The sequence below is a fragment of the Toxotes jaculatrix genome, chromosome 13 (genome assembly GCF_017976425.1).
Source record: "Toxotes jaculatrix isolate fToxJac2 chromosome 13, fToxJac2.pri, whole genome shotgun sequence".
NCBI classification, from domain to species: domain Eukaryota; kingdom Metazoa; phylum Chordata; class Actinopteri; family Toxotidae; genus Toxotes; species Toxotes jaculatrix.
Genome location: NC_054406.1, coordinates 4,762,845 through 4,823,402, shown reverse-complemented (window position 1 = coordinate 4,823,402; position 60,558 = coordinate 4,762,845). Strand labels below are relative to the sequence as shown.

The 60,558-nt window shown below is 41.7% G+C and overlaps 1 protein-coding gene and 1 long non-coding RNA gene across 2 annotated transcripts; both read left to right on the top strand.

Moving 5' to 3' along the window:
• The first annotated feature begins 31,589 nt into the window (after positions 1-31,589).
• tmem170b (transmembrane protein 170B) lies at positions 31,590-43,753 on the top strand. The gene is made up of 3 exons (XM_041053738.1): positions 31,590-32,079; positions 38,174-38,344; positions 39,979-43,753. Exons 1-3 carry the CDS (start codon positions 31,899-31,901, stop codon positions 40,107-40,109), a joined length of 483 nt encoding a protein of 160 aa, XP_040909672.1. The 5' UTR covers positions 31,590-31,898; the 3' UTR covers positions 40,110-43,753.
• A 5,913-nt stretch (positions 43,754-49,666) lies between these two features.
• Positions 49,667-60,117, top strand: LOC121192276. Its single transcript, XR_005895182.1, has 3 exons — positions 49,667-49,716; positions 53,053-53,187; positions 59,647-60,117. It is a non-coding gene; the product is annotated as an uncharacterized LOC121192276 (long non-coding RNA).
• The last annotated feature ends 441 nt before the right edge of the window (positions 60,118-60,558 follow it).

Sequence of the window (60,558 nt, the reverse complement as noted above, 5' to 3'; positions counted from 1 at the left end):
GCCAAACTTGTGGTCAACAGTTTGATCCAGTTTCTGCTCTAGGCCATCCGGAGTGGTTTCGTCTCAATGCCATGTCCCCCCATGCAGTCAGACTCAATCTGAGTAAAGGCAGCCCCACATACAGTAGTTATACACGGCCTTCAGATCTAATATGTATAGTTTCTTCAAAGTTGAGCAGTGCTGCTGCTCCTCAGAATACATTTAAGACGAATTTAGCTCCTAGGTGTGTTGCGCATTCCCAATCAATGTATTTCACCTGGTCTCTGTCTGGTTAATACAGTGTACATCGAAAAGCTTTGTTTTCCACTTTGTGATTTGGGTTTCTAAATGTTTTGGTAAGATAAGAAGTAAGAGAGTTTTCTCAGCACATAAACTGAAGGATTAAATGTTCCCTTATGTTAAACCAGCATTTTTGGAGATGCACTGTTTTCATTGGACACTGATGAAAACATGATAGAGAACGAAATAAAAAGAACAAAGCTACAGTACACAAAAAAAACCCATCATCACAGACCACATACCACAGGTAATCAGACAAGCAGCACTGACCAATCAGAAGGAGAGCAATCAGCAAAAGGTGTCGCGCATCAACTCATCAACCAGGTACGAGTGCTCGAAGGCCTATGAAGGTTTCTGAAAGGATATAAAAAAAAGATCAATGAATATATGTAAATACACCTTTAACAATCATATACAGTTTGTATCTTTGTCCTATATTCTTCCATCCTCTTCCTCTTTCAGTGAATTTCTTTTATGACAAAATAGTTTATATTTTGCATTGCCTGTCCAGTGTTATCTATTTCCAGATATTACTGGACGGGCTTTGACTCCTTTTTTTTTGACCAGCTGTTGCAGTCTGAATCTAAAGATATTAAATGCTAAACAAATGTCTGTGACAGAAATGTCTTTTGAAAATAAACTTATAAAGTATGCATGGGTTCACAACCTTCTCTCCCAGCATGGTTCAAAAATGATTCACAGTAGCATGTTTTTATATTTTCTTTGCACAAGAGCATTTTTAAACATTACCAAAGGAAAAAAAAAAAAGATAAGTCATAATAAGTCACCATAACCACATTTTTCTAATTTCTTTTCCCTATGATATTCTAAACCCTCTATTTACAGAATTAATGCCCCTCAGGATTCTGCACCCTCACATGACAGAAACATTTCCAGAAACTTTTACCACCTCAGATTGATGCTGTATTCAAATTTCCAAGTAACAGATGCTGAAGAAGAGACGAAAGCCTTCGCAGCAGATGAAAAATCCATTGGTGGAAGAATGTGCACAAGGCTCGTTGCCTGACTTAACCAGCCATTTGTTTTTGCTATTGAGTAGATGAAGTGATGTTTATATTTGTGTTCCTCTGGCTCAGGGGAGCAGCTCTGAGTTTTAATGTGGGTTAAAAATGTGCCTTGCTGTAAATCATTTCATATTCCAAGTCATGGCTGGAACAACTGGATCTTGAGTCAGAGATGTGATGTGTTGTGATCCTGGGAAATGGTGGGTTTTTTTTGTTGTGTTATCCTTGCATGAAATACAGTGTTTAGAAATGTATATCATGAGCCATTTGTTCCACATGTCATCCAAAACTCACTTCAGCTAAACTACAATGAAATTTGCCAATAGTTGTAATTTTTTTAAAGAAAGAAAAAAAGCTATTTCCTGCACATGAAGACACAAAAGGAACAATGCAAACCCTTTGTCTCTGAGCCATACACGTCTGGTTTTTCACCACTGATGATGAGGTTATTGCTCCGAACAGACGTGCAGATTTCCCTATTTAGCTGGAAATATGGATTCCTCATCCACTGCTACCTGGGGCTAAACCAATTCCACCAGAACTGGTCCCTGAGCGGACGGCTGGAAATGAAAACAGGGCAGGATACCAACTCTGCCGGCCGCTGCAGGGTATCCAGCTACAATCCTGACCTGATATAACCTGCATGCATGGAGATCCCCTGAGGCGTCGCCGCTGCTGCTGCTTCTCCACTGCTTCTGAATCAAACTGCACCCACTTACCAAGACCACATTTCATCTCGTTATACACAAAGACTGTGAGGAGGCCACCTTACGCTCTGACCGAGGGGAGAGGTGTTTGTTTGTGAGAGAGAAAGAGTCCTGAGGCCGCGCTAACAACGTCTCTGGAGTATTGTTAGATGTTTAGATTTAAAAGGCTACAATCTATATTTACTGTATGTCTTTTTTTATTTGATTGTACGATCATTTGTGTCAAGAGACTGAGTCTAATAATAGTAACAGTTTTTTCAAGATGTTGAGAGGAACCTCTGCGACCTCTCTACAGTCATACACTGTATATTTTATCAACATGCATCTCTGTAAACACATGAAACAATACTTACCCCATTTAAAGGAAACATGCTGATATTCTGTTTTTCTTACTGTCAAAAGATCTCATGGAAATATCAAAACAATTAATTGATCCTACTAACAAATACTGTCTGTGTTCAAAGCCTGATATGATTTATTTTTCTGTGCCATGGAGCTTCATTTTGTCCAAAAAAACCCCAAAACAAACATACACAAAAAAAAACAATATTCCTTCATTACCATGAACACCATCGCAGTAAATCAGTAAGCAGTAAAAGTCAGTCCTACACACACCCTCACACACAGTCCCGCTGCTGTAAATACTCACTAAAACATCAAATGTGTATTATTCCGCAGCTGAAAATAGTCCTCAACAAATGTGTTATTTACCCCTGTTTGAGAAATGTTAGCTAAAATCTACAGTGTCCAGCTGTTTAAAGAGATTACTTTGCTTTTTTTTTTCCTTTTTAAAATTAAGTATGTGTTCATGGCCTTTTTGGTGGGCGAGTTGGAAAGCACTGAGGAACACACACACACGTGTTTTTGTGTTGAGTTTTTCTTCATGCAAATGAAGAGAGAGTCTACGGACATATTTTTTGGGCTATAGAAATAAAACTACTTGCGTTAAAAATGATACACATTTCTACAAAGGTGGGTGCTATTAGGTTAACTGGCAGTTGGCAGCATGTCTCAGCTGTAATTGGGGAGACCTTTCCTTCCACAAAGGGAGGCTTACTGTTAGTTCAGGCAGATCACTGAGGTCAGGCTCGTATAGGCTGATTGGCATCAGCTGCTTCACTCATGCTTTACAATCACCAGTTCATTCTTCAGCTGTTGGGCTTCCAGCTGATTAGTGCCATCCAATCATATTCAATCAGAGTCTTTGAAAACCGCCTCAAAGAGCAGAGGCTTTTCTGCCAAATCTGACGTCGTGACTGGAACTTTGGTGTAAATGGTCGGTTTTTACTCTTATGCTTCAAATGTGCAAAAAATACACAAAAAAACTGGTGTAATATACTGGTGTACACAACACCCTGCAATATTCATCACACAAAGCCAGCGTTGTTGTTTGGACTAACCAGCGGACAGGCCCATGTTATGTTTATGTTGCTGGTCTGCTTGGCACTTTGGAACAATAGCAAGTTTATCAGCAGAATTTCCTATTCTCATATTATGCAATTCTGCAGCTGGATGCGTGCCGAGCCGAGCCGCAAATGGCCACGTCCTGTTATAATAACAAGTCTGGCAAGCCATTCTCTCACATATCACTGCCATCCTCCCCAGCCCTCGCCTGTTTTCAGCCTGCAGGGGTGTTTACTGTATATCACTGTCACACTGAGGCTGGATCTGCCTGTCATTTGGGTTACAACGTTCCCATTATGAAGTGACCTGATTTTGTTCAGAGCTATGAATATGATTTAAGTTTGTCCACCGCAGGCCCTTTTTTGTCTGAACTACAGAGCATTCACAAAATATTCAGACTCCTTCACTTTTCTGATGTTTTGTTGTGTTGCAGCCTTTTGCTAAATCATTTAAATTAATTTTTTCCTCCTCTTCAGTTTACACTTATAATATAACTCATAATGACAGAGCAAAAACAGGATTTTAGAAATTAAAAAGAAAAAAATGAAATGTCACGTTGACATAAACAAGCAGACCCTTTGACGTGACGTTGGAAAGTTAGCTAAGACGCCTCCCATTTCTTTCAGCTATCTTTGAGATGTGTCTACACCTTGATTGGAGTCCACCTGTGGTAAATTCAACTGATTGGACACCTGTCTATATAAGGTGTCACAGCTGATGTGTCAATGTGTGGCAGAGCCAATGCTATATGGTGTATACAGAGGGAAAAATGAATAAAAATGATTTTAGCAAAAGGCTGCAACATTACAAAATGTGAAAAGCGAAGGGGTTTGAATGCACCATGTGATCTGTGTGGTGTTTTCACGACAAAACAACAAATAGCACCTTCAGACAGGTTCATATCAGCCTCCTTTCTCTTCTTTCTCTTGGTTTTTGTGCGAGTTGAAGGCAGCTATGTTTCTGCCTGATGGCTCTGTTGCGGTATGGTACAGTAATACCACCACGCCCTGCAGTTAGCTCAGTCCTTCACAACAAAAGACCTCCGTTTAGGGATTATACTGTACAGGATGTAGTTGACTCTAAACAACAGGGTTAGCCTTTCACTCGCCTTGTTTGTTTGCCATACTACGTCTCCAGTGAATGAACAGAGGCAACTTGAGCTTTTCTATTACCCTGCTACACGTCAGTGGCTGAATGTTTAAGTGGATCTCAAAGAAATTCTGAGGGGGAAGGGAGGACATGATCAGAAATGTGGAAGATAGCGTCTAAAAGTGTTTTATGAACAGTGGTGAATGATTCTTGCCAGAATGGAGAACACACAGTGAGCATTTTTGCTTTCATGAATGAGATTTGGAGGTTGGTTTTATACAGCTTGAAGGCTTTAACTAGGATGTCTGACACGCCCTTTCACAACAACAAATGGATTAAAAATGGAGAATTGGTTACTGAGTATTGTTATTTAAGTTTCCCAGTTTGTTGTACTTATCATAATTAAAGGTTTTCTCCACTTGTTGAAAATTTTTGTGTCTATTTCAGACTGTCAGGGGATGATTGAGTCTGGCAGATGAGTTTTTCTTGTGCTCAGCTTGAGCTGTTTCTTGCTTTGTAATCAAACAAGGTCCACAACAGATGACACTCATTGAAATACATGGGAAAACTTCAGCACAGCGTCTGTTTGAAAGCCCACAAAGACAGCATTTTTCACACAGTCAGTAACTGTCTGTGTCTCAGTCTAAAATGTCACATGGCTCTTTGTGTTTCTGTGTAAAAAGCTTCTCATTTTCTCCTCTGTGGGTTACTAAACAAAGTAGGATTTTTGGGGTTAAGTGGATCTGTAGGAAAGATTTTTCCTCAAAAGTTGTAATCAGACAGCACCAGGTTCATTAATTGGATCAACACAGGTGTGTTTGTGGGCTAATGTTACTGAGATGATGTGGAGAAAAAAACAATCTTTCAACCTTTTTAATGAATTTGAAAAGTAAATTAAGTTTTAAACAGGAGGTTGCATTAAAGCAGGCTGCCCCACTCCATTTTTGTTAGCCAGACTGAATGTGTTATTTGAACCATTTGACCTTTTTTTTTTTTTTTTTGAGGTTTTTGTTAGTTTTTATCAGGACTGAGCAGCACAGCTTTAGTTTTACTCTAGTCTTTATCCGCTGTGGATAAATGTCTGTCGATCCCTTTTCAAACATGCTGTTAAAGTGACGCCTTTGTGTCATTCAGACGTGGGAGATTTTTACCTTAATGTTCTTTACAGCTTTATTCAGACGTGTCAAGACATTTCAAAACCATTCAGTATTTGGCATCCGAGACTATACGGCACACAAAGCTTGCCCAGTCCCATTAAGCTGCCTGGTTATCTTGTCTTCGTGCGAAGGAAGAGCAGATCAACACCAAGATTCTGATCTTGGTGTTGGACCAATTTCCAGCTGTTTCAGCAAAATATTTTTGTGTGTTTTGTTATCAAAAAAGTCAAACCTGTCACTTCAGAATGTTGTCTGGGATTTGGTCGCAGCATTTTAAGCATAATTTCCTGGGATCTTGTTCTGTGTTGAAAGTGATACAGAAATATTTGCAGGTGCGACCTGGTAGGACTGCCGTCATTTTTCCATGGAATAGTCATCAGGACGCTTATTTGGATGTGTTTAGCTGCGCTCAGATTAACTGAACGGGGCTCAGAGGAGAACATTATCATTACAGTTTCTGGGTTTTCTCTGTTGTGTGTCCCCCTTGCCTCCAAAATCACATTCATGAATAAAGTGCGGCTTGGCACAAAGTCTCTTTGATTTATGGAGAAAGTCTCAGGTTACTTATTCACGTTTGCGTGTGTTGCACAGTTTGGTTGCTTCCAGTGTGGTTCCACGCTTTCAGTCAAACTAATCAGTCAAATAAATGCTGTAAACGAACAAGACTGCAAGGTGGTTGAGTCTATGCTTGTGGGTCTTACTGGGTTTAACATGTTCAAATGGGTTCCAGTTACCGGGTTTATTGAAAATCTGTGTCTTACTTCCAAAAAACTAACCAGATCCATGGAAGCTTGATTTTTTCTTTCACTGCAGTCATTGCTGTTGGGTTTTTTTTTTTGTTTTTTTGAGTCAGTGTATTTCCATTGAATTCAGGTTTCCTCTCACATCTTCTTTCATTTTCATACATGAAGTGTAAATCAGAAAATGAAACTAACTGCAGCATGTAGCAGTCCTATATACACAGCTGTATTTGACAGAGTTTCATTCAGATTCAGTTGCCCTTTGTGTGCAGCCACTTTCAGGCTCAAACATCAGACATAATAAAGATGAAACCACCTCTGCTCCTTGTCTGCTCATCCCATCTCACCATATCAAATCCAGAGACGAGCTACACAAGGAGCAGAGAAATGGGTCATGGCAGCGGTTTCCTAACCAGGCGAGCCCCTCTCGGCAAAGCCCAGCCAGACTGCGGTCCCACCGGCGCTACAACCTCAAGCCTTTTCCACTGCTGCTACATTTAGGTTAGCGCTCTGAGGATATGATGTCTTTGAAACCTATTCTCTACCTTGTCACAGAAATGGGGGGAAAAAAATCAATGAAATATTGGTTGGAGGTTTAACAGGAGAGAGCAGACCGAGCGCGTCTCCCCTGCTGTTTTCACATCCGTCTCTGCAGAGCACAAGAACAGATGCAGCTTTGTTTCACTGAGCTGTCAAGATGTCTCTGCATCAGACAGACAATTTCAAGGTTTGTTCTGCACTTATTGATTGTTTACCTCCGTCTGGTTTAAAGTTCTCCAAATCTATTAGAAAGGCAAGCCGTACACTATCAGCACGTTTTTCTTTTATCAACACGTTTCTTATCATTTTCATAAAGTTCAAATTTCACAGTGTCAACCCGAGCTTGAAATTAACTTCGGCTCCAGCAAACAAAGACGCGCAAATGTGCAGCACACACAGTCTCCTGGCAGTGGTTCTTCCTTCTTTGTGTGGGCAGCAGCAGACTGACAGCAAACAGAGTGAAACATAATGAAGCGCAGTGATACGACAATGCAACTCGGGCACAATGAAACGAGACAATAAAGGAGAAGCCAAATGAAGGCTTCATATTTATTGTGATGAATTCGCCGGGAGACGCTGGCTTTGGAAGCTGTTTTTCCTATTGTACAAAAATAACTGGTTGTCAGCAACTGTTATTTTTTTCAAAATCAGTTGATCTGCTGATAATCTATTCTGTAAAATCGCAAGTTCCAAGCTGACGCCTTTAAAATGTCTTGTTTGTCTGACCAATATAAGACAAAGAAAAAACAGGAAATTAGCACAATTTAGACACTGGAACCATTTTTTTTTTTGCACTGCTGCTCAATAACTAACTGATTAATCAATTAATAATTTCAGCTATATTTTGGATACACAGACCTGTGGTTTCAGTCTTTTTGTGGGATTTGTTGACAACTGGTTTGGTAGTATTTTATATTTTTTTTCCAACCCTCATCTTTACAATATTCAGTTTACAATATATAAAACAGAGAAAACACCAAACTGATTAGCCGATTTGTTTCATGTCAGTTAATCAAGTAGCTGACTACAGGTCGCAAGTCCAAAGGTTACAAGTGTTAAACTTTGTCTGAGAAGTAAAGTGTTTAATTATTAGATTGTGTAACAAGCCTAAAAGATTTCAATGCTGAATCATTTATTGACTCATTCATTGGTCAAAAACCAAATCTAAAAATAAATAAAACAGAATTATTGGAAAAATACAACTAAAAGTACCAGTTTTACTATGACTTGTTGCAGTGATGACAAAGGGTTTGAGGGCATGTTGGGGGATTTGTTCTGGACACATGGGCTGTAGATACACAGCAATACGTGTGCATGTGTTGTTCCCAGTGTATAAACCAATGTTTATACACTGGGAAATCCCTCCAGCCTGAGGCCAGTGGTTGAGGTCACTGACCCTGCTTTTCTGGCGCTCAGTCTTTGTCCCAGACAACATGAAGAGCACTCAGGGGAAAACTGAGGTCAACAAACGCGTTTTCACTGTCAACAAACTGGTCGAGGAGTGACGGCTTCATACTGTATCTTCTTGATACAACATACAGGTGATCTGAAGATCAACCAAAACAGTTCATACAATCTGGGCAAACTGTTTGACAATGCAAACGCAGAGTTACATCAGTGCTCCTCCTCCGGATTACAATGATAAATCCCCTGTCCATTATGCCTTTAAGCCCCACTTCAAGGTTACATGTGTACAAAAAGATCAGCTGTCTGTTTCCCTGTGGCGCCTCTCCCAACCTGTGCGTGTTATTTAGAAAACATCCAGAGCTTGTTTCAGTGTAAACTGCAGACAGATGGTTCCTGACCTGGTACAGTTTGATCAGGCCCTTAAACGACCTTGGCCTTTAGATCTGATAAAGTCAAGAGACAAAACTATGTTTTGTTTGACCCTTAATGTCACAAATAATTTAGTTTAAAGTTGGAGAATAACACAACAGACAACAGATGAACCCACATCACCTGAATCTGCAACTCTCCTGGGCTTTGAGTTTCTCAGTTCCTGTTTATTGATTAGTGGTCCGATCCCCAGATTTTGCTGTGAGTGATAGCATACCAACTGTATGCTTCCTGCTCAGCACCAAACAACAAACAGCTGGCGAACACAATGGTGTTTTTAGCTCCTAAGAAGCCAGATGTTGTACTTACATTCATCAGGTGAACACAAACACAACAGAAACACAAGGACTACTCTCTCCCTTTTAGGGTTTACATCAACAGTCAGCTGATATAACTTAGCTACAGTCAATAGCCATTTCTTAACCACAGTACCTCGTCCAAGGTTTCACTAACATGTCCATACCCCTCTTCACGCTGTGAGGAATGTGCTTCATTCACTGTTTGGTTTTACTGCATAACAAAACCAAAGAATGAGCCAGTTTTGCTTTCGCCCCCTTTTTGTCACATAAGAGAGGCCCATAGAAATCCTGCTGCAAGATGAATTAACAAGCTCGTTTCCCATGTACTCCTCTGCCCTCCCAGCAGCCCATTAGCAGGAACGAGCAGCACTTAGAGAGGGAAACCAAGAATCCTTATGTTCGTCCAGAATGAGTTCATGCTGGAAACCAGTTTGCAGCTTGTGAGGTACTACAGTTATCCATGGCATGGCTTTGTGTCTCGTGGTGGGAGTGTGTGGTATCACTGTTTTTGTAGGAGGAAGAAATTATGCTGCAGTGCCCCACTAGTTAAATGAAGCCTGAATTTTTGATTTGTAGGTATAGAGTCCAACAGATTTAGATGCATACTTCCTCGACTGATGCTTATTTTCAATTTGTCCTCAAGAAGAACTAATCAGAGGTCAGAGTCAGTGATTACAAAGATTTTTTTTTTTTTTTACCACCAACTGGGCACTACAGTTTAAATTTTTAACCGACTGCTCCATAACCAAAGCTACTTCTCTGTATGATGTTGAGATGTTACACTGGATGAGATTTGGATACTGCATGAAAGGGCATCTAAGTCAATAGGATTCATCCTCTGGGGACCATGAACATCTGTACAACATTTTATGGCAATCCATTTAATAGTTATTGAGATATTTTTAGTCCGGACCAAAGTGATGGACCAGACCAGCAGATCAGCATTGCCATGCCCAGAGCCATGGCTAAAAATTCTGTTTCACACTTAGTGGGTGTTACTGTACTGGGCTCACCAACACACGAACACCACAAGAAGGTCAGTGTTTACTCAACCTTTTTCTGAAAACACACTCTGATCTGAGGTTCAACAGAGCAGTCACACAGTCAGTATGATTTTTTACATGGTGGTGTTAAAAAAAATCACTTCCAGAAATCCTCTTCCTTAACACTGTCTTGTTTCTGGTCTGTCTTCTGGTGTTATAGTTGCTAACACCTGTCAATGTAAGTATGTGCACCCACTCACCAACACACAAAAACCCCACATACCAAAGCCCTGTGAGTCTGCATCCCCACCGGAAAATAAAACATCCCCATTGTGCTGAAACCATAGGATTCCTACTTTATGTCAAGAACCAGACTTTTGGTGCGGTGCCAGAGGGGCTCATTAGATCCCTCTTGACTGAACAAAAAAGGAGGACAGAAGTTGTAAATCCACTACATGCAATGTCAGCACTGATGTAGTGGGAAATAAAAAGTAGTTAGCCCCAGTTCTGACCGTTATAAGCAAGCCATCTAAATGCAAACCGAGAAGCCAGTTAGGTTTTGATTGAAACGCTGTGTTGTTGTGTAAAATAACCGTGAAGCATATTAGCTTTTGTCAATTTAAAAATGCAGGTAAACTCAGTTTTTAGCTGCATCACTGAATGTGGGGTTTAATGTTTTATAAAGACCTTCTTAGCATTAAACTATTCAGACAAGCAGAATTATGCATCTGTCAGGTGGAAAAATATTCTTGCCGAGGTTTTTGTAGCTATGTGGAGCACAGTCCTGTCCAACTGAGCCAAAGTTGATGGTGTTGTCCCTGTAGATGGAGACTGAAGCCGAGTTTTAAGAGTGGGTGAAACGCTGAGAGAGAGAAGCAGCAGCAGTAGCAGCAGTGTTGGTATTGAGACTGAAATGTCTGATGGTAAAAACACCTGCTGAACCATGACGGTCTGAGCTGAAGACCATCTGTGAGTCAAACATCCATCTATTTTGACTGGTTTTTGTTGTATTTAGTGACCTCTAATGTGGCCTCTAATGTGGTTGACTTCAAATCTAAAAACATAACAATGTTATTTTATGTTTTTAGATTGTTTTAAGCTTTGAATCTGGTATTTTTTAACACTCACTGACACTAGTTCTTCAGGATTTGACTTACAACAACATTTAATACGTTCCTGCTCCTTAGCACAAAACTCTCCAAAATAATGTTTAGTTAAATAAAGGTTAAAAATGAGATGGAGAAGTGTTGGTAAAGGTCATGGATTAACATGCCTGAGCCACTAAAGCTGCACCTACTCTTATAGAATTTACAGTAGAAAGTTGACAAGCCTGAACCTGGCGTGGCCCTTTTCAGGTAAACCCAGTGTCAGACGTGGGAGCTGAAAGATGATCTCCCTGCGTGCTGTGATCCCTTCAGCCTGGACTGAGGAGAGAGGAGTGTCTGGTTTCCAGTGTTTCATGCAGGACAGAACGTACTGAGGCCTCTCTGCTCTGAGGGTCTGTGGGAAAACAGGGAACAAAATGCAAGAGCCTCACCCCCAGCGGAGAGCGTAACCTGAGCGTTCACCACTTAAAGCACAGGAGAGATCAGGTGCTCTCCCACCTTGTTAAAAGGAGTCCTCGGGGACAGTAGTGAGGACACACAATGAGTGAGCGAGACATATGCCACTGTGCAGCTCAATGAGGTGTTGACTCATGAGGCCAAAAGAGAGAAAAGGACGAGGTTCAGGTGGTGAGCAACACGCCTGTTCCTTTTATGACTCATTTACACTGAACAACACAAAGATGGACGTTAATATGAAACATGGGCAGCATTTCAGCTATTAATCATCACGATCATGGACCGATTGCTGAACAGGCAAAGGCCCTGGGGGTCCAAGTGGTCAGGCGGCTCCTTAGTCTTCACCCGGAAAATGTCAATGAAAAAGACGCAAAAAATAAAAACAAAAAGATGACGAACAACCACAAAAGATGCAAAATATATATAATATATATAAATATATATAAAATCTATTGGTTTTGTGTCTCTTTTTGTCAGGCATCAGTTTCCTGTGGAGTTCCGGGGCCCATTGTCTCAAAATCCGTCCATGATTGTGATTCACAAAAAAATAATTACGGATTCTTGTTCCTCGGGGTTCATTGTCCATGAATGAAAGATCTCAAACATGTTTACATGTCGCTCTCAGCCGTCTGCGGGTTCACATGACTGAATCTGTGGCGTCTGAGAGGCAGCACGGGTGAACAGGGAGCATATAGTTTAAGTTTAAGCATGCAACAAACCCGCTGTGAAAATCACGCCTTGCTTGCAGAGTGCTTACCCCTGAACCCTGCAGGCCCCCAACCCCTGACCTTTGCACTCAACACGTATCTCACACTCATCTCGTCTTCCGGACAATCTCCCCCGGGGGGATTCATCCGCAGACAGACTGACAACGTGGTCTCAGAGCTGCTGAGGAGCCGTAGAGCTGACAGCGCTGCATGTGGAGAATGTTTTCTCTAGGGAACGTCTCCTGTAAAAAAGAAAGAAAAAAAAAGAAAGAAAACAGCACATTTGTTCTTTCTGTGCCTCAGTCAATATGTGTGAACATGCATCAGTTGGATGGAAGCTGGATACTGGACGACAAACCCATGCTCCTCTGTCACTCAGTTGTAAAATCTGGCACAGCCGTGTTGATGATGAATAGACTTTGCTCATGAGGTTTTTGTTTTTCCAGGTCTTGCACCTAAATGAGGCTTAAATCTTTGTTTCTCATGTTCACAGTGACAAGTCTGGCAGGGTGATATGACCACAGTAAGAGAAACCAATCGATAGAATTGTTTATTGATAGACTTGCTGACTTTTTTCTACATTATTTCTCTAATCAGTGTCTTGCGTGCTAACAGGCAGATTAGGAAAACAGTTTAGTGCTTACTGTAAAGCTACACTTTAAACAGGATCATCTCCAAACAACAAGGGGTAACTGCTTGAGAAATGTGACTTAATTCATTCAAATCCTGTGTAAGTGCACACAGCATGTTTACCTTCACCAAATCTGCAGTGTTGCAATGCTTTAAGCTGGGGTTACACTTGCTTTTACAGGAATAACTGTGTTGAAATATGATTATGTGCTTTCTTTCAAAGAGATAAATGAGACTCTGATGTCTGTTTTAAGTATATAGTTTGAACCAGAGGGCGATTAGCCTAGCTTAGCATAGAGACTGGAAAAAATGGAAATGGCAAGCCTGGCTTTCTCCAAAGTTAAAGAATCCACCCACCTCGCAACTCTAAAGGTATTTTTTAATCTGTACACAAGCTGTGGTTTTAGAGGCAGATATGTACTGTAGCTAGTTCTTCAGTGTAACCTCCAAAGCCCCATCCATTCATACTAATGTTGGTATTTTAATTAGTTGCAAAAGTTATTTGCAACACTGAAGTGTAATTTCAAATAAGGTGGGTCCTACAGAATTAGCACTTCCACATGACAGAGATGATTGTCTCTGTCTTGTGGAGGTTCCCTGTCACATATTTAGCCACATATTTATTTTACGAAAAACATATGCTCAATAACATATAGTGATACTCTTTTTAATCCTCTGTGTGCAAAGAGTCCAGATGTCTCTTGGTGGAGTACTCTTCAAGAGACAGTTTGTGGTTTTGAACCGTTACTACCGACAGTATATGCAGAGTATGGACCTTAACCAAGACCAGAAATTCATTTGAGCAGGATGATTTTACAAGGCATATTTCAGCTAGGAAACTTGGTTGCAGGCCTCTGAATTGCACCCAAATCTCCAATTCTCATTTTTTTTTTCTTGTGCTCCTTGACAGATGTTTTCCTGGTTGGAAACACAACCTAAAATCTGAAGTTTGTTGGTGAGACTAATCTTCTGAGCCAGAAGAATGGCAACATGCATGGATGGGATAGAAACAGCTGTACAGCTCTTTGTAAATAAAGCTTTGAATAGCAGAAATAACAGCCCTTAAATTCATTTTGAAACTTATCATACAACACGTTTTACAGTCTTAAGCCATTAGAAATCTTTTATGGTGTTGTTGCTGTTTATTTACTCAACAATAAAATGAAAAAAAAAACCAATCTTACACTGGCATAAAAACAGGACGAATTATTGCAGCACAAGTTTCAGCTCATCAGGCCGTTGCAGTGTCAGCTCTCTGGTTCTTTGGTCGTTGATGCTTTCATACAATAAGTGTGCAGACTTGCGTTACCTCATCTTCCAGACTTTGGTTCACTGCTCACAGACTGCCACTTACTCCAGGAGACATAACACTTGTGCAGTTTATCATTTGACAAGAGGCTAGCCAGTGCTTCACCAAGAGATTTACTAGGTCTAGATTTTAGTTGTCAGGGATTTGACGGGGGCCAGGATGTGCATGGAAATGGGCTAAGAAATAGCAGCGAGCCCTGTGGAGTGACTGATGGAAATATTCAGTTTTGGAGGAGGGTCAGGAGATGTCAGAAAGAGAAAAATGATTATTGAGAAGCCCATGTTGTCTCTATTTTTCCATCTCTGTTGTGATCCATCCAACAAAAAGCATTTGAAATACTGACATGAACCAACACACCTGGATTGGGCTTCACCGGCCTTTCATAAATCCATCACTAACTTTGTGTGTTAAGTCATTCCTTAGTTTTTATTAATTACTGTTTAGTTTCCATGTTACTAAATTGGGTTTCACCATTACAGCATCTTTATAGCCATCCAACCAAAGCCATCAACTTTGTAGGGCTGCAACTAATGATTATTTACATTACTGATTCATCTGCAATCATTTTCTTGGTTCTCAGAATTGAAGGAAATGTCTTATCTTGTACAACTAGAATTTTAAAACCTGAAGAAAAGCAGCAAACGTTCACATTTGGAACGTTTGGAATTTAATTTTTGTTGATCAACTTATTCATTATTCATTCAGTAATAATTGTTATTTTAATTTAATTTGTTTGACATTTATATGTGTAATTATTTGTATTATTTAATGAAAATTGACTTGACATACAGTTTTGAAAAAGTAGAAAATTAGATTATGCTAACCTGACCTATTAGCCTAGTCCCATTTTGATTTAGTGGTGTGTAAATCTCTATTTAGCCTTGTTATAACACATTTACTAAGTTTTACTTCACAAGAGCTAAAACCAACTCCTTGTATTTAGCTGCAAAAGTAATTTCTTTCACTTTGGTGGTGGGAAGAGGAAAGAAGAAAAGGCGGGCGGGGAGTGAAGCTGCCTGTTGATTCACATCATCTTTGGTGTCTTTGGGTGTAGAGACTTAGGGGTTGTTGACCATTAAGACCACCCACAGGCTTGTGTCATCACAGCGGCTGCTCTGAGAGGATTATCTCAGCTCCCTGTTGGGTTTGGATGTGTGTGGGTGAGAGAGAGACAGACAGAACTAAAGAGTAAGAGAAAGAGAGAGAGAAAGAGAAAGAAAGATGTGGGTAGACTGATAGCAGAGATGGAAAATGACGAACTGTGAGAGCATGTGTTGGTTTATGTCATTGGTGCTGTAGGTTTAATCCTTCTGAAGAAAGCACCTCTGTGAGAGAAAAAAATCCAGGGGGTTTTACGTGTTTAAAATAAGTCTTTTTTTTTTTGACGCAAGTTGCTAAGATCTTAAAATTCATGTTGATATGCAATATTGAATATGTCATACCGTAGTACTTAGGTAGTTATAGGTTGTGGTGATCAGCTGATGTGGGTTTTTGAGGACGAATACCAATCAGTCGGCAGTATTTTGTGCCAAAACCAAACATATTTTGTCCATTTTCATGCAGGAACCAAAAAGCAAACAGGGCCAATGTGGAAGTTATTATCCATGCCATCAGCATGACTCTTGGAATGGTGTTTGTTCGGTCAGTCCACAACTTATGTCCCAACCCAAATTTCTCAACAGCTGGAGGATAAATTACCGTGAAATTTTCTACAGTCATCCTTGGTGTATCATGATGAATCATGATGACATTGGTGATACCCTGTGTTTTCATTTTCACATTACAAATAATGAATTGCACTCCAATCAGGATGTAAAGCTGCTGTTAAAAAATTTAGATAATCAAATCTGCATTAAAATCCAAAATACACAACATAGTAATTCTATACATCTTTGGAGGGTTACTTCACCAAACACAGTTCAACAATTAAAAGGAAAAAGAAGATAAAAAATAATAAAAGCGGTTTAGATGCAGGTAAGGACATCTAGAATAGAATAGAACTTCACTGTCCATCCAGGTGGGAAATTTTGCCCCTTTAAAGCAGACAACTCTGAAATTAAATACAGTATTTCTAAAAACTTCAATACACCCAATGTAAAGAAACGTGTGAGCATATGAAAAGATGTATTGATAATTCTAAGCTCCGGTGGGACAGCAGAAGCAGGACAGGAAGCAGCAGAGGGTGCATGAGGCTGCCGTCTCTGTCTGACCTCAGCGACTGTCTGTGGTTCCACCTGAAAAAGCAAAAACCTGGCCATTAGACTTACTGCTAGACTCTCCGACAAGCCTGTCTAAACACAGGGACAGGGGTTCATCTCTGTCATCGGCTGAGCGTGTGTGTGTGTGTGTGTGTGTGTGTGTGTGTGTGTGTGTGTGTGTGTGTGTGTGTGTGTGTGTGTGTGTGTGTGTGTGTCACACAAACACTGACACACATGCTGGCTCTATCAGTAGTTTAAAACGTTGAGACGCGAGTGACGTGTGTGATAAACAACTTGAAATGTAACTTCAGTCATGCAGTTCTTTCCAGTCTGTCTCTACAGTCCAACATATTGAAACTGTCAGCACCACATTTTCATAATCCCCACAGATGATTATGTTGAATTTATCGCTTGATTTGCTCTGAGAAAACTGTAAAATGTAAAAATGTGAGAGCAATGTCTGTTTCTAGAGACAGTTTCCGTTTTTTTAGAAAATGTTAGGTCAGTGTTATCACAAGTTTGCTGATGAAGCCTGAAGCAAATGCGATGACGCAAAACACGTTTCACCCAGTCGCACTTGAGAAAAAGCACTGATGAAAGCTATTCAGTGTTGAGACAATATACTTTAGTTTTTTTTTAATAATTAATCACCTTTTAATTACATTTTTGTGATTGGAATGCAATGATCCTTTAAATTAAATTTCTTAACATGTCTTTCAGCAGTCAATCTTTTCATATCTTAGATCCTAAACCTTAATGGCTTGTTTGTCATCACTTAATGTTAAACTTATTTTTGTTTTCAAACTTTAAATCACAAAAACGACACCATGACAAAGTCTCCATATGCATTTTTGATTTATTTGTAATTACAGTGGCTGTGATGCTGACATCTGTTTTGGCTTGAGAGCATTCAGTCTGGAGGAAACGTGTGTGCAGAGAATTAGAATTAATTCTCACACCAGTCTGTTAAAATGCACTCACACAGTTACAGAAGGTTTGCTTTGACAAAAGCAGGCTAATGACTAGTTAATGAACTTTCCTCTTTAGGTAAACAATTAATTTCTGAGAGAGAAGCTCAAAAAATGCAAAAACAAAAGGCAGAAACAGATAGATGCAGCAGATAAATAAAAAATAATGTGCCGTCATATTTATTCGGGATGATGCCATTAGCAATGCAAAGGGGGCTGAATTGTTGCTGTGCAGCACCCCTCCCCACCCCCCCCAAGTAGTAATTATTTTTATGATTTGCATTTCAGATTCAATTCCCTCTCATGGAAGACAGATTACTTTCACTTCTCTTTTCCCGTTCACAATGTAAATAATTCCACATTTCGTCTCACAGACGGCGGGATAATGACATGCAAATGAGTTCAACAGAGTGAGAGCAGAAGAAGAAAAAAAACATGATGAGGAACAGATAGGAGGAATGTTCTTCTTGGCTCTCCGGGTAATTTGGGAAACTGATGAGTTTATTTCACTGACGAATGGAGACAAAAGAAGAGTTCCAATCCAAATTGTTGAATATCCATGAATAAGTGAGTAAATAATTAAAAAAAACTGCAAAGTTTCTTTAGTACCCTCCAGTGAATTTTGCAAAATTACATTCACAAAAATATGTCTGCCACGTGAGATAAAGTGAGTTTTAACTCCAAAAACTTCTTCTGCTTTAAGCTCTTATTCCCCAACTGTGTTTACACTGACAGACTGCCTGCAGGGTTTCAAATTAAACTGCAGCTCCCATACAACTTCTCACATGCAAACAATTAACATATTAAGACATTTTAACATGTTTACAATAATCTGATATATAATTCACATTTTACATAAACATATTATTATACATTAGTTCTTATGTATATTCAATGACTATTTACATATTCCCTTGTTGTAGCCAAATAAAAAGAGGATTTAAAAGCAGTAATGTATTTCCTCTGCCTCCCTTAAACTGCCCATAATTCACTTCAAAGCATCTGAATCCAGCTGTGATGGGCATGATGTGTTGCACATGTCCCTTAAGACTGTAATAGCTCGTTTTTCAATGCAGTGAGCAGACAAACATGCGCGCGTGCACACACACACACACGCACAGTTGGGCAGCACATTGATGATCTCAGGAACACAGCTGGTTACGGATTCAGACAGGAACTAACACACTAATGATTGGCTTTAATTGAAAAATGAGAGCTTTTCTAGCGGGGGCACGCTCAGGTTAGAAGGTGAATGACGTAAGAGCACGTGACCCAGTTTGTTCTAACGCAAGTCACCTGCTCATTGTGGACTGAAATAGCTCAGGCAGGCGGAGTGGGCTGGATAATTAGGCCTGTTTTTAATAAACAGTGATTGAGGATGTCACTGCTGCCTGGCCTGCTCCACACGGATAAATGTCCTTTTCAATCTTGTGCAAAAAACCGTGCTTCCAGGAACAGTATGTGCCCTTCAGATCCAAACCCCCATACTGAATAACAACCTCACTGCTTGCCTCTCGTCACATCACCACTGGGCACTGAGCGAACCGGTTTGAGGCTTTGCCGTATGTTTATCCAATCATATTCGCCTGCTGCGACCACAAATCTGGGCTTCCTCGCAGTGTCCACTTTAATTTTTCCATGGGGCCTCGCTGGTGAAAGCTCTGTGGCTTGGAGTTCACGAGTGTCACAGAGTTGAGATGTGCTGCCTGGCTGGTGAGCCATGAGGGTGGATCCGTCTCTGAATGGGATGAGGGGGCGATTTACGATGTGAACCCTGTTATTAGGGGCATCTGGGCAGGTAGTTACTGCACTGCTGAGGTATTAAACGTGCCGCTGTTGCCGTGTTAAACCTGGTAACTCCAAGGTTCAGGTTCTGTTAGGCATTTTTCTTTTGTTTACATTGATGGTCAAAGGTTTGAGGTTGTTTGTCACTTATTGTTGTGTTTCTTTTGGCGTCCTCTGTGGCTTATGTATGGCCAAGTAATGCCAAAACACACTGTAATCATTCGTAGCTCATTTTCAAACATCATAGATGCGTGCTCAGTGTATTCATCAGATTTTAGTGACCCCATGAAATTTCCATTGTCTACAATTTGCAGCCTTTTTCTAAATATCTTGGTTTCTGTCTGCGGGACATTTCTTTATGCTGCTGGCAAAGCGAGGAATGTGTTCCTTAATTTTTTTGTAATAATTTCAGAGTTTTTTTTTTCTAAATGCTTCCAGTGTATTGTCATGGTGGTGAAGATGTTTTATTCAGTTGTTTGTGTTTTGTAGATTTGCATGTGTGCAGAACCTGATTTTGATCAGTTGCATTTTCCTTCCACTGACTCTGGCTGAAGGATCACACGCCATTTATAACCTTTTCTAAAGCAAGCAGCAACCACTATGGCTACATGTCAAAGCCAAAGCATTAGTGCCTTAATGTGCAATTCCAAAACAACTTCACATACAACTGAACTCCCGTTGTACGGAAGTTAATGAAAGTACTCCCTTTACAATCAAAGTCAACACATTTAACCACTAGAGATCGTCTCAATGAATGAGCGACCTTTTATTTCATATCTTGGTGGTGATTTTCAAAGTTAGTGTTTCTGTTAGAGGATGAGGCTTGTGTTATTTCACATTGTTTTCACTGTCAATAAATCCAGTGAAAGACCAAAACCAAAAATGTCGTCAAAGCTTTTCAACTGCCCTTCAAAGTCTGCTCTAAACCCCGGGCCCATGGTTTATATTGGACATATAAACAGGACACAAATATATAGCTTCTTTTCTTTCTTGAAAGGGGTACATAATTTCCTGCAACAGCTTGGCACTGTAATTTATTACAGTAATTTGTTCAAACAGGAATAAATTGTGCTTTTGTCGGGGGACTATTTTCAGCACCCAGTGCAATAGTGATGTGTCATATGAAGGCTTAAAGAAGGTCATGTTAGGGGGCACGTCTGCCTGATTGGCATGGTCTCATCCAAGACCTGCACAATGGGTTGTCTCTGTTTTTAGACTGTGGTCTATATAGTCTGGAGGGTATCAACAACTATCAGGAATCTATGAAAGTGGGGTTACAATGCATAAGTTTGCATACATACATACATTTGCAAACATACGCCCTGTACCCCCCCCCCCCCCCCCCCCCCCCCTCTTCAGCTGAGGTCTTGCTCTGTGAAGAGGTTCACTACTTCATGTCTCAGAACCTGAGTCACTCTGGTCTGTCTGACCAGAGGACAAACAAGAAGACACACAAACATAACGAACATGCAGACGAGCACACTGAGTCAGTCTCTCTCTGTGACAGCGTCTTCTCTCGACTGGCTTCTGTCCACATCAGCTTTTAAGCGTGGTGACCCTGGGATCAGGCCTGCATGCCTTCCCCTTGAGCTAAGCCCAGATCAAGAAAATACTCTGCATTCTGGGGGCTTTGAGCTGGGGCAACTCTGCTAAACATATCAGATGATGAAGTGGGACGTTTTATACCGAGGAATGTCTTTTTTCTCACAGACATGTACACACACACACACACAGATCTATTCTCCAAAACCAGCTTTAGCCCCTGGTGTGCTGCCTCTTGTCCAAACAGGTCCGCTGTGCCCTATGTGTGTTTCTAATATTCTCTGAGGGAGGCTGTGAAAATGCTGCACTGTATTCCTCGTCCTTTGTGTGTGATCCCATTAAGTTCAGGCTGAGGTATCCCTGGGTGCTCTGTGCTCTTTGATGAAAGACACTGGGGCTCTGTAAGTGAGGGAGCAGCCACCAGAGACACAGGTAATGCAGATGGAAGAAGCAGCCATCCTTGCCAGGCCTCCCTTCCTCCTCATTTGAAGCTCCACCGCTGAACTGTGACCCATCAAGTCGCTCAGCCAGGATGCATAATGACCCCCCACCTCAGCTACCTCCACTGACACACAAATAAAGAGCAAAGTGAGAAGGGGGGCATCTGTCGTACACCCGATTCCTCATTAAATATTTGACAGGAAAGCAACAAAAAACAAAGAGGCAGAGAAAACACAAAGAGCAAGTGAAAGCATGAAAACCACAAAGATCCTGTTCAGTGACAAATGAATGTGTGACTGTGAGGTTTAGACACTGTAAAATGTTCTGCAGCTTAGGAGAGCAGATAGCAGATGTTTTGTAAACACAGGATTAAATGGGATCATCCGCCTCAGGTCAAAAAAACAGTTAATCTTCTTATCCTCAAAATGATTCTAAAAATAGGATATTAAAAGTAGTTTAAGGGTCCCTGCACACTGCGTGATAACAACAAGTGTCATGCCGGTCACGCTGTGTAAAATGAGCATCTGGTAAACTTTGTCACTGCAACTTAAAAAATCTTGGTATCTTATGTTTCGTTTTTTTAATTTAGTGACAAAAGATGTATCTCGTGTGCAAAGAAAGAACTGTGATAAATATCAGTATTATATGCGCAGTATGAATTTAAGTTTTTGCTGTTTCTTTAACCTTTATTAAACCAGGTCAAAATCATTGAGGTTGGAAATTTCTTTTGCAGTGGAGACACAGGACAGCACAGCAGCTTTAAATGTCGCAAACAAAACCAAATCGAATCAGGCAACAGATAAAACATTACTGAAAACAGATACTAGAACATGACTCTATGTAGGTTAAGACCAATTGAGAAAAGTGGGCTAAAACTAAATCCAGATGTTTGAATTGCAGACCACGCTGTAGCTCAGAGCTGGTGTTCACAAACCAAAGGAAACTGACACATATCTCTGTCATCCTATTAACACTCTGCTTGTTACTCTCCATGTGTCACAGAATACTCAGACTACTTTTTATAGCACTTGGAGGAAATTACAACCAAAAATAGTTTCCAGCATTTTTGCTCACTACTGTTTTTGTAACCAGTGAAACATGGAAACAGTTTCCTATTTTAACCATTTTTTAAAAAACATTCTCATTTCCACTAATCTGTTTAGAGAAAGAAAATATTCCAGTGTCAACACACAGTGATGGATCCACAGTAAACACTGTTTGTTGTTTGTCCTTGCCGTGTATCCATGTTGCTGGTGATGCCCTGTAATTTCCAGCTGTGCTGCTGCAGACTGGTGCAGCTCAGCACCCAGTGACATCAGCTCTGTACGAGCGAAAATCAAAGAAGAACGATTTTTACCCAACGGCTATTTCGTCATTCAGCAAAAGACACATGCAGCAACAGAATAAATGTACAGGGTGTATGTGGTCTTACTTCTTCTCTGACTGTTTGTGCAGGCATTGGGCAATTCTGGGGTTAGCTGCGTTATGCAATGGCGTTTGTGTAGCAGCCTTATATGGAGGTAACATCGGTGGGGGTGTTTGTCTGGTTAGTACATGCCTCTCAGGGCCTGACAACACCGGTGACTTGAGGTTTTGGTAACAAAGGAGTCTAGTGTAGTGAGATTTTTGAAGTTTATTAACCCTAAACATGCACTCAAGTCTCATAAAATCCAGGTAAAGGTGTAATTTGATCTCAGATGTAGACACCACACTCAGAAACAACACTGATAGTGTCTCTAATAGCATCCATCTATGTCAGAAAGAAAAAAAACATTACCCTCTGTGGTTTATGAATCCCAGAGTCCTCCCTTCAATCCCAGGTTTCTTATTCTAAAGATTAATGGCAGCTTTGTGTGAATCAAGTCACATCAAGGCGAAGATTCTAGTTTTTGTGCTTTTAATGTGAGATTAAAGGTACCTTTCTGAATGTATTTTTCGTCTGATGCTTTGAGACACATTTGTACATCCACAATAAATCATCACCCACATCCACAATTTGCTGCACCTCTCCCCTCCCTTCAAATTGTCTTTAATAATTAATCTCTCTTCTTTCCTGCTCGAGCAAATCCTGGTCTCACCTGGAATGAGACTCTGCACCTGCCCTCAGGCTCCCCTTCTAATTAAACTGTCCAGGCATGAAACCGGTGAGCAGCAGTATGTACAAGAAATGAAATCATTTACGGGAATATTTCGCTACCACCTGCCATTCTCAGAGTAAATAGTAGTCACTTACTGTAATGATGTGAGCCCATTCCTGGAACGCACTGGTACGCCATTGAAATTCTTTGCAATTTTGGACCTTTGATTTCACGTAGAAGCCTTCTAACATTCGAATGAACAAATAAACAACCCTAACCCTAACCCTAACCCTAACCCTAGTTTTGGTTTAGGAGAAAAGACACCACCCTTCAAACTGTTCATATATTGATATGATAATCCAGTTGCAGTTGCTGCATAGCCATTGTTTGGGGACATGAATTAGCAAATAGTCAACTATGTGACTGGGGGATCTTTGAACTGTGGCTCAGCTGTATTCTACTGCTGTAAAGGCAAACATGTTCAGGTAAGGTGGCTGATTGTATCCATGTGTTTTGGGAATGAACAGAGGAGATTATGGGAATAGTGACACAGAAATAGCTCTGCAGGATTCAGGCCTCCACCAATGACATCAGCTCCCAGAGCAGTATAAGTTTTGTTTAGTCTCTCACCACTGCCGACTTTAAGGATGACTCATCCAGGGTTTTACTGCTTAATGAATTCGCTGGAAAACTTACGTTGTGGCTAAATATAAATATTTGCATGTAGTCATACATTTTACTCTGGCTGCATAAGCCACACTCCCACAGTATGTATCATGACTCCTCCTCTTGTTAGAAAAGGCAGACAGGAAGTTGTCTGAAGGAATCTTTCTCTCTGACAGGCTTATCAGTGAAGATGGCATCTCTAAAACTGACAGAGTGAGACAGAGACTCCGTCTGCCACATATCTAAATCTGTCATGTTAGCAAGATAAGTGTAGGTCTGGCTGAGTGCTAGAAGGCTTTTATCAAGAGCTAATACTGAATTTGTTAAAATTAAATGGCATCTTGCCAAAGTGTTTCTCCAGAGCCTATAAATAAACGCACTGTTTTGCCTTGCAATGGCCTTTCTCGTATAAAACTCATACATTTGTCAATATAAACACAAAAGGAGTTTGTATCATGAAAAGAATTGTGACAGTATGACAGCACCATAATTGTTCATAAAAACAGGAAACAAAGGTGGGTTAAATAGTGCGTTGATGAGACGATTTTATACATGAGCAAAAATGAATAAGTTCCCCAGAGAAATCAACTTCAGTGAGACTCAAACAACACTGAAATTGTAATTATCTACTTAAGAAACTAGTGTTTTGAGGAAAAAAACCCTCTGGAGCAGTGGTACTTTAACCCAAGTATCTGAACATCAGACAGCAAACAAGAAACTAGTTGTGTAGATAGGAGCTTGTATTTGGGATGCTGAAAATTCAGTCTATTGGAGGGACAAAGGGAGAACAAAATGCTATCACACCATTCTCAATGCCCCGAAGTCCCTTTGTTTGTCTTGTGTCCATTGAGTCCATCCAGTTGATAAGACTCTGACACATACTTAGCTGGTGATAGTGGTGCTACTGAGGTATTTGTCGTCTAAATCATTCTCATCTCCTGTCTAAAGCATCCACAACAAAAACATGAGGGCTCTTATCTCAGTGCAGGTCTTTGCTGGTAATTCAAGAGCTTTCTGTCACAATAAACTGTGTACGTCTAATCAGAGGAAACCATAAATGCCCCGTAGTCATTTGTTGAGTATTGAGTACCGTTGACATTAAAAGAACACAAGCCCTTGCATTTCATAGCTTACCTGGACTTTGAAAAGAGCTATGATGGAAATAGCTCGGTGTGCTGATAGCCTGAGTGTAATCTACACGGCAGGTTTATATGGGTCATTGTGTCCCCTCTCCTGCAGGAGGATCTGTAAAACCAGATCCCAGACACTGATAGGCCTGCTGGGGCTGGATGGTTTTGGCTGCTTGACTGACTCAAAACATGCCGGGAACATTTATGCTTCTGGAAAATTTGGTGTTAAACTTATCTGCATCACCCACATACCGCTGGCATCCATTCCTTTCCTTTTTTCCCCCCTTTCTCTCCAGACGAGTTATAGTGACCATGGATGTAGGCCTCTGGGGGGGAGTTAAGTTAAAAATAAGTGAAGTTTCAGATTTTGGCAGTTTCATTGTATGACTGCAGTTTACAGTGCAGAAACAGACCGTGCTGCCTTTGTTGTATTTTTTTTATTTTATACGTGTCATTTTTTTCCAATTTGTAGCATGTATCGAGACATCTGTGATTATACTTTACACACTTACCAGTTATCCTTTTCAAAATGTTCGGTTTTATTTTTGCAGTTTTAAACCATGCTAGCAGCGTGGTCTGTCAGTCGGTCAACCACTATGGTCCAGACTGAAATATCTCAACAACTACTGCATAAATTGCCATAAATTTTTGTACACTGGTTTCTCCTCTAGCACCACCACGAGACTGACATTTTTGGTTTTGGGAGGAGTGTCTCAAAAACTGTTGGCACAGTGCAAACTTGGAAGTGTTAGCATGCTAAAGGTAGCATTTAGCTCAAAGCACCAATGAGCCTCACAATGCCTGTAGCATGGCTGTAGGCATTTTCCTGGGTCTCTGTATTGTAATATGCATAAAGGCACCTGTGACCATACAGTTTGTTTAACTATTAACTTATTTAAACAGTTTTTGGCCTCATGAAAAAGGATAGTTTATTTTAGCTGTTTGTAACTTGCAGCTCAAACACGTTTTCCTGTTTTTGCCGCCACAACAATGTGGTGCTGTTGCTCCTCTGCAATAAAACCCCATCAAAGTAAAAAAAAGTCATTAATGAGGTCAAGAAAGTCACTTCTACAGCAATGATGAATTCCCTGTTTTTTGACGCAGACCAAAACAGAAAGTATGTGCCCCGAGGGAAAGTTTCCTCAATGAGAGACCAGATCCACCCACGTGCAGGGACGTGAAGCAGCTCGCCCTCTCTGTAATGACTCACCCACTGCTCGAGTTCTGAGCCTTAGCTAAACATTTCTAGCCAGTAGAAAAGGTTTGGTTGTCTTTCATCGGAAACGCGTTGCCTCAAGCAATATGGATCTTGGTCTGGGTTTCCCACAGCTGAACGGCAGCATCAGTGGCCATTCAACACTTTTTTGATGTAACCCTTCAAAGAGACAAGATCCCTCTAATCACATAAACCCTGAGTTCTGTCCACTGAAATAAATGACCTCTTCTAATAACCAGCTATTAATCATTTGTGTTGTTTTTTTTCAAGGATGCAGAAGACACAGAAAACAAAAATATCTCAAAGGAGGTGTTTTTTTTTTTTTTTTTTTTTGAAGGATAAGAATAAGAAATGTGTGCCAAAAGCAGCACCTCAGCTATATAAGAGATGGGGAATTTTCTTGGGAAGATAAAGGAAGATAAATGGCAGATGGGATGAAGTCAAGTGCATCCCGGGGGCAGATTTTGTCAGATGCAGGTGTAGCCGTTGGTTGTGGTCAAGCGTTGGGTCTCTCAGGTGCAGCTATTTTCATGTAGAGCCAAAGAGAGATCAAACCCTTATTCGTTCCCTCGTGCCACTTCAAACACAGTCACTGTTTAAACTGTGATTGTGAACACCTGCCTTTAGAGAGCCATCAAAGGTGAGCTACAATAACCCCGCTCATGATCCTCTGGGAGCTCCTTGTTCTCACTACAAAGGGAATCAGTGCCTGCCCTCGTGAACTCTGTTTGACTTTTACAGTTGTGTACCAATGCTGCACCAAGGAGCCGGGTTTTGTGTATTATGTCTCTTTTCAGTCTTTCAGTTAAATCACACAGTTGAGTAGAGCTTTAATCCAACTTATTTCTAGGAATTAAAGAGAAAATAGAAACAGCTGGAAGACGTTTGCATGTCTAATAGTATGGCAGCAGTACCTTGAGTCATCACACAGCCAGTTGGTTCCAGTTAATGTCTTCACTGTGACAGGGATGTTAGCCAGATGAGGGGGCTTTGCTGATGACTCACCTGAGACAGGGCCATCTGCCTGAGGGGGACCGAGACAGAAAAAAAACCCCTTTTCTTTCCTACCTTGCAGATTCAGTTACAGCAAGGCAAAAAATGAACACAATAGGCTCCATATACATGAGATCAAAAAAACCCTTTGCATAATAGGTCCAAAATGCTGCAGGTCCATACAGAACCTCAGGCTGACTCTTTGGGCGAGCACAATGCGAGCATGAATCTATCCAGGATACAGTGACGTCTCATGTTGCCCCCCAGAAATCCCCATCTGAGACAAAAACATTTGTCAAGGCCCCTCTCAGGAAAAAGGGGATTCACATGTCCTTGGCAGATTACTCCTCACTTTTCAAAAGCCGAGACTGATGGTTCAAAAGCATGCAGTGACAGATGTGGCAAAGCCTTTGCTGTGTGACACACACAGGGAGATAATGGCAGTAGCAGCGAGTCAGGAGTCACGCACAAAAAATTAGTCTCAAAGCCAAGCAGTAAAAAGTCATAAACTCTAATTCTAATGACCTTCTAACACACTAACATTTTGTTGTTTTGATTTGTAGATATCTGAACATGGATGTGATTGTTGTTAAAGAAAAACCCAGATCTGTTATGGAAAACTACAGGTATGGAGACGTTAGAAAAATGGGAGAAGGAATCCACCTACTGGCCAACTGCAGCAATCATCACATTGTTCAAAGCAAGCAGTTTTCCAGCTGGGATAATATTTCAAAGCACAGAGACATTTTACATGACATTTTAATCTGTCTACTGCCCTATTCGGCAAGGATCATTAATTATGTTTCTGACCTAATTCTTGCTTGACCTTTATTTTAGCATTCAGCCAGTGGTTCATTAATTCTACGCGACAGAGGCTGCATTTGATATGTTAATAACTTGTTTGTTTTCCATGTGCTGAAAAGCCCCTCCTCCAGTAAACAAAGCTGGATTCTCTTTGGAATAAAAGGAAAAGCAGAATTGTCTTTCACGGCCTGTGTTTGTGGTTATTAGCTGGCAGTAAACTAAAAGGCGAGAGATCCAGAGAAAATACATCTTTTGTTCTCAGATCCACGCACGGAGACAGTTCAGATCAATTCAAAGATGCAGAAAGCTGTGGGAGAGTCAAAGGACTCTTTCATCCCACTGCCATGACCATTGATGTGTCTGCTCCTTCATCTCCACCCCACCCACGTAGCTCCACCTCTCTCAGCATAGTTGTACCCAACCCTGACCCTCCGTAACCAAAGACCCACTTCCTCAATAAATTACACTAAGAATGAATTTTCTCCCCTTTGGTATGAATGCAAAAGTAAAACAACAAAGAAGCTTTCATGGTTATGTTTTTACTTACAATGCACATATTTTTGCATAAAACCATAACACAAACACAGTAGCAAAAAAACTCACCATGATAACAAGCGGGCAGTGATAATTCTGGTCTTGTTTTTTTGGACATAAAAACAAGACCAACTTGCTGAGAGTGTTGCATGTAAATATGGCTGTTTCAAATTATATGTTCAAATCCCACTAGCAGGACATTGTCTTAATATATATTAAATGTATAGTATTTTTGATTCTTAATTGAGTCTTAATGAATTTTTATAATTATTCACTGCCAGTAATTTCAAGTTCACATTCAGAGCGTTAAATGTTTATCAGTCCATTCATGTAGCCATTTCAAATGATCTTAAAACATAGTGGTCTCAGTTCTTAAGAGTACAGACTGAAGTGAACACCCTCATAGAGATGGTAGGCTTCCTGAAGAATCTCATGGTGGACAGTTGTGCATTGGTGTTGGAGGGTGTTTGAAAAGTCAGGCTTCCACTGGAAACAAAGGCTGACATTTGCTTTACAAACCAAACATTGCCTTCATTGCCTCTCTGCTGTCTTGTATGCCTGTTCACCCAAAGACCAGCTGTCGGTCTGTCACACGGTGAGATAGCACATCTCTCTGCTTTTGTTTTATAGTCAATAACACCTGTAAATCCATGCCAGAACTTTAAATAGCATGATTGTCCATCATCAATGGCATCCTCATGTTGTGTGATACCTCTTTACATCTGAGGAGGAATTTTGGTTGCAGGAAATAAGTTATGAGTCACTGTTGAGCAGTGATTGAATCACAAAATGCGGGGAAAGACTTACAGAATGATGTTCAATGTGTGATTCATAGTTACAGCGAGGGACTAGCAGGCTTCACTAATGAAAACAACATAGTGCATCTCAAAAATGACCACCAATGCTTTAAACTTTAAATGGAAGAACTTGTGAGAAAACCTACACAGTGTTTTTTCCTCTTTCTTTAATAGCTTGCCTAAACTTTTTCCTCAGACTTGTCAGTCTCTTGCAAGCCCTTAGGGCAGAGAGGGATGTAAGAGGATATTAAAAAAGGTTGTTGTGAAACATGAAGGCTACAAGGGAAGAGGATTTTGGCTGTACTTTCTGGTGGTCTTATCCTGATGTATTAATATGGGCACACACAGGTGAAAAGTAAAACATAATCTTTCACTTTTAGTTGAAGTAATCTTCTTACATTGGGGATACAAGCATTTGCACAGGATTGTTATGTGCTCAAGGGATCATACCAGTGGTTTTGCATGTTTTAGCGCTTTTACTACAACTATCACATCCATTATATCACGGTTAACTATTCTGCCAACAATTTTGCTGTGATTTAGAAATCTAATGCATGTTCTACCTTTATTAGAATGTATTCATTTTATACAGCTTGCATATATTATAAAAATGAATGAGCAGACTTGCAACACAATGGAAATCTGTGCTTAAACTGCTTTGCTATGCAAAGATAATATAACTCTGTCAAATCCCTGATAAGGAAAAAGAAAATAAATCTCATAATAGAAATGAATGGAAGATAGTGGCTGTCTGGCATGGAGTTTAAATACATTTAAAAACATCTGCATTTTATAATGGTTGGCAAAAATGGGAAGTATACACAATCCATAATTAAAGAGCAAAAACTCAGTGGTATCTTTCTTTAACAATACCTTTCTGCATCTTACTGATAGACTGTACGACTAAATGTTTCTCTTGCTAGTTCATTGTCTGTCTAACAACAACAGCTAAACTTAGAGAAACATAAACGTTCATGAATTCCCTCATGATCCAGCAGCCTATTAAATCCCACTCTGTTAACCTTTGCATTTAGAGAAAATTCTACAGACTCAAAAGATGTCAAATGTCAGATATTTCCTCACCCTCATACCTCTGAACTGGGACACTTCTTAAAATACTGCACTCCTCAGAGAAATGTTCTAGAACATTCAGTGTGTGCATAACACTCAGGTTCCCTCCCTGCCTTCCCACATATTATTATTTTTTCTTTCTTTCTGACGCTCATCTGTGTGAGAGAAAGATGTCAGACAAGTGTAAAGCTTCACACTATTTAAAATAGCCTTCATCTGTTCTCAGATTCTGTCTTAATCCTACTGGGGCTGACGGAGCAATTCAATTCTCACTGTTTGTCTGAGGTAGATGCTCTGTGAAAAGAGGGCTACTGTATTGTCTAGTCCACCTCAGCATTAAAAGTTTGGATGTATTTCAACATGCAGGCCATTATACTTCAAATCAAGCCTTTGGAAGTCATATTTTGTGTTTTTTCCCCAGCTAAATCTGCCACTAAGACTGGCTATCCCTTTGTGTCTTGCTCACATCCATCCTATCATTATTATTTATTATTATGTCAGGCGTTTTGGGGTGACGTGGCAGGAGCCAATCAGCACCACGGAGAGCTCCTGCATCCATCCGTCGTCATGGGCAACGCCCCGGTAGTAGCCTGGCACTTCATTCGTCAGGATATTTTAAAACAACAACTTAATAAACATAAAATAAACATTACATAACTATTTTTGAAACGTGTATGTGTGTATGTTGTACATGTTACGTGTTATGTTATGTGCGGTTGTGATCCTCAGTTCTGATTGGCTGAGTAACATTCGGTACCGTTGGAAAAGCTCGTGCCACCTGCGGTAATAGCCACACACAGGGCTCTTGTCTGTCGCTTAGCAACCGCGTTGTTTGACGTCCGGTGAAGAGTTAGCTAAATTGTTGGCGGTAAAACAATAAAAGATTATTTTTTTAATGATGTTTTTAGCATGTCACAACTGTGTGTATAAAGATAGTAGTGCGCCGATGAAGATAATCGTATGTGATTCATAGCCTATCATGGCTTATGGCGTGATTACGTTCCTACCGCTGTCCCAGCGACTACGCACATTTTCTGCGCAAACGCCACTGTCCTCGCTTTTGTTCCCCATTCATAAAGCGACTTCAGTATCCTGAAGATGTGTCAACGTAAACTGTAAAAACCCCCCCTTCGCAAAAAAAAGGGACAGCTGGCCCTTTAAGGGTTATGTAGCAGGGTTAGCCGATGTAGGACGAGCCGACGGTGCGTCTGCCTGCCTGCACTCCCGCTGCTATCCCCATCATGGCCTCCACGCAGCCGCCACCGACACCACCGAGGATGAACCGACCAGCTAGCGGCCCTTCCCTTCCCGGTGCGGAGACGGACGTCAAGCCGAAGCAGAGGCACCGGTAGAGGCGAGCCGCGCCGGGGAGAGCCGCCTCACATCCCATGCCACCCCGGTCTCCTCCATGCCTTCGTCTAAAGCCAAGTACAGCTATTCGATAAAGAGGGGTGCGAGCCCGGGCGGCGGCGGCGGCGGCAGCGGCGGCGGCAGAAACATGACAACGAACAGGGATTATTCTGTTAATCTGTCGGTGCAGCAAGTGCTGAGCCTTTGGGTGCAAGGCACGACGCTGCAGCACTTCACAGGTATGCGGAATGAAAGGTGCCGTTATTTTTGCTGTTTTCATGTGTTCGCACACAAGCCATCACCATCAGCAGCATTTACTGTAGAGTTGTAAAGCGTGTAAAGGGTTGCTGCTGGCATCTTTGCGCGTCCATTTTAAAGCAAAAACATAGATCTTTATATGTGATATTTCTGCTCACATGCTTAGTGAGCAGAAAGGGCAGAGATGTGCCCACGAAAAGGGGGCATCTGTACCACTTCAGACCCCCCACACCCCTCACCCAGCTGGTGAATAATTGCTGGTGATGCCGGCCGGGCCACAACAAAAATGCCACTCCTGCATCCACGCGTGGGGAAGCAGTGGATGACACGAAAATAATCACACCATACGGCTAATTAATCATTCTCCTGCGTGGATGTGCCTTGACTGTGTAGTAAATGAAGTGTTGTCTTCCCCCCTCCCTCCACCTCCTCTCTTTGTCTTGCAGTCCAGTAATCAAGGGGCAATTAGAGGCAGCATCCTCAACTCTGGGCAGGATGTCTGCCTCTAAAAATAGTGAGGATGAGTTAAAATCCAAGCTTTTTTCAAGGGAGTTTTGAATGGCAGGGCCAGGTCATTCCAGATTTAATGTGGGTATTAATAACCTGGAAATGTGTGGTTGGATCATCTTTATGGACTGATAGCTGAAGTGTCAGTTCTTGCTACACATAATAAAGTATTAAGGTGCTTCTTTCATAGTTTTTGTCAACAAATACTTGCACCAAAAAAGGGAAAATACCTGCTTTTGACTCCTGTCTTGTTCACAGTCATTTTATTTCACATGGACACGACTGACAGTTATACCCTAGATGTTCTTTCTCAGATCGAGGTGATGATCCACACCTTTTCTTAAGGATGGGTATCTGTGCTGAGGAGCTTCATTGCAGATGAGCTAGGGTAAAACAATGGTCAGTCAAGTGTACACAAGATTTAAAAAAAAAATAAGAATGTAGGAGCATAAAAATGAGTATATGGGCTTTTTTATCTTTCCTCTGCAGGCAGGCTGAACTTCCTCAAAAAGACACAAGACAACAAAACTGCTGGCCACCATCTGTTCCAAACAGTGTCATTATTTGAGAAAGTTAGATTAAAAAAAAAAAAAGTATGTGATGTATACAGAAACAACAGGATTGATCTTGTTGTATAAATACAGGATAATAGAAGTTTAAATTCCTCCCTGCAGAGTGAGAGTGAAGCAATGGCAGACATGTGGTCATAGCTGAGTTGCACAGACCCATCTCGAAACACAGCTGACATCCTGTGTTGAGAAACACATCAAGCTGTAACGAAAAAAAGAGGCTGTTAATGATGCTGACTCAGCAGGAAGCCGCAGCGCATGTAGAGGCAGAGCTGCAGCAGCGAGTAGAAGACTGTGAGTTGCTGACACCCAGGCGTTGGTGAGCAGGGTTCACGAAACTGCCACCCGATCCCCCCTCAACCCCACAGTTCACCAGCCACGTGAAAAACGACCTCCTGGGACATTAGATAAGGTCAGGGGGAGAGTGTGTGAGCCTTAAACAACAAGAGCAATAGGCTCTAGAAGCAGATGTAAACTTTTAAGATACATCAACCTCTTTAACCTTTCTCTGAGGCCTCGGGGAGTCTCTGAAAGAGATGGATTTCCTGTTTATGATTTGTGTGCTCGCAGCAGTTTCAGTTCAACAGACCATGAAAAGAACATAGTTTGTTTTATCGTTTGCTAATACGAGTGTACAAGAGCTCATAATAGTCCTCCACTGTACTGCAGAAAATAGACTTTTACTGTATTTGCAGATTCTCTGTTTCTGTTAGGTCAACTTTAAAGGGTGTGTTCACTGAACATATCTACATGGTTATATAACATGCAGACATAGGTTTGGTCTTAAGGTCCCAGGCTTTAAAATGTCCATTTTGGAGATTTTTAACTCGGTGGACTAATTTCTACTTTCTGCAAAAAAACATCTAAATGAATATGTTTTATTGGAACTTAGGCCTTTTAAATGACTGTGCAATATCATAATTTGTTTAGAGATGTCTGGATTTCACTGCTGACTTATCAGATATCTATTTTTTTTTAATCACTTCCTGTCACTGACACAGGTTTGCTGTGCTCCCCCGGCCCTCTTTTAACATACCATTAAACTGGAAATAGGGCTTGATGATATGATCTCAAATTAATTGTGTCACATTTATCTCAATAACAATACTTTTAATGCCTTTATACATTAGGTTATGATATTTTAATTCTCATGCTGGCTTACTTTTTAAATGTCTGCAGTTATTACAGTATGATCAGTTAAATATTCTGGATTGGACTTGAGGCTGATTGGTTGGTTAAAACCAGTGTTAGAAATCAATAAGCGGTAAAGCAAACTGTAAAGTTAGGTCACTATGAGATGCATACATTCGATAACGTATTAAATTCAGTTTATCATCCGGCCCTAATTGGAAACAACTTCGACGGAGTTCTTCGAGCAGTGTCCGGAACAAAGTCAAGATAGTACCAGCTTTATCACTGCCAGCCAGCCATATCCCAGCTCTCCTTCTCCCTCCGTGCCGGGACAAATCCATCATTCTTCCTCCTGATGAGTGAACTCAGTACCCTTGCGGGGCTCCTGCTATGGGAGTCTGCAGCTTGGCTGGTTCATGGTCGGCATCAGCCTGCATGCTCATGCAAAATTTCTTACCTGACCTCTTATCAAGGGACCAAAACCATGATTCCCTGCTTTTTTGTATGGTTCACTCTAAAGCTGCCGTGCTGACAAAGACCTCAGTGTGTAGTTGCGGATTAGCAGAAGTTAACGCCGTGATCTGACTGTGTTTTGGCCTGTGCTCGCTCGTATCTCTGCACATGACACAGCACATCTCTCACCCCATCGGTGCTCTGAGCTGTGGCCACCTGCACCGCTGTCCCCTGAAATTAAACGTTCAACTCGCCTTCCAGCATCTGCTAAACTGAAAAAAATGACCTGCCAAGAGTCATTTCTATGAGCCAGAGTAAATAACGAGCCATGTATTTCCACTGAAACATTTCACCCGACCAATTTTCTCTGTGTAGTTGTTCATTTAAAGCTTGATCACATTACATCAGGCTTGTAATTCATCAGGAAGTGAAACAGAAATTCCTCAAACTAAAGTATTTAAATGTTGCTCCAGATGTCCTCAGACAGCGTGACAGGTAACTCTTACCCATTTATCCACCGGAGACAGATTTTACTGACATTTAGTTCTCAGTGGGTGCTCATGTCAGAGTCCGTCCATCACTGTTAGTGCTCAGCAGTGGTAGAAGAAGTATTCAAATAATGCAAAAGTACTAGTGCTACAATGGAGAAATGCTGCAATTAAAACATACAAGAGGTGGGGTTTGTGGGACATGCCGTCCTGTGGCCCCACATGCTCCCGTGCAGAGCTCCGTTTAAATCCGTCCAGGCTTAAGTTTGGTGACAGATGCCCAGCATGTCATGCATCTGGATCACCGGATGAGGGATCCTAATGGGAGCAGGCTGGGATTTCTCTGGGTACTTTTCATTTGGCTGGCACGGCAAAGATGGAAGAGTTGTATTTACCAGATGAGACATCGTATGTACTCGTGACGCACCATATCTCAACTGTCAGATGTGTAGAAATGATTCAGTAACAGTTCAAAGAAAAACACCTGGCAACTGATGGCTGCTGCTCCAGCACTTATTATAGATATGTTGCAGTGTAAACATGTTTATCGCTAGAGCACTAGAGTTTTCATGCATTATTCCGAGATGGTTAGCCCTTCAATGGGTCGATTGGTTGATTAGTTGATCAGTAGAAAATTGATCAGCCACTTTTTTGATATTTGATCAATTATTTTTGTCAGTTCAAAGCCAAATTTCACTTGTACCAGCTTCTCTAATGTGAGAAATTATATGTTCCACATTTGTAAACTGAATTTCTTTGGGTTTTGAACTGTTGGTTGGACAAAACAAAACATTTGAAGACATTGTATCACCCTATTTAACATTTAGTTTTTTGACAAAGTTAGTTGCAACTCTAGTCTGAATAGTATAACGATTTGAAAATCCTGATCCTGATGGTTGACCTCAGTCAGCGAGGACAGGAGGAAGTGTAATTAGCAGAATGGAAAGCACCCACTGTCCTCTACTACTCCCATCGCAGACATCTCCCTTCTCTCTTGGTAGATGGACGGTGATGGTTTTAGAAAGACAGCAGTGGATGGCCTGTGATTCGTGACCTAACTGTGCCCAGTCATGCAGGACAAAAAGCCGTTGTGTTACTGTGCTGTCACATCTCTCTCTGCCCGCCCCGACAGCTGACTGCCAGATCAATAAGTAGATGTAGGCGCTCAGTCGACTGTGGAACAACTAGGTTAAATGGATATGCTAAAGAGCTCCTCCTGGGCTCCAGCCTTGAGAAATACTTGGTAACAGAATTGGGTCTTGGGATGTTTACACCACACAACAATGTCACGTTTCCTGTTTATATGGCTTCGTCCAAACAAAACAGGCTCGGGCCTTTACACAACATTCTAGTGCTTTGGATTGGTCATTCTTATCCGTGCTGGACGCCGCCTTCCTCAGCTGATCTCTTTTCTTCTTGAATGATCTCATGGCCAGCTGGCTTCTCCTCGCTCCCACGGTGCCAGTGGTTCAACGCAAGGCCCCTCGCTGGCGAAGTGCGATGAGGCCAGAGCTCTTTATACAAAGCCGGTTGTGAGACAGAGAGAAAGAGAGAGAGAGAGAGAGAGGGAGAGAGAGAATTAGGGATGAGGAGGAAGAGGATGAGAGGGATTTTGAATGGGGCTGACCTCTGATTTGGTCCAGCTTCTCTAAAGCTGTTTACTTTAATTACTTTCTTATGGACTCATTCATTAAGGCAGCGCAGTCGGGACCCTGTAGGGTGCATGATGTGTTTTCTCAGAGATAACCATTGTCTGGTGGGCCTCGGTGCATAATTAGATGAATTTTTGGGCAGTTTGGGAATTTAACAAGTTCAGCTGTTTAGTTTTGCAACGTAAAACTGTGATTATAGATATTCTGAATTGTGCATCATCAGTCCAGCTGAAGGCCTCAAACACTCACAAACAGAGACTAGACTGTAAGCTATTGTTTCAGATTTTCCATTTACTGCTTAATGTCTAGCTCACAGCAGCTTGTCTGAAATCTCACTCTGTGTTTTAAACATCTCGCCTCAGCTCCATTACTATGGTCGGCTGCCTCCTTGATGAGCCATGACTTAGACTGTGGCAGCTATAGACTGAAATCCTCCCTTGGCTCTCAGCTACTCGTGCAGCTCCTACAGTATCTCTGCATCCCGATCTGTAATGGGTAAATCTGTAAAATGCATCAGGAAATCTGCCAGTGGCCCACGTAGCAGCGGAGTATTCTCTCCGAACAATAAAATCTGCACAACAAGGATGCTGTATCTTTACCTACCCCGGGAGGAGTATCTATCCTATTCTTCACTGTGATGAAAATCCTTATGGATCAGTCTTTTTTGGTTCTAACTTTGGTCAAAGAAGCACTCTACTGATTTAGTATTGCTCTGACCATAAAGTTGAGGGACGAGAAAAGGACAGAAAATGAAAGAATGGTAAAAATCTAAGTAACAGAGGCTGATAAATCCTGATCTGTAGTGTTGGGTTAGCTCCACAAGCATTGGCTCCTACATTTTCCATAGTGCATCTGGATAGAATCTTTGATTAGATCCTCCCTGTCTAGTAAACACTCATCTGAAAAGACAGTTCTTTTTTTTTTATGAATGTGTCATCGTCGAGCCCAGGATGACGCTGATATAACCCCGACCATATCAGCGTATATATGTTTATGCTCAGTTTACGATGCTACAAGACAGGAAAGAAGCAGCAAAGCAGTCAAAGTGTTACCGAAGCATTTACAGCAAAACGCACCTAATGTTTCAAAAGTAAAAGTGCTCAGTATGCATCAGCACTGCTGAAGCATAAATATATCGCTCCGAGGGTTCCTCCATCTGTTCAGTCAGAAACACTGCGGTTGCTTCGAGTTTTTCCCGTTGTATTTGCACGTTTTCAGGCTGTATCTGATCAAACATCCTGCCTGTGCTGTGTTTCGTCTCCCTCTCCCTGTCAGAGATGTGGTACTGGGTGTTCCTGTGGTGTCTCTTCTCCTCGCTCTTTGTCCACGGGGCCGTGGGGCTGCTCATGTTAGTCATGCTGCAGCGCCACAAGAGGGGCCGCCTCATCACCCTGGTGCTGGTCAGCGTGGGTTTCCTGGCCTCCCTCTCCGGAGGCGTCATCACCAGTAAGTCCAGTTACTCAACTTTTGGTTTCTTGTTCTTCCTTTTTTTTTTTTTAGACTGACCTCAACAGCATTCAGTGTCCAGTCATCCAGAAAGAGAAGGGAGGTGACAGGGAGGGAAAGAGAGAGTGGGATGTTGGGAGTTTGTGTGTTAACTCCTGTCAACCAGAGGAAGACATGTCCTGACAGAGAGACAGGGAGGGAGGGAGAGAGATTTCAGACTTCTGTGTGTTTTTTTTTCTTTACCTTCCTTTTTTGTTTATGTAGCTGAGGAAGCTTTTACCGTGTCTGACTGATGACTAAATTCACTGAATTAAATTTTCCGGTGTTTTTTTGCTTTTTTTATAACTGATGTTGTGAGGGTGCAGAGGGGCATTCAAGTTATGCACACCCAGGAAAAATTATTGTAATGAAGGCGGTTCTATTGATTAAAGAGGATAAAGAAGCAAGCAAAGATACACCAGAACTCACTGTGTGCAGGATGAATGCATTATGGTTTAAAATATAATATATTTTTTCTGGTACTGATCGACTGTACTGTATCACAAAATGGCAAATGCATGCAAAATCATACGTAAAACGATCAAATCGTTGTCTGGTATATTGAGTTATGTTCGACTGTTAGACTTTAAATCAGACAAAACTCTTCAAATGTGTAAAACAAACCCTGCTTTAATGCCTTTGGTTAGTTTTAAAATGCAGTTTGAGTTACATGTATATGATACCCCTGAAGGTCCCGGAATTATAATACTGAATTATGGCACAGCAGTAAAATAATCAATATTGTAGTGATTCATCTCCCAGTTGTAGGTTTACACTGCATTTTCTGTCCATCCAGTATGTGTGTATCCGCTGCTGTCTGCCTGCTTTCTGCCACCTTTTTATTGTTATTTGTTTATGTAAATGCATCCACAGTTTGTCTGGATGTTACCAGATGCACCAGATATTATTTAGGCCTCGCTTTGTCTTTCATTACCTTCCACTCACCGGAGCAGAGTGTGATCACAGGGTGTGTAAACAGACCTAAATCTCTCTGAGCGTAGGGCAGGAGCTCACTGAATGAATCACTCTCCATCACAGATGCAGGCCGTCCCCCCAAAATAGAAAGACACTTTATTATTAATGTGTAGCAATCAGGGAGAGCAGACTATTGACTGTGAGCACACACACACACACACACACCCTCCTCAGTGTCTCCATGTGTTCATGAGCCTGGCTTCGAGTCAAAGGAAAGGTTATGTAGGGTAGAAGGATCGTCAAGCTTTAAAGCCCCCGAGTACTTGGTTGCAGGTAGCGTGAACGATGGTAGGGTGAGCGGCGAGTCAACACAGTATGTGGCTGTTAAGTGAATACACGTGAACGCTCCATCATCTTTTAATAAATGCTCACAGGCAGACGACTGAAGACTTGACAGTGCAGTGCTGATGGATAGAAAAGATGAGAAAGGATGAGTTTGTCCTCTGTGCTCCTCACAGTCTGAGATGTGTCAGTATTTAGCTGATTAGGATTTTAAATTCAGGACTTTTACTTGCGGAGCATTTTTAAAGTGTGACGTTGGTAATTTTCAGTAAAGGATGTGAGCACATCTTCCACCGATGGTATTAACGCTGCTGATGTGGTTTTTTTTCCTCCCTCAGGCGCAGCGGTGGCGGGGGTTTACCGCGTGGCAGGGAAGGACATGGCACCGCTGGAGGCTCTGGTGCTCGGTGTGGGCCAGACCACCCTCTCTGTCATCATCTCCTTCTCACGCGTCCTGGCCACTCTGTGAAGAAAACCCTCAGCACGCTGAAGGACAAACGCTGACACGAGAGGAGAGTCAATGAATCGAGCCAGTCAGACACTTAAAAGGCGCCCATCGTGGCCGGTTTGTAGAGGGAGAGGAGGCAGAAATGCTCTGGACCTTTAGGGCTGGACGCAGGACAGAGCGCCCCCCGGTGTCTCTGTGCTGTTACTGCCACAATCACACTGCAATTCAGAGGGAACTCAATGCAGGCCGGTTGTCTTCATGTTGAAGAGATGGCGCCATCCTCAGCTTCTGGACTTGAAAGCCATGTTTCGGGTGTTACATCAGTTCTTTGTGCCAACGGCCTTCTCTGGGACATCCCGATGCCTTTGTGGCCACTGACTCTTGAAGGCTTTCTGTTGCACTTGTGGGGGGAAAAAAAAAATCTATTTTTTAAAAAGTGAAGCAACACTGACGACCTGTAATAACGATCTAATGATCAGCGTGAGAACAAAAGTTGAGTGACGAGGAGAGTTTAGGGAGCGACAACCCAACAGTGTTCATCAGCAAAAACACCTTCTTCATCAGTACGAAGTGTCACCTCCAGGTCTTCACAAAGCTCAAGTACAGATTATCATGACCATTCCTTTTCCTTGAACGGCTTAAAAGCTGCACCATCCAGCTCACGAGCAAGATGCAGCTTTGAATTTTGCACTTTGTAAATGTTGGAGACGCTCTTTGCCTGAGAGGTCTGAAATCAGTAGACGTGGAGGAGAAAACCAGCATCAGTGCAACGTTGGGTTTGTCGTGTTGAAATATTGACTCGTTGTGTGCCAACCAGAGATCTGAGTGGAGATGTTTTAGGAAATACAATTATTCACTTTCTTGCCCAAATGTTAGATGAGAAGATTGATAGTGCTTTTATGTTTGTACAGTAAATACAAAGCGGGAACAAGGAGACGGTTGGTGCATGCTGACCCCACACTAAAAGATAATTGGGCAGTTTTTTGGTCTGATTCGCTCCTCGCAACAATCACAGGGGTGCTCCTGATTCAAGCCTGGTCTGAACCAATTATCTGTCCATGTGATCCTGTAGTGTGCGGAGTCTGCAGACATAATCTGGTTGGTGTATTTTGTTTCAGACAAAGCCAGGCCAGCTGTTTCCGGTCTTTATGCTAAGATAAACTTAACAGCCTCCCAGTTCCAGCTTCATTTCTACTGGACACACATGAGAGTGGCATCAATCTTCCCTAACCCTCATCAAGAAGGCGAATAAGCGTGTTTCCCAGCATGTTGAAATATTCCTTTAAAGTAGACAGAGAAAGGCCTGGATGAGCCCTCATTAGTGCAAAGCTGTTCGCTTTGCCTTGAGCAGGTTTAATTCAGGTCTGGTTTGAGTTAGACCAGGATTCTCTTAATCAGGTTTAAAGAAAGGTGCATTGATATTAAAAAGGGTTGTTTTGCTGCTTGAGAGTCAGCTCTGGTATATTTTCAGAGGAACTGTTCTGCGTCTGCGAGTCCGGGTGCAGATTTTCTGTGATAACGTTGGAATGCAGCCCTCCTTGGCCCCGATGTAGTCTTACAAACACTGTCTGCACCGCTACAGAATAAACCCCCCACCCACCCGTGAGGAAAGCCATCCTCCCTGGAGAAGGTCAGACAGATTGTGCTGCTCAGATGGCCATTTTTCTATGGCTCCCTCTTTTCTTTGCGTTGTTTATTAACCCATGTTCCTTAAGTTTAACTTTGCATATTGCACTGAATTTAATCTGCCTTGTTTTAGCACAGTGTGCGATGATGCGACTCTGGTGTGACCCAATCCAGTATTCACAGTTATTACACACAGGAAAGACACCAATAATTTTGTTTCACATATGAAGAATGTGCTTGAAGCTACTGTACTTAGTTCTTCACTGATAGAGCTGAAGAATAGAAAGATACACTGGTTTAACTTTATTGCTCATTACTTGGCCCATGAGTCCTGTGTACACAGCACCAAACCCAGGGTGAGAGGAGTTAGGTTGTAATGCCAAAGTATCACACACATTTTTAGCTTTATTTCTCAGATTTTTTTTTGCTCATTGAATTGATATCACAGCCTAGAATTATTTGTTTTATTCCGTTTTAGAAACATTTGCACATTGGCTCGGGTATCAAACGGACCCCAAGACCTGTGGTAAAAGTTCATAAAACCACAGTTGATGTGAATTTGACATTTAAAAAAAATGGATGTTAGTGTTGTTAAGTGTGTGTACTGTGAGGCTGTGAAGGTAAACGGCATGTATTTATGTGAGTTATGTAACTGACATGGCTCACCTTCAGTACCAGCGTAGCACACAAGAGGGCGATATTGCACAGAAATGAAGCGGCAGCAGGAGCCTGGATGCCTGAGAGATGATTGTGGATGTTGCTACAGAGTGTTTTTATACAGACAAAGTGCTTCTGTCCTCATTTCCCCCCAAAATTAAAGAGTGAAATCAACATTTGGAAAATGTAGAGTCACCTGAAGCCCCCTCACTATCCACTGAACGCTCTGCACATTGTCCACACCACCTGTTTTGAATGTTTTAGCTCAATTTTCAGGGACCAAATGTGAGTTGCTGCTGATGACTCACCTGCTGTCATAGCAATGATATCTCTGTGAATCTGTTTGTGGGGCAGTTTCTGCATGTGTTGTACGTGTGTGTGGTTCATAGGAGACGTGACACGTGAGTGTTGTTGTTGCTGTATTTGGTGTCGGTCCGTGTGGTTGTGCATGTGAGTAGTAAAAGGGGATGTTCATTTATTTTCTTTCATTAGCGGGGTTGTTCACATTCTTTAGCGGACCCCCCCAAAGCGTCAAAAAGGGTGAGGACGTAATTGCAGGTGACACTGTGTTCAGAGGAGGCGTCACAGCAGTTCACTGAGCAATGTCTTACATAATGTGTTGGAAATCTTTTTGTCTGCTGTGTTAGAAAATGACTTTTCTGCAGGACGAAACTGCAAGAACTGGACTGAGATTGTTAGGTCAGTGCACTTACTGTACATCCTGAGCTGTATATAGCCACAGTGTACAAAGTCTTCACCAGAAGAGTGCGTATCACAAAAAAAAAAAAAGTGTAACCAACAGCTGAAATGAACAAGCTTACCACTGGATAGTATTTTGATATTCACACAGTCGGCGTATTCACACCCAGTGCCATGGCCGGTCATGAAGACTATTGTTTTTGGGTTTTGTTTTTCCCGCTCCAGGTTTCTGTGATTCAGCCGCCCGTGTGTGTACTGCAATATCTAAGGAGACACCCAGCGACTAATAATACCCTCTAGACTTTTAAAAATGCCATCGCACTGCAGCGAGACGCCCAGCTCAATAATCCTGTCTCCGTCATAGGCTTATAACTAAAGCTGCCCCCTCAGTCCACTGTCGTCCAAATGCCACATATTCCCCTCGGACACATACTGTGTACCCGCTGTGATTGCATGTGCAGTGCAGCTCAGATAATGTGTGAATGGACTAAACGGACAATCCAACAAGAGACAATGTTGTACAAAAACCCAAAGTGGCACTTGTAGATAATGTACAATATGTTCTTTTTTAATTTTGTACCAGCCAAACCGCTGATATTTATAACTATTGCCTATTTATGTACAAATTGTTCTCCTGTACATACTCAACAGTAAGTTGAAATAAAAATCTTTTGCAGTATAAACTCTCAGGAGTGCTATTTCCATTCTTTACTGCCTTTTCTTCCAGTAGCTGCAGCAGAGGTGACTGTTTTCCCACTTTCTGCATCAGTCTTTTAAAGGAGCAGTCTAAAAAAACCCTTGTTGATAACATCACAAGACCCACTTCTCCCCTTTCTCATTCCCTTCTTCATCCATCTACTGTCCACCTCCTCTGTGCCCTTGTGGTGTACCATCACTCTCCCTCCAGCTTCTGGCTGCCTCTTCACTTTGTCCTTCCGGGTTTTTGTCTGATCCTCACCTCCGTCCTTTTTCCCGTCATTACTTAGAGGTGAGAGTGCATGGAAACACTTCATTAGCTGAGGACAGAAAAAAGTTCTCCCTGTTCACTTAAACTCACAGCAAAGTTGTCAGTGTTAAAAATCAGCGCCAGTCAGTTTCGACGTCCACAGTCATTTAAATTCTTTCAGATCATTTTTGGACGGAGTGATATCAGCTCTTTAAAGGCCGGAAAAATTCTGCTGTGTCATGTGGATCTGATCCGATCTTGAAAATCAGTCACGATGGCGTCTGCGGCCTCAATCAGCTTTGAAGTGAGGAATGCTGAAGATTTTCCATTGTTTATTACAGATCTAAGTATAATTACTCATGTTTTGTACTTAAATACAGGCCACTTTGTACATTTCAGGGGGGGGAAACTGTACTCCTCCTGTATATAAAATCATTGAAATTAAGCACATGCAACTGTGCTAAATTATTCAAACCAAAGAACAACTTAACAGAAAACTGAAGTACTTTTTACCACACATCTTTTACTTTACTCACTTGTTTTTGCAAATGATTTAATCTGTCATGAATACAAATTCGCTGCTTGACTGTAGTTACGCAGAATCAAACTCATTAGTATTAGTTACTGTATTCGCCCTCTGTGAATGTAATCAGAGGGAGCATCGAGCTTGTACACAAAGCCCGGTTTGTGAATGCATTAATATTCTCTGCGTCTCTGTTCCTCTTGTCCTCGGGCTTCAGAGGAATCATCTCCAGTCATGGCTCGTCTCCTGGTGGCACCGGGGGCAGACGGAGCTCATCAGAGAGGAGGCCACTCCTGGTACGGCTGCAAGCCACTCCGGCACTTCACTGTGCCGTACGTGCTCTCCCTCAGTAACCATTTTTAGAGAAGCAAAATTTGTGTTTTGTCTTCTCCGGGCGTGAGGAAGTTGGCTGTTTTCATTTGGTGGTATGATACCCAAAAAAGCTTCCAGTACGTGATGCCTCATCATTGTAATGGCAGGGGCAGGACCTCCTAAAACATTCTGATTGTACCCATGACTCCTCGACTGAACAAAACACAATTCAGAGCCAGACACAATTCCTTATTCTCATATCTGATTTGACATTTCGTTGCTATTCCAGCCGTGTGAGGTCCTTTCCTCCCTGACTTGAAAGGATTTAACCGCTCAAGGATAAATATCCAAAGCTCAGCCCAGTCAGCTGTCCATGCTGCTGAATGCAGCATGTTTATAATGCACAGAGGAGTCGGAGGGGAGGCTGTGAATAACGTTGATGGAATTTAATCAGCATGCTTGTGGGTTCGAAAGGACAAAGGTCCCGAGTTGTTATCACCTTGTTTTTTGTTATTTTATTCTTTAATGGCGGAGAACAGAGCCTGTGACTGGGCCTGTGGTTTCCATTCATCAGCAGCTATGTGGACGGCCGTTTTATAACCAATGAGAGAGAAAGGCTGAGCAGAGCTGATAAGGGGTCAGTGGCTGCTATATGAGGACAGGAAGTGTTTCATAAGAGGCCAGGGAATGTGGCTTTGGTATTTATAAGTGTTTGATGAGTGTTTGGTAAACTGGGAAAAATGCACTGGGTTGTGTTCTGCAGAGACAATAATGTTTATGCCTTTAAATCACATCGAAGCAGTTATGTATCGCTGTATATGTTCGTGCAGACTTTAAGTCTCCCCAGAAGAAAATTCTGGGTATTTTTCCATTCTGACTATGGGTTGTGCTAACTTTTAATTTGTTACCCCTGGTGAAGATGTTTGGGAAACGTGTATAAGACAGCAAGCAGCGTGCGCCTCCTACAGCTTTCCAAATACACTTAGATTTTACATAAATTATTTCAAATGCTTGCCTCTGAAGCCACACTGAGGAAATTAGCCCCGTGGAGTAGATGTTTTCATTAACTGCACACAGATCTACTTACTTACAGAGCAACCTAACGACAAACATTTATTCCTTATCATTTTATTTCCAGCATAGCCGCCTGGATGAACTGTTGCTGCTGACTGTAGGCATCTACTTACCCACTAAACATTCGACGTCTAATGGACGTTCAGATCCGATCGGTCCGATATTTGGACGTCTAACCACGACCCCACTTGGACGTCTAAGACAGGTGCAGGAAATTGACATTATTAATGAATGTAATTTTTTTAATGACAAATATCAACATGGTTGTTATCAACATGATTCATGAATACGATTATAGATTATTTGTGATTGAACATTATTTGTTAGTAATTATTTATTTATTATTTGTTTATGTTTTTATTCGTATGTTTATTTGGAAATGCAACTTGTTGGAAATTAGGCTTCAGAAAATAATTTCATGGTACATAGGAGCCTTGATTTTATAACTCTTATGATTTCAACCAGTTAACGCCACTCTGATTGACTGAGGCAGCGCGTCGTCATAAGCCAACCAGTAAACGGCACTCTGATTGGCCGAGGCAACACGCCAAGCTTTTGGCGCGATTCTTTAAATTTCATCATCGTCCCTCCGCCTCTGGTTTCATCTCTGTGGAAGTAAGTCGCCGTTCGGCTCTGTTCAGCGTACACCAAAACCACCGTTTTCCACTAAGCTGAAAGTAAGTTGGTCATGTTTGATCATTTTATGTTCATTTATGTATTTATAGTGTTAGCTGTTCTAACTTTGTTGGTTTAAACTACCTGAAAGTGCTGTGGCTACAATTGGCATTGCATGTCATAGTATCAGCTAACGTTAGCTAAACATTGGCCATAGTTTGAATGGAATTGGAATTACTTTTGTCACTGCTCACTAACCAGAGCTAGGCTGGTAGCTAGCCTAAGCTAAATTCGCTAAGCTAGCGAAAAGAACAAGCTGTGAAGTTTATATCTAGCGGTTCCCTCATGGCAGGGAATATGCTTTTTACATGCTAGCGAGCCACGAAGATATAGGCAGGTGGTGATGTAGATGTATTAATCCAGTATTGGTAGTGGATGCACAGGCAACATATTTTTGCTTACAAATATGGGGATTTGGTGTACGTGTGCTGTCTTTAAAGGTTAAAAGTAATATTTAAAGTTCATAAGTTAAAAGTTATAAAAATGTGAAATGTGTATTTTCCTTTGGTTCGTGGAAGTTGTATCAGAGTGAGTGTTCTGTACTTTTCTTAGTTTTTGGAAACGGCGACAGAGTGAGCGCTCTTTCTGTTAATGATCCAATTCGCATCTTTGCCGCTCTGCTCCATTCCGTTTCTTCGGTCAGTAAGTTAGGTCAGTAACAGAGATGGACTCGTAAAGTTGAATGTGGTTGCACACGTTTCAGCCAGGGAACGTACAGTTTGTAAGTATTGTGTGCGTGTTGTTTTCAAAGTGGTATGTTTGTTGTTGTGTTGTGTTGTTGTTAGCATTGTTTAGTGGAGTTTGTTTGCTAGCCGCATTACATTTTGCGAAATGTCCTGTTATTTGTGTATCTATGTAGTCACCATATTTTTGCGTAAGGGTACGCGTGGTGAGAGCAGTACAGTATGACCGCAGCTTGCCTTTACATATTTCTAATTATTTGTCTTTTTCTGCTCGCGCAGTTGGATTTATGAAATTTGATGACAGGACAGAGGATGAAGCAAAGCACCGCAAAGAAGTGGAGGATACACAGCAGTCACTCAGGACTGATTATCCGTTGTGGAGAATGTTGTCACAGCTTTTGTGCATTGTCTTCTGTATTCAGAATAATTCTGGTAGGATTTTACCTCAAAACATATTGTTTAGCACTTTAATTTTTATTGTTTTAAATTTTTGTTGTATATGTATCTTTATTTGCTGTGATACAGACCCAAGCAAGGCGGGCTGTGTAATTTATTTAATTTTTTCTTTCTTTTTTAAAAATATTTATTTATTTTTATTTTTCTATTACTGGTAGTTATTGGCTATCACTTTCATTTAGTTTTGGCAGACAATCAAAAGTAAAGCATGTTGGCTTCAACTGATGAACACTGAAACAATGTCCACATGCAAGCCATGAAATTCATGTTCCTTGTTTTTACTGCTAGTTGGCAGGAAATTCAACAGAAGTCAAAAGCTTTATTATTGACATGCTTGTGCCAGTGATTGACAAAAATAAAAATGGAAATAAATAAGTGGGGATTAAATTGTGATTTATTGTAAACCTCTGTGTATAACTGTAGTCCCAGTGTTTCCAAAAGGTGGAGGACCCGTTTCCTGTACCATTTAATTTTCCTGTAGCTTCGCTGGCTCAGCAGCAGGTTTAAACTGGAAATGCATCACGCCTTTGTATGCATTTCCAGTTGTCACCTGCTGCTGAGACAATCAAATGAAGCTATAGGAAAATGAACTGGAACAGTGTGCCACCTTCTGAAATGGGACTACGGTTGTGCACAGAGTCTAGAAGCAGTATAAAAACGATGTCTAAAATGAGTTTCAAATTTGGACTACAATTAGCCCTTATTCAGAGGTCCTGTGGACGTCAATACTGGACGTTTGGTAGACGTCGGAAAAAAGACGTCTTCTGGCGTCACAGTCTGCACCTTCAGGGGACCAAAATTGGACGTGCAACGACGATGTCGAAAAGACGTCGTTTGGACGTGTCTTTGCGCAGTGGGTAGATAAGAAAGGCAGTACAAAACTACGTTTGATCAAAACGTCCTGAAAAAACCTTCTTGGTGTTCTGGATATTACATTGTTTACAGCTTGTCACAGCTTCTTTGCATATCAAAATATTTAATCATGAAGCCCAAACCCCTGCCTTCTGAGAACTGCCCCTTCATGCTGACCACCGAGCCACTCGCTGCTATTGTCTTATTGTTTCCTCCACAGGAAATACTCAAGAGTTGAGGGTGAGTGCAGACAAGGGGATTGCATGCTTACTATGAAAAAAAACACCCCTCCGACAATGGCTGGAACCGGGCCAAGTCTTTTGACCCGGGCAGATCACTTCACGTTATTGACCTTGTCTTTGTGCTCGCTGACTTGACTCCAGTTGCTCATAATGTACAGTATATAAAGCGCAGACAACAGACAAACAGTCCATGGGGCCAGTCTCCATCGGAGGCCCGACCCGCTGTCAGAGCAGCGCCTGCCGTCTGGACGAAGCTGTGATCTCTGTCTCGGTGTACTTCAAGAGACGTCCTCCATCCCGACCTCATGTATTGTAATGTCCTAAACATGGAACACATTCTCCTGCAGTGTCCACACAATGAAGTCTGAGTCAGGATGGGAAGTGTATTTACAGTCAAAGGAATTTGCACTGATAATGGCCCTTTTGATAAAGTTATTAGGAAAAAAAAAATAAGGAAGGGAGTTGGGGGTGTCTGTAGCTTTCAGCAGTGAGGATCACTTCCGCGTTCAAAAAGCTGCAGTTCCTCGGCTGCCGCTGGGGCCTGGCTCCAGAAGTGACCCCCATGTTAAAATAGCCAACTTTGCAGCCTAAAAAAACATATTTACAACCTGGTACATTTTTTGTTTTTAGGTCTCTATTGATAGTTTCCACCTCCGTAAACACGTTACGTTGAGTGACAGCTCCATAGACAGACCACAGGCAGTTAGCTCTTTGCTACAGCATCGGCGGGGCTAGGCGGCACATCCAGAGGCCGCCGGCTACCTCCAGAGGTTGACAAGGGCTGCAGTGTCCGTGTTTGCCAATGTTCGGATAGGTTTAGGTTAGGTGACAATATGGCTTGTTGTAGCGTGGACTGTACTAACCGACCGTCGAAGGAGTCTGTGTAAGTAAATTTCTCACTATTTTACCTGGATGTTTGCACTGATTAGCATGTATTAGCATATTTTGCCGCTGGCTTATGATTTATGTTCGCTGCTGATACAGATAGAAGACCGGAGCAGCTAATGTTGGGAACGCTGTTGCGGTGTGTTCCAATAATAATAATAATGTTTTTAGCTAGTCGGGTCGAGCTAGGGAACTGTCGTGTGGTGGATGTAGCTGCGTGTAGCTGCCGCTTAGCTTGTTAGCCTAGCTGATTAGCCTTATGCTAGCTCGGTTGCTCCGAGCTAAGTGGCCGGGTTCTCGCCAGGCTGACCGCGGCTGACCCATAGAGTAAGCGCCTCTTCGCCAAATATGTAAAGTACACTGCCACTAAAATCCAAGATGGCGCAGCTCAAATGCCCATGGTTTGGTCACTAAACCGACTCCCCCAAAAAAAGGAGCTGAGGTGAACGTGTTGAGATGTTGACTGAAGTGTAAGCACTGAAAACAGTTGAACTGTGTTGTAAATGAGCAGTGAAAGCTGTAGGAGTTAAGAGCTGAAGAATCTTTTTGTTGTTATAGTTTTGATGGTGATAGTTTTCTATTTATAGGTTAGAAATATTGTAAGTAAATATTGCTGCTCATCAGATTAGATGAGGTTTGGATGATTAGTTGTTTGCATCAATGAACCTAACTTTGGAAGTCACCTCATCCTGTCTTCTGTCCCCTTGTCCTTTCATATTAAATTATGAAGAACAGCCAAAATATGCCTCCATTGTTCTGCAGAGCGTCTGCTCTACACGCCCCTGCTTCTCCTCTTTGGTAAGAACAATGAGGATTCCCCGCTGGGTCCTCTCCTTCGCCAGTGATTAGTTTCTGATGAGGGACTATTGTCTTGACCGACAGTGGTCGTGTGTGAGGGACAGTGTGACAAACATCAGCCAACACCCTTTGTTTTCTCTGGCTTTGTCTCCTACACCAGACAGGAAGGACTGTACAGTCTGATGAATGTGTAGGAATCCAGGAAACTTTGAAAATCCTGAAAAAAAAGGGACTTAAATGCTTTGAAAAATTAGGGCAAATTCCTCTGTAAACTTTTGATCTTTGGACCTTTTACATCCATTTAATTCATGTCCATTTTTGGAGGATAATGTTGTTCCATCATGTTTACAATGAACTGATTTCACCTTCATGTTCTGGCCTGTATTACAGACCAAAAAATATCTTCAGCTTTTTTGAATTCAACCAAACAAGATCTTGCCAGCACTGGTTCCCAATCTTTTTTGTAACTTTCAGCAAATCCCATGAAAAGACTAAATAAACCCCGTTCTTGATACTTTATGGAATAAAAATCAGGCACAGCCTGATAGAGGGTGAATCGATAATAACTAGTTCATGAAAAACCCTGAATTGAGGGCAGAGTAAATGATGATGAGCTACTGAAAACAGACTGGGAGATGCTACATTATTAAGTAGTGACTGTAGATATATATCCTTGAATAATCATCATATTCAGAGAATATTTACAACTATGTTCATATCAGGCAATGCTTGTAAGATCAGTTCATTGTTGTTTCTTTCTTTTCATGGGATTTGTTGCTGAGTAAAAATCTAGACTATCACCAGACTGAACCTTTAAAATCATTTGTGACATGCTGGTTAACAGAAAAGAGATTTCATAGTACTGCACGGCATGTTCCTATAGTCCTGAATGGAAAGCCACAGTTACTACATCGACTGTTATTCTCCTTAAAAGCCACAAGAGAGCAGCATCACACACCTCACTCACTCTGTGGCTGTGTCCAGCTTGGACCGCTGGGATCCCCACAGTGATTCATCCTCGGAGCCGCTGGGACTGACGACTGAGTCAGAGAGCCCCATCACTCATTTAGCCAGTCAATATGTGATCCAAGCGGTGATGATCCCCTGTAAATCGAGGCATTAGCCTCATATTCACCTGTGGCACAGTGGGAGTGATGGCGTGCTCCTACGTCTGAGGCAGCACGCGGGGAGGAAGAAGGGAGTGGGGCTTTTTTTAAGCATTATTTATCATGAGAAATCAGATCAACAGTCTTTTTTTTCTTTTTGTAATATTCTTTCTTTTCCCCTTAACCTTTATTTTGCTGTTTTCTCTGCTAATACTTCCTTGTGCTCCTCATGTTGTGGTTATAGGCAGATCTCCAGCTGTGCAGTGTGTTGTAAATTCCCCTTTTCCTTTTGTTTTTGGACAAAGCTAAACTGTTGAGTTTAATAATCATTACTGGGATATTTGAATCGTTCATTAATGTGTCTCAATTAAGTGTATTGCTATAGAAAACAGATGACATCACCAGACACAACATGTGACTGACAGGTCACATGTTGTCCATTATCTATCTCTTACCCTGTGCATCATCCCGGGGGGCGGGGGGTGGTGGCTGGAGGCTATTCCAGCTCACAGAGGTGGAGTACACCTGGACAGGTCATCAGCCTATCACACTTACAGAGACAATCATTCACACTCACGGCTACAGGCAATTTATAGTCACCAATTCAGCTAAACTACACGTCTTTGGACTGTGAGAGGAAGCAGAGCAGTCTGAAGAAAGCCACACAGACAGTAATAACTGGCATAAAATTAACTGATATTCTGGTCAAATGATAGGTTCATATTTTTCAAGTCTTTCTTAAAACATTTCTCACACACACACGTACATTTCATGAATTACTGGCCATTTTAATTGCTCCTCTTGTCCATACTGGCCGCAGAGAGATCCCATTCTAACACAATTCTAATGTAAGAGGTCGTGAACAAAAAAATCTGAAATTAAGCGGGTATCTAAGGCCTGCATGCGTGAGCACTATGTAAACATTTCATAGATGGTTCGTGCTGTACGCAAGTGTGACAAACCATCCATTTATTTGTGTATGAAGAACTTTTCTGGAAAACCAAAGGCCAGATTGGTGCAGAATCTTCCGTGCTCCCAACAGGAAGAGTCATTGATTTATTTACTTATTTACAGACCAACTTTCCTCCAGTGTTGCTATCAGACTGCATTTTTTCATAATCATATTGAATTGTTATCTGTGCAGTCTCAGCCTGCTCGGCCTGAAAGGTCCATCAGAGAGGAAGACGGAGATAGCAGCATCATCCAGGAGCGACAGGATATGAAGCATAACATTTATACTTGTTAAGAAGCAAAAGCTGAAGTCTGACTTGTTTTGTTATAGTTTTGAAACCAATTCTTTTGGCCTTTCGGCAAACAACACACACACACATCTGCAGAAACGTCATCCATCTCTGTAATTAACTCTGCTCTGAAGAAGCCTTTTTCTTTGTTTCGTCTCTGATGGAATTTTGTCTCTCTCCTCTTTTCAGATGGACAAAAGCGCTGTGGCGTCGTGATAAGAATCTGTCTCGGCGATGCGTTGTGTCTTTGAGGATGACACATTTTGCACAGTGTGAAGATAAGACTGGGCATGTCTCTTGGCTGAGATAGCATCACGCTGCACAGTGAGTATGTCGGATGCTTTTCAGACACAAGACTTCAGGATTTCCTCCTCCATCCACTCTGCTGCTCTGTTATGTAATGTGTTCGCATCAGTTGTAACTGCAGAGTGTCTGGTGGTTTCTTGATCCAGATGAGTTGTGCTATAAACAAGTTTCATCCTCATCTATAATGGATTTTCACCGTAAAAACGTTTGTCGTCCCTGCACTTCAGGACGACTCCATCTAACCCGACATCCTACCAGAACAGTTACATAACACCAGGGGTGGGTTTTGAAACTTTTCAACAAGGGGTTCTGACTGGGGCACCGTCATAAAGGGGTGGAGGTGTGCGTGTGTGCGGGGGGGGGGGCGCGGGGTGTCAGTGTAATAAATTATTCTAAAATGAAATTATGATTATATCAATAAAGAGCTGCTGTGTGCCAGTCCAAACAGTCTACAGCCATGGACAGTTTGTGTGACAACGGGCCCCTGGACACAGACATGGAAAAGGTCCCCCACCCCTCTTACTCAGGACAAAGATTCAAAGAGACACAAAATGACTGGAGACGACATGATGTAGTCATTTTGTGTATCTTCGTGGTCTTTCTGCATCTCGCTGCAGTCCGTTTTCATCTGTTCGTGCTTGTTTTTGCGTCTCCTTGGGACTGTATTGCGTATCTTTGTAGACGTTTTGTGTTTCTTTGTGGTTGTTTTGCGTCTGTTTGTCGTCATTTTGTTTGGAGGGGGGCACTCCTGGCCGCCCCTTTGGCTTCACCTCAGTGTAGCACGTGGCAGAGACACACACACACGATAGCATTCTTCAAGACAGAGGAAACAATGGCGGACCCCTATCAGCTACACCCCCACCACCACCCCCCAGACCTGCCTGCCCAGACCTCAGCCTCCCTGCCAGGCCCGGGGCACTGACATTTTGATTGAGCACACTGGGTCGGCGGCAGTAACAAGCCACCGCTGAGATGTCGCTGCTGATTTGGGCTCCGTCTGCCATCCTGTGACTTTCACTCAGTGAGGGGACGAATAGGGACACTTTCATCCTGGTCATTAATCTCAGTCCAGCCGGCCTGGGACACTGACCTTTCCGCCAGCGGTGGTCTGGAAGTAAATGCTGATTAGTACAGTTGCACTGAGCAGGAATGCGACAGTGATGTGCTCTCAGGTGTGAGCGGGGCCTGCAGGTTTCTGAGCACCGGATGAGAGAGTTGCAGGCAGGTGTAGTGTTATGTAATAAAGCATCATACTGAATTTGTGCTGACTGCAGTCTCTTAAAATACTGACTATGCACCAAATCTGATCAGTTCTTGTCAGAGACAGTGTAGGGAGGGGACAGGGTATGCTTTACTGTGTGTTTGCTGTGTGGGTGAGAGGAGCCACTCTTCATTTCAAAGTAACTATACACTGAATTAATCACAGGGTCACGGATAAAGGAATAATTTAACTAAAACTGCAATGCAGGGGAGCGAACAGTACATGTTGCATGGGAGTCGATGCATTCTATGTTTTTTGGTATCGTTTAATCAATTAAGCTTTTATTTTGTGTATTTGGTCAGAAAAAGTAGACAAATTGGAGCAATTACATGGGAAAACACATTAGTTCAAGGCTCTTAAAGGCACATTAGAAGGTTATTAAGCTGCTATGAGAAGCAGATTTGGGTTGCATTTGTTAAACTGGATCAGCCACTGAAATTATTTGGCTCTATGAATGCTTAGTGACTCAAAATGCTAAAAGTGGATCATTTTAACTTGCTCCCACATCTTTAGGCCCACTAGCCTTTTGTGTTTAAAGGATCCCAAGACACGTAGAAAGACATTTAGCTTAAGATTTCATTTTAGCTGAGGTTTTGTGTGATTTTTGGATTTGATGTTTGTACAGCAGAGCCTGTGAGCCAAGAAAGCAATACGTGGACGATTGAAGAATGTAATCACCCTACGCATTCACTCCTCACTGAAAGGAACAAAGATTACAGAGGAAGTGACAGGATGCATTTTTTTATATGGGAGAATTTGATCCTATAGGAGGCTGATCATCCTTACTATATTTATTTTTTACACCATAATGGGAGGAGATGTCCCCGGTCTCACTCGGATGAAGATGCAATGATATTATAACAACATTGTACAGTTGGGAAATGTCTAAACCAATACTCTCTCCCTTTTTTTTCTCCTTCTTCTTCTTCTTAGAAATAGGCGATGGGTGGGTGGGCAGATTGTGGGGTAAAAATAAAGAGCAAAGAGAATGACTCACCGTTCCCTCAATCCCAGTCTGGATATAAATACATCCACATAGACACACTTACATGCATACGCTTCTCCACGCATGGCTGATATTACATAAGCTGGAGCGTGGGAGGTGTGATGCGAGGCATGTATAATTCATCAATGTGGGACTCAGCTGAGGGGTTAGCTCTTATACCCAAGCGAGTCCCCCCAAAGATGTCGCCAGTGTTTTGGGTTGAATTTGATGCTCGATGCTGCGCTGACAAACCTGAGAATCGGACTCGAGTGTTAAATCAGTCAGTTGCAGCGGTGAGTGTAAACTGACAGACGACCCAGGGGCTTCACACGGTGGTTATCAAAAATGACAGAAAGTGAGGAGAAAGATCAGATTGTCACGGTGGTGGAGCAGAAGTGGGAACGGGAGGGTGTGAGGAAAAATATCCCAGGAGCTGGAGGACGGAGGTGTTACTTCAGTTCAAATATGCCAGACTTAATTCAGTTTATGTTCGTTTTAAAAACTCCATTAACTGACTTTTTTTGGCCACTTGAGAGAGGCGGAAACAATGCCAGGACTCCCCTCTTATAACATGTTAAATATGTCCACTATATCAGCAGTTCCAAACCCCAGGGTCAGAACCTAATATCAAGTTTAATTTGGAGGTCACAAGACGCTAGATGTTAGATATTAGATGGGGGAAATCACTCCACTGCTACACAAATTTGAATTAATCTTATCTGTGGAATGTTGTGCAGTTGTATCACAAATATTCTTTCATATGAAACAGACATGTTTAGAGATAAAAATCCCCGTTTGGTGGACATAAACATAAGCTGTGATGAGTAGACACTTCTTCATTGTAAGAGGTCGCAGGCCAAAAAGGTTGGGAAACCACTGCACGATGTTGTCAACAACCATTTTTTTTTGAAGAAGTTTATCAATCTTTGATTGTTTGTCCAACAAGAATTAACTTCTGCAGCCTTTGCAAATAAAGTGATGGGTTTTCGTCAGGTGTCAGACTGAGAATCATCTCCAGTTTCTGTATCTTAGAACTGTTGTGGTTCAAAAGTCTTTGATTTGCTATTATACATGATTAAAATTAAATCCACTGCAAGACAATGCTGTGCATTCAAGAGTTGGAGCAAGTGGGTTTCTGTTTTGTCCACAGGGGGCACAAGAGAACTGAAAACCCAGAGACCACTGTATGAGTCTCCACTGCAGCCTACATACAGCACTGTTTACATGATCTGGTGTGTCGGCTGTGTCATCCTAAAACAATTTTCATTTTTCATTGAGAAGTCGCTGTATAACACGGCTGACAGACTTGTCTATCAAAAAGAAAAAGAGAACACATGAAAGCCAGAGCTGCTGCCAGCAGTGGCACCAAGAGAGCAGTAAAGATGTGAGGGAGCAGCTCCGGGGGAAAGCCTGCATTTGATTTTGATTGCAGCTAATATACTTTAAAGCACTTAATTTCCCATGTTTCCAGTCCACAGTGATCAGATTTGAGTGATTTAATACCAGTGAAGGCTGCAGAAGAAGTGAAAGAAGTGTTGCTTCATTCATGAAATGCCTTGAAGAAATGTTTGATTTGATAATCGGAGGAAACTCTGCCTAAAATGTGAATTTTTTTTTTTTTTTTTACATTTGAGTAGGCAAGTTAAGGCAAGGCAAGTTGCTTATATAGTTGCAACATAGTTTGGTATCCACAGTGACAAGGGAAGTACTTTGAAGCGTCACGCGTGACCCTGACGGTAAGAAGTAACCTACTTTCACACTCCCCTCTCCACAGGGGAAACACTCTTATTTCATATGTCAACAGTAACCAAGATGGTTTCATTTCCTCATTAATGTCAGATGACAGTGGTTGGAGGACAAAGAAAGAAACCTACACAAACCAGTTTAACCAAACCAATAAATCCAAAACAAAACAACCAAACCAGCTAGAACTAAACAAGACAAATACAAGAGCATCTGGTGCCAGCTTTTAAATCACTCGAAGTTTCACGCTTTTTAACTTAGCCTGATCCATATGTTTGTAATTTCTGCCCTCAACAAATGCAAACAAAGGCCTTGGTCTGCATGCCGGGCCTCTCCTCTCAAAGGAATAGCTTGACATTTTGGGAAATATGCTTAATTGCATTCCTGTCAAGAGTTAATGAGAAGGTCGATACCATAAAGACTGAAAACAAGGGTAACAGCCAGCCTGGCCCTGTCCAAAGGTAACAAAATACACCCATCAGCACCTCTGAAGTTTCCTGATTAATGTACATGCATCTTGTCTGTTTAATTGACACGTAAACCACACACCCAGTGGTTATCTGGCAACATCGCAGTGAGACTGCAGGAAGCTACTGCTCCCAGCCAATAAACAGTTTGAGACACAAAACCACAACTTGTCGTTTTTACCCTGAAGTTCTGTTATGGATTAAACACGTTAGATGTAACGCGTTAATGATACATTCATTCAAGGAATTTGGCTCCGGTTTCAACTGGCACCTCGTACTTACACAACAACAACAACAGTGTTCAGGATATACATAGACATACAGTGAACTGAGGCAACCATCCGTGGTGCAGTCTTTAAACTAATTAACAACATTTCCTCTGTGTTAACAGAAAACATTGTCTAATCAGGATTATGTTTCCTTCAAGTTGCAAATTAGTTGTAATAGTTGGTGACCATACCCTAGTTGTGAGTACACCGTGTTCCTGCCCATTGAAACATCATTACCAACATACACCAACAGATTTGGCTTCTTTACAATCTGTCTAACTGTCTGACTGTTTGCTTTTCTTGCCCCATAAACTAGATTCATTCATAGATGTTACCATGTTTCCAGATATGAGAATTTGCTGAGTGCAGTGTTGTCATAACCAGTAGAAATGCTGGCAAAACTCTCAAAAATAATAAGTTGTAATAAATTATCTTTTAATATGACTCACATGTAAAAGGTGCCTCAGTATGGGTTTGTGGAAAAATATCATGAATCACACAAATGTCTGATGTCCAAGTCAGGCACAAAGCCCATCCAGGCTCTCAGAGAACAATTAAAGGATCAATAAATTGGATTCTGGAGGTTCCCTCAACACACTGACCTCCGGGTCTCTTCGCTCTCTGCTTCAGGCATTGTACTACTTTTACACTCCCCAGGGCCCATATGCTCACAGAGACAGTAGAGGGTTATTAAGTGCTGTGTGTGTAACCCATAAATCAGCTGATGTATGAAGTACCGGGGGAGCTGCATCCGGCTCCTCCTCTCCTCCCTGACTAATGCAGCATTTTTCCAAGCAAACCCTGTGAGTTTCTTTGTTTCCTGTCCCTCTTTCTTTTCCAGAGCGGGGTCTGAAAGTAGCAACAATACAACTGACATGACCCTTCTTCAACGAAGGAGTAAACAGATTACCAGTAGTTTTTAAACAGCCCTCTTCGCTTTCACTTCAGTATTCCCAGAAGTAATCTACAACCGTTTTTAAAGAACTAGTGAGCTAATGAGTTAGGGCAGGGCCTTGCAAGCTTTAGGAAATTTTGAATTGACACAGAGTTACCAAGTTACAAGTTACTAGTGTTTTCCATTTTATTTATTTATTTATTTATTTATTTATTGTTGTATTTGTGCCGAAAACCAGCTGAAACTGAAGATATGATGTGCCAGAATCAGCCTAAAAAAAAACACACAAAGTGATGCTTCTTAACTGTTTATTAAGTGAAGATTTACACTTGGTGTAAGTGGTTTGTACCACATAAACTAGTTCCTACGTAAAGATTTGTTGTTAATAAATATTTAAACGTACAACCTGCCACCTAACAGTTGTGTAGCTAACTGTATATGTAAGTAAATTTTTGTAGGAATTTTATAGACAGATTGAAAAACTGCTAATGTCTCTACTAGCTAGCTTATTTTTTAATTGCGCAATCACTAGTTTAGTAAATTAGTTTAGTCATGGACTACCAATTTACAGTCAGAGTACATGCTTTTTTAAGCTACAGTAATCTAATTGAAAACAACTTCTCCCTTTAATGTTTCTGTGCTCCTCCCTGGAAAGTAATTATTGAATTTCTGCTCCTTCTTCTCCCTTGAAAGCAGTTTATTTTCTGTCATCTAAGCAGACACTCAAATCATTTTCCCTTATTAGTACAGCCTGGCCTTCCCAACAGCAGGGATTTTTCCCTCTGTGGCAACGTCACTGGAAATGTTGACACAACACCAGGCTTCTCCCTGAAAACACTCTTCTTCTTCTTCTTCAGGATCCAGGATTCCAGTCTGGCCTCCCTCATCCCACATCCTACTCAGCGAAGCTATCGAGATGTCGTCACAGCTGCAGCTCGGTGTCGTAGCCTGGGCTGCAGGTCCGGGTCTGCAGCTGAATGGAAACTGCAGGACTGTAGTAATTTACTGGAAATGAGTCTGTGGCAGTGACTCAACGCAAGGCAACAAAAATCCCAGAGAAGAAAGATGTTGGCTCTGCTTTAAAGAGTGGCTTAAAAATACATTAGATTTTTTTTTTCCTCTGGACTATATGTGGGTCACAAGGAAACAGTGAAAAACAGGCAAATTTATTTTTCCTAGGCCCATTTTGCAGGGCATTGAGAGCTGGATGAAGCCACTGGGGTTGAACAGGGCACAGGAACGGGGTTTACTTCAGCTGCACTTTTTCCGAGAAGCGTTGGGTTTAAAGCTGGCACTGGGCAAAGTGATTTTCTCACCAGGGATTAGTGTAGGGCGTAAAATCTCTCACTTAACGCAGTCACCGACATCTTTCCACTTCTGCTCCGCTGATTAAACATCAAATCCACATACTGTACGACGCTTAGGGTCGGCCTTAAAACTGGCTTTAGCTTGAGTGGATTCCAAATTTAACCAAGAAGATTTACACAAATAAAATCTCCATTTAAAATAGGCCTAAATGTCTGCCTTTTTTTTTCTCACTCATTTCACACATGCACACAATTATACACAGTTTGTGTAACCTTATCCTGCGCTGCATATGTCTAGATGTGAAACAAAGGCAGCTGAAACTCTCTGACTTGTCATCATGTATTCATTGCACAGCTCTGCACAGCCATGATGGATGACATGGGGATACTGTCAGATGTTCTCCCTCTAAGGGCCAACGATCATGTCTGCTCACACAAACACATAATACACGCTGTCCTTCA

Excerpts from the sequence above, each read along its gene's own strand:
- tmem170b (XM_041053738.1), top strand. The coding sequence starts at position 31,899 with ATGCCTTCGTCTAAAGCCAAGTACAGCTATTCGATAAAGAGGGGTGCG. Across the intron at positions 32,080-38,173 it reads GACGCTGCAGCACTTCACAG|AGATGTGGTACTGGGTGTTC; the intron begins GTATGCGGAATG and ends TCTCCCTGTCAG. Across the intron at positions 38,345-39,978 it reads CTCCGGAGGCGTCATCACCA|GCGCAGCGGTGGCGGGGGTT; the intron begins GTAAGTCCAGTT and ends TTCCTCCCTCAG.